The sequence below is a fragment of the Hypanus sabinus genome, chromosome 6, assembly GCF_030144855.1.
Source record: "Hypanus sabinus isolate sHypSab1 chromosome 6, sHypSab1.hap1, whole genome shotgun sequence".
NCBI classification, from domain to species: domain Eukaryota; kingdom Metazoa; phylum Chordata; class Chondrichthyes; order Myliobatiformes; family Dasyatidae; genus Hypanus; species Hypanus sabinus.
The window spans coordinates 123,166,855-123,238,943 of record NC_082711.1 but is presented as its reverse complement, the minus strand read 5'-3'; the positions used below and the strand labels follow the sequence as shown (position 1 = coordinate 123,238,943).

The 72,089-nt window shown below is 43.3% G+C and overlaps 1 protein-coding gene and 1 long non-coding RNA gene across 2 annotated transcripts; both read left to right on the top strand.

Moving 5' to 3' along the window:
* The first annotated feature begins 13,988 nt into the window (after window positions 1-13,988).
* Window positions 13,989-29,005, top strand: LOC132395806 (zinc-binding protein A33-like). Its single transcript, XM_059972871.1, has 6 exons — window positions 13,989-16,359; window positions 17,045-17,140; window positions 17,558-17,791; window positions 22,019-22,041; window positions 22,128-22,246; window positions 28,166-29,005. The coding sequence occupies exons 1-6, from the start codon at window positions 15,949-15,951 to the stop codon at window positions 28,717-28,719; spliced, it is 1,437 nt and encodes a 478-aa protein (XP_059828854.1). The 5' UTR covers window positions 13,989-15,948; the 3' UTR covers window positions 28,720-29,005.
* Window positions 29,006-34,090: 5,085 nt separating this feature from the next.
* Window positions 34,091-70,560, top strand: LOC132395805 (uncharacterized). Its single transcript, XR_009512747.1, has 2 exons — window positions 34,091-34,392; window positions 66,024-70,560. It is a non-coding gene; the product is annotated as an uncharacterized LOC132395805 (long non-coding RNA).
* The last annotated feature ends 1,529 nt before the right edge of the window (window positions 70,561-72,089 follow it).

The following is a 72,089-nucleotide window of genomic DNA, read 5'->3' as shown; positions in this document are numbered from 1 at the left end:
CCATTGTCTCCTGGAGACTACGTTTGTGGATTGGGGACTATGCTACGTGCAAGCCCTCGGGCAAAGTGGGCTGGTTGAGAGAGAGATTCCATCATCCCAACCTGATTGACATCTGAGACCCCGTGAGGAAGTATAAAAGAGGGTCTGGGGGAACAATCCCTTTAGACGCACCAGAAGAAACGCTAACGATTCCATAGTAGTGGGAAGCCATTTGAAGGTAGCCACGTGCGTTCGATTCCATGGCTGGAATCGGTGACTGGAACCACAGAAACCAGCTTTTAGCTAACAACGGGGAAGCCCGCTCCCCTGATTCAATGGATGTGCTTCATAAAAGACCTGGGCAAGTTTCTTTTCTCACCAATCTCTCTCTCTCTCCAACAAGTGAAAACCCAGCGGTCCCCAAAGGCTGAAGTCTGCAGGAACTGAGTGACTTTTATATTTCCATCAGACAATATATTATCCCCTAGACAAACGATCCAGCTGTTTCTTATTGATGGTTATTATTAGACCTGCGCTTTGAGATTGAGTAGTGATGACGTATATTATCTGAATGTTTGTATTAATCTTATTTTTGTGCCTCTTTATAAATAAAGACTTTTAAAAATAGTACCATCAGACTTCAACGGACCTCTCTATCTTTGCTGGTAAGTGATCCAGTTACGGGATTTCATAACAATAAGAGGTATAGATTGGGTGACTAAAATTTTCCACTAAGCTTGGGTAAGACTACAAGTACAGATGATATGTTACGGTTGAAAGTGGAAATATTTAAGGGAACATCTTCACTGAGAGGATGGTGGGTATGTGGAATGACCTGCCAACAGAAGTTCAATTTCAGCATTGATGAGAGGTTTGGATGACAACACATGTGGGAGAGGTATGGTCCAGTATAGGTCAGTGGGCCTAGGCAAAATAATAGCTCAGCAAAGTCTAGATGGTTTGAATGGTCTGTTTTGTGTTGTAGTGCTCAAATAAAATATGCTAATGTGAAGGGAAACTGCAGGCAAAGACATGGTTTGCAGCAGTGACAACACCCAAGTTTCAGGAACTTCACCAATGATATGGCAGTGTACACTGGTTGTTGTGACAGATAATTAGTTTTGCTGTTAGACCTCTGCATAGTCATTTTATTCAATCATCAGGACCTAGTCTGTTACTTCATGAATTCTTTCTGCTATCAAAATAGAGCTTGACTGGTAATTTTGTCCAGTGGGAATGAAAAGCTGTACTAACTTCATACTCGGATAGATCAGCTTTCACTATTCTCCTGGTGTGCTATGGTCTGCATGAGGGACCCTTCCCATTCCCACAGTACTTCACAGGCTCCCTGTTTTCCACCAACACCATTCTTTACAACACCTGCAATTCCAGTTCCCCGTGCCTGTGTTTCAAATAAAGTTGTTCAGGTAATTGATTTCTAAAGTCAATTAGACCACAAGACCTTAAGACATAGAAAAAGAATTAGGCCACTTGATCCATCACTTCTACTCAGCCATTCCATCATGGCTGATTTATTATCACTCTCAACGACGTTCTCCTGCCTGCTCCCCACTGAAAAAGCTTGAGCATGTAGAAATTGAAAAAGATGAAGTGGTGGCGCTTTTGGAAAGCATCAACTTGGATAAGACACCAGAACTGATGCACCCCAGGCTACTGTGGGAAGCGAGGGAGGAGATTGCTGAGCCTCTGGCAATAATTTTTGCAATTCTGGAGGATTGGAGGGTTGTGGATGTTGTTCCCTTATTCCAGAGTGGGAGTATGGATAGCCCAGGAAATTATGCACCATTTAGTCTTATTTCAGTGGTTGGTGAGTTGATGGAGAAGATCCTGAGAGGCAGGATTTATGAACATTTGGAGAGGCATAATATGATTAGGAATAGTCAGCATGGCTTTGTCAAAGGCATGATATACAAGCTTAATTGAATTTTTTGAGGATGTGATGAAACACATTGACGAAAGGAGAGCCATAGATGCAGTGTACATGGATTTCAGCAAGGATTTTGATAAGGTATCCCATACAAGGCTTATTGTGAAGGTAAGGAGGCATGGGATCCAAGAGGACATTGTTTTGTAGATCTAGAACTGGTTTGCCTACAGAAGGCAAAGTGTGTTTGTAGATGGGTCATATTCAGCATGAATGTCGGTGACCAGTGGTTTGCCTTAGTGATCTGTTCTGGGACTCCTACTCTTCCTGAGTTTTATAAATGACCTGGATGAGGAAGTGAGGGATGATATTAAATTTGTTGATGACACAAAGTTTGGGGGTGTTGTGGATAGTGTGGAGGGCTGTTACAGCAGGATATTGATAGGATGCAAAACTGGGCTGAGAAGTGGCAGATTAAGTTCAACTCAGTTAAGTGTGAAGTGGTTCATTTTGGTAGATCAAATATTATAGCAGAATATAGCATTAACGGTAAGACTCTTGGCAGTGTAGAGGATCAGACAAACCTTGGGTTGATGTTTCGATTAATAAAAACTGTAAATTACTATAAGAAATATATAAATGCACACATTTATAAATACACAATTAAATTAAATAAGTAGAGCAAATAGCCAGCAAAAAAAAGAAACGAGTGAGTTAGTGTTCAAATGTTCATTGCCCATTCAGAAATCTGATGACAGAAGGGGAAGAAGCTTTTCTGAAGCGTTGAATGGCTGTCTTCAATCTCCTTGATGGCAGCAGTGAGAAGAAGGTGTTTGGGGTCTTTGATGATGATGTCGTCTTTTTGAGGCATTGTCTTTTGAACATGCTGGGGAGGCCCGTGCTCCTGATGGAGCTGACAGAGTTTAAAATGATAATCTGCAGCTTTTGCAATCCTGTACAGTGGCCCCTCCATGCCAGACAGTGATGCAACTAGTTGGAATACTCTCCATGGTACATCTGAAAAAAATTGTGAGTGCTTCAGTGACATTCCAATTCCCCTCAAACTCCAAATTAAGTATAACTGCTGTCATGCGCTCTTTGTAGCTGCATCAAGATGTTAGGCACAGGTTAGACCTTCAGAGATATTGACACCCCAGGAACTTGAAATAGCTCACCCTTTCCATTGCTGATCTCTCAGCAAGGCCTGGTCTGTGTTCCCTCCACTTCCCCTTCCTTAAGTCTACAAGCAATTCATTGGTTTTGCTGACATTGACTGCAATGGTTATTGTTGCTAATCCACTCAACCAACTGATCTATATTGTTCCGGTACACCTCCCTGGCACCATCTGAAATTTTGCCAGCAATGCATTGGCAACTTTATATATGGCACTTGAGTTCTGCTAAGCCACATAGTTGTGTGCAGAGAGAGCAGATCAGCGGGCTAAGCATGTATCCTTGAAGTGCGTTGCTGTTGCTTGTTAGCACTGACTTCTCTGAATTCTACATGGACCATATCTCACCCCTTTCAAACCAGTCTTTTTCCACTTTCAAGAACAGAATAATCCTCCAGAGAATGTTCCCTATAGAGTCAAAAAGATCAAAGAATAAAGGATGATGAGGAGAAAAAAAGGAAATGCTGAATATTGAGCTCATATTTCAGATGGTGACAAGGAGAAGTACAGGAGTGAGATAGATCAGCAAGTTATGTGGTGTCGCAGCAACAACTTTGCACTCAACGTCATTAAGACAAAGGAACTGATTGTGGATTTCAGGAAGGGGAAATCAAGGGAACACACACTGGTCCTCATCATGGGATCAGAAGTGAAAAGTGTGAGCAGTTTCCATCTCCTGCCTGTCAACATCTCTGAGAAACTATCCTGAGCCCAACATATTCATGCACTTACAATGAAGACACAACATCGGCTATATTTCATTCAGAGATGGAAGGAAATCGGTCTGTCACTAAAGACACTTGCATTTTTCTACAGGTGCACTGTGGAGAGCATTCTAACTGGTTGCATCACCATCTGGTGTGGAGAAGCCACTGCACAGGATCGGAATATGCTGCAGAAAGTTGTAAACTCAGCTAGCTCCCTCATAGGCACTGGAGTCCACAGCATCCAGGACACATTCAAAAAATTATGCCACAAAAAAGTGGCATCCACAATTAAGGTCTCCGAGCACCCAGGACATGATTTCATCTCATTGCTACCATCAAGAAGGATGCACAGGTCCCTGAAGGCACATTCAACATTTCAGGAAGAGCGTCATTCCCTCCACTATCAGATTTCTGAATGGGCAAAGAATCCATGAAATCTTTGAAACAAATTGGTTTAATTGTAAAGTTATTTCTGTTTCTGGCTCCTGCGCAGCTCTTAGATTCCAGTGAGACATCAAATGATATCGGAATGGAAATAAGAACACAGGTACATGAGAGAAAGGAACAGAGCAGGCTATCCAGCCATAAGACCATAAGAGTCTGCTCCGCCATTCAATCAAGGGCTGATCCAATTTTTTCCAGTTATCCACACTCCCATGCCGTCACCCCTGCCTAATCAAGAACCTATCTATCTCAGCCTTAAATGCACTCAATGACTTGGCCTCCACAGCTGTTCATGGTAACAAATTCCACATATTTGCCACCTTCCAACTAAAGTAATTTCTCCCCATCTCTTCTCTAAATGGACATCCTTCAATCCTGAAGTCATGCCCTCTTTTGCTAGACACCCCTACCAGATGAGCTTGCACAGCTATTTAATAAGAGAACAGGTGACCTTCTTGATCCATCTTCCTGCTGTACCAAATTTATTTCTTATCAAGTATCTAAAGCACGGTTCTAAACCTGGGGTCCACAGAGCCCATGCTTAAAGGTATTGGCCAAAGGCATTAGAAAGGTTTGGGAAACCCTGCTCTAAAGGATCGCGAATAAGTAAAGAAATTCCACTGATCAAAGAAATTAGTTTTCTCAGACATAGTCAGATCCTTATTCTTGTTTCCCAGATGTGCGCCTTTCTGCTGAATATGCAGTCTACGTTCACTCTGTTTTATATTCATCATTCTCTACAGGCAGAAGTTGGATTTGATGTGTTTTTGTTTTTTGGCACATTGGGTGTTAGATGTTTTCTTTGAACAAATTTCACAATGTTTCCTTCTTCCGTGGCTGTCAATGGGAAGGCGAATCTCAGGGTTGTATGTCAGTAATAAATGTACTTTGAACTTTGATTTTCTTGACAATCATTGTTCAATCTTACAACCATGTTTTGTTGGCAGGTAAATTATATTCCTACACCCACATGTTAGTCCTGAAGAATTTCATTTTTTAAAGGATTATCTATCAGTCCTCTAGAATTCAGATTTTGAAAAAATAGCCACTGTTCCATTGTTGTCATTAGGTCTATATCTTGGAACTCTCTTCCCATTTACATTTTGTATTACATTCACCACAGGGACTGCCTGGCATTGGGATGATACAACACCAAGATCACAAGACATAGGAAGTGGGCCTTTTTGGCGCCGGTTGTGCTCTGCCATTCAATCATGGATGATTTACATAGAACATAACATTTTAAAACGGGTTCTTCAGTACATAAAGTTGTGTCAAACCAATTAAATTAGTAATCAAATAATCAAGAATACTAATCTTTTCTGTCTGCATCTTTTAATTTCCTTCATATTCATGTGCTTATCCAAATGTCTCTCAGAAGTCTATGTTTCTGCCTCTTTCCCCACTCCAGACAGTGCATTCCAAGCACCCACCACTCTCTGTCAAAAGCTTACCCCTCATTTCTCCTTTGAAATTAACCCCTCTCACCTGAAATACATGCTCTCTGATATTATACATTACAACCCTTGGAAAAAGACACAGCTCCACTGTGCAATCCGAAAGGCAGAAGGCCAAGTGTTACGTACCCTTGTCACGTGACTGGGGTTGAAGCTATACTGGACTTGAGGTAATGGTCTTCTGATGGTGCAGTGACATCATTTTCCCGTCAGTAGAGGTCATGTGACAGGTTTTTTTTTTTTGTTTTTTTTTACAGAGTATAAAAGGAGGACCCCTCCCTGTGAGGAGGGGCAGTTCGTGCTTGGATTTGCCATGTTGACTTCATGCCACTGCGTGATTTAATGTGATGATGCAGTTTAGTTGAAAGATGAAGTTTTATCTAAATGCCTAATGTTTAAAAGGTCATTGCCAGCAGTTTCTTTACTATACTGCTAGTTGAGAATCAGTGGAGAGTGAAGATCGGAGTTCGGGAGATAGAAGATCAAGGAGAATCGATTTCGATGGTGAAACGGGTTCAACCTTGTTTGATCCTTGTTTAGAAGGAATTCGTTGACTGTTCTCGTGTCAATCCCTACGAAATAGTAGAAAGGATTGAGGACAGTGTTTTAAAGGAAAGGTCAGTGCCTTTAGGCCGTTTTGTTTTGTAAATTCCTCGTGGGAAAAGTTCAATTTTGGAACTGAAGCAACACGACGTGAAAGAGAGTTTAAATCGTCTTAAAAAGTCTCTCCCTTAAATGGACTGTGAGCATTTTGAACATTTGGCAATACTACTTTAAAGAACTGTTTTTGCAACATCGCTTTAAGAACTGTTTAAGCTTCATTGCTTTAAGAACTGCTTAAGCTGCCGCACAGCAGCTGATTACCGGTTATGTTAGTGATTTTGTTTACTTTTGGGAGGTTTGTTTTCAGTGTTTAATAAACATGTTATTTGTTATAAAAACCCTTGCCTAACTCATATTTATTGTTGCCTGAATCCATAACACAAGGGAGAACAAGGTGCTGAAAATAAGAAACAGGAGCAGGCGTGGCCATTTGGACCCTTACACCTGTTCAGCTCTTCTCTCAGAACATGCCTGATCTTTGACCTCAATACCACTTTCCCAGAGCACTGACTTGCATTTCGAATTTAGAAACCTTTTGCAGAAAATTCAAAAGATTTGTCACATTCTGGGTGAGGAAATTTCTCCTCATCTCAGTCCTGTTGATGTGATCACAGATTTTGAGTCTGCGACACCTGTTTCCCCACCCCAGTCAGGGGAAACATCATTCTTGCCCCTACCCTGCGAGACGGTGTCTGTTTCAGTCAGACCTCATCTTATTTCCCAAATTTTGAAACAAGCCCAGTCAGTGTAATCTCTCCGAGGACAGTACCTCACCTCCCAAATCAATGTGGGAATCTTCTTTTCAATCACTTCATCCCACAGGCTGACTCTGGGAGGGAGATTAGTCCTGTGCAGTGCTGCATGAACGCTCGTCACCAGGACCCAATATTGTCACCACAGTTCGGATATGGCCCAAGTGCGGAGTGAGAGACACTGAAGCAGGTCAATAGTTCACAGACTTTAATTCGAAAAAAGGAAAATTAAACAATAACCGCTAGGCCAAAAGGGCCGTTAGCTAAAACACTCAAAAAGGGAAATGAAGCCTACACTACGGTCGAAAAGACTATCTAAACATTAAATGAATACTGCTGGTCTTCAGAGTCAGTTGACTTTGAAAGTCCAATGGCTCAGGAAAGGCCGAATGCAAAACAGTAGTGAAGGTTTGCTATGCTCTGTCCAAGTCTCGACAAGTACTACGACACCAAGAATGCAGTTAAATACTATCACAATTAAATAATAATTACCTGACACTTAGAAATTCACAAACACAATTGCTGTATCTATTGCGCTGCCGAATCTGTGGTTCACCCCACCTAGGTTCCTGCCCCTACCCTGTCAGTACCTTGTGAGACTGTGTCTGTCTCAGTCAGACCACTTGTTACTTCTCTAATTTTGAGACAGTGTAATCTCTCTGAGGATACTACGCCACCCCTCCAAATCAATCTGGGAACCATCCCTTCATCCCACAAGCTGACTCTGGGAGGGAGACCAAACCTTTGCAAAGTGCTCCATGTACATTCTCACCAGGATCACACATACCTTCAGAGGAGCTCCTTCTTCTTGTATTCAAACCTACCTTCCCATTTAATGCTCTTCATTTAATATCAAACTTGAACAGTGAACAGATACAACACACCTTCAGACATGAATTTAAAGGGCAGGTGTTGCAACAGTTTGAGCTTCATACCAGGGGCCACGAAGCAAGCAGGATGTCACAAAGTGAGGAATGTGGGAGTGTTGTATGTCTGAGCCCAGCTGTGTGTATTTGTGTATCAGAATCAGGTTTAATATCACCGGAATATGTGGTGAAATTTGTTGTTTAGTGACATCAGTACATTGCAATACTTAGTAATAAAAACTATAAATTATAATATGTATAAACATAAAATTTAAAATGTCATGCAAAAAGCGAGAGCGAATACCGAGGAAGTGTGATCATTGGTTGTGGGAGCATCTCAGTGGATGGGCAAGTGAGTATAGTGAGCTACTGGTGAAGCGTCTGATCATTGAGGGGTAGTAACTGCTCCTGAACCTGCCGGTGTGAGCCCTGAGGCTCTTGTACCTTTTACCTGATTGCAGCAGCGAGAAAAGGGCCTGGTCTAACTGGTGAGCATCTCTGATGATGGATGCTGCTTTGTTACGACAGTGTTTCATGTAGATGTGCTCAGTGGTTGGGAGGGCTCCACCCGTGAGGTACTGGGCTGAATCCAATACCTTCTGATGGTTCATCAGGAGAGTGATGAACTACTTTGTATATTGCACTCTTGATGTAAATCTTGTGTAAATGAAATTTGTTATAGCTCTTACAGACCAGAAGCTTTGACCACAAGAACATCAGGCAGTGGTCAGCACGAAATATCCTGCAGTTACTGCAGGAGAAGTACTGGATGGACACAGTGGAGTGTCCCTGAGTGGACAGTCCAGACCATCCAGCAGAATGCCTTACCACCAGATCTCACCAACAGGCATCAGGACCTTACCTATCTTGCGGTGAGAGGGGCCCTCCCAGTCAGATCCTTGCTGCATGCCTGGAGATCATTCCCAATCACTGCCCCAAGATCATTCCCAATGCACTGCCCCAAGATTCCTGCAGTGGAGACAAGATGGTCACTCACCTTTTTGCGGAATAATCCAAATAGGACATACATGGTAAATGGTAGGCAATTGAAGAATGCAGTAGAACAGAGTGATCTAGGAATAACGGTGCATAGTTCCCTGAAAGTGGAATCTCATGTGGATAGGGTGGTGAAGAAAGCTTTTGGTATGTTGGCCTTTATAAATCAGAGCATTGAGTATAGGAGTTGGGATGTAATGTTAAAATTGTACAAGGCATTGTTAAGGCCAAATTTGGAGTATTGTGTACAGTTCTGGTCACCAAATTATAGGAAAGATGTCAATAAGATACACAGAGCACAGAGAAGATTTACTAGAATGTTACCTGGGTTTCAGCACCTAAGTTACAAGGAAAGATTGAACAAGTTAGGTCTTTACTCTTTGGAGCGCAGAAGGTTGAGGGGGGACTTGATAGAGGTATTTAAAATTATGAGGGGGTTAGATAGCGTTGACGTGGATAGGCTTTTTCCATTGAGAGTAGGGGAGATTTAAGCAAGAGGACATGAGTTGAGACTTAGGGGACAAAAGTTTAAGGGTAACATGAGGGGGAATTTTTTTATTCAGAGAGTGGTAGCTGTATGGAATGAGCTTCCAGTAGAAGTGGTAGAGGCAGGTTTGGAATTGTCTTTTAAAGCAAATTTGGATAGGTATATGGACAGGAAAGGAATGGAGGGTTATGGGCTGAGTGCGGGTCAGTGGGATTAGGTGAGAGTAAGTGTTTGGCATGGACTAGAAGGGCCGAAATGGCCTTTTTCCGTGCTGTAATTGTTATATGGTTATATGGACTGTGGACTGGGGAAGATATGTGGAGAATGATGTAAGGGCCTGAGCCACAGTAGCTGCGTGACACTGATCCTCGGGCTGTTCCCAGGACGCACAGGAAAACGGATATCAAGTGCTGCTGGAAGATCACCAACTCAGGGAAAAATGCCCGAAACTTGTTGGTCTGTCATCACACCGAGATGTCCCAAGAGCAGAGGTTCCCAACCTGGGGTTCATGGTTAATGGCATAAACCATGGCATTAAAAAGGTTGGGAATCCTTGTCGGACGTACAGCAATGCTGCCCACTGGCACATTCCAGGCTGCAGGGACACCATTGAAACTATAGTGTTCCTCTGCTAGTGGACAGGGAGGGGCTGGGTTGGCTGAGGAAACCTCTCAGTTATTGGACTAGTGAACCACCCCAGGGGGGCACATGAGCAACAACAGTCCTATTGTTCTTAACAAATGTAAAATAACACTAAATACCGCATTAACAACGAATATAAATTCATTGGGCAAAGGCACTGCATCTTTTATCCTTGTGGATATTGTTAAGACGAATAAAGTTTACTTTGATTGAAAACTCAACTTCTGGGCTGTCCAGAGTGAGGAAGACCGGGCCTACCATTGGAGTCGGGACAGATATGGCTGAAGTCGGGAAGCTTCTTCTCAGGAAGGACTTCACCCGAGAAAAAGTAATGTTTTCCACTCTATGATGTAGAATGTCCAGTCCTGTGCTTTTTCCTGCAGCCACAGGTCACTCATTAGGAATAAAATTGATGAGTTGATGGTACAAATAATTACGTATGGTTATGATAATGTGGCAATTACGGAAACATGGCTGCAGGGTGACCAGGACTGGGAATTAAACATACAAGGGTATTCGACAATTAGGAGACAGGCAAGAAGGAAAAGGAGGTGGGGTGGCTATGTTAATAAAGCAAGAAATCACTGCAATAAAGCGAAATGATATTGGCTCAAAGGATCAGGATAACGAAACAATTTGGGTAGAAATAAGAAATAGTAAAGGGAAAAAAGCAGTGGTGGGAGTAGTCTATAGGCCTCCAAACAACTGTAACTCAGTTGGTCGGAGCATAAATCAGGAAATAGTTGGGGCTTGTAATAAGGGAACAGCTATAATTATGGGGGATTTTAACTTTCATATTGACTGGACTAATCAAGTCGGACATGGCAGCCTTGAAGAAGAGTTTATTGAGTGTATTTGGGATGGGTTCCTTGAACAATACGTTACTGAGCCGACAAGGGGGCAAGCAGTCTTAGATCTGGTCCTGTGTAATGAGACAGGACTAATAAAAAATGTCCTAGTAAAGGATCCCCTTGGAATGAATGACCATAACATGGTCGAATTCCATATTCAATTAGAGGATGAGAGGGTTGGATCTCAAACAAGTGTACTGAGCTGAAATAAAGGAGACTATGATGGTATGAGAGCGGAATTGCTCAAGATGGATTGGGAAAACAGATTAAAGGGTAGATTGGTACTTGATCAGTGGTGTATATTTAAGGAGTTATTTTACAACTATCAAGAAAAATATATTCCACTGAAGAAAAAAGGGTGTAAAAGAAAAAAATAGTTATCCGTGGCTAAGTAAAGAAATAAAGCAAAGTATATAACTAAAAAGAAAGTTATATAAGGTAGCTAAATCTAGTGGGAAGATTGAAGATCGAGAAGCTTTTAAAGATCAGCAGCAAATAACAAAAAGATTGATTAAGAAGGGGAAGATAGATTATGAAAGTAAATTGGCGAAAAACATAAAAGCAGATAGTGAGAGTTTTTATAGTTACATAAAAAGAAAAAAGGTGGCTAAAGTAAATGTTGGTCCCCTAGAAGATGAGACTGGGAAATTGATGGTAGGGGACATGGAGATGACGGAAACGCTGAACAAATATTTTGTATCAGTTTTTACAGTAGAGGACACTCAAAATATCCCAACACTGGATAAACAGGGGGCTCTAGGGGGAGAGAAGCTAACTATGGTTCAAATCACCAAGGAAATGGTACTTGATAAATTAATGGGACTGAAGGTGGATAAATCCCCTGGACCGGATGGCTTGCATCCTAGGGTCTTAAGGGAAGTGGCGGTTGGGATTGTGGATGCATTAGTGATAATTTTTCAAAACTCGCTGGACTCGACAATGGTCCCGGCAGATTGAAAAAATGCTAATGTAACTCCTTTATTTAAAAAAGTCAATAGACAGGAGGCTGGGAATTATAGGCCAGTTAGCCTAACATCTGTGGTTGGCAAAATGTTGGAATCGATTATTAAGGAAACAGTAACAAGACATTTGGATAAATATAGCTTAATAGGACAAAGTCAGCATGGCTTTACAAAAGGGAAGTCATGTTTGACAAATTTGTTGGAGTTCTTTGAGGACATAACATATAGGGTAGATAAAGGGGAACCAGTGGATGTGGTGTACTTGGACTTCCAAAAGGCATTTGACAAGGTACTTAAAGTAAAAAATCATGGGATTGGGGATAATATTTTGGCATGGGTGGAGGATTGGCTTTCTAACAGAAAACAGAGAGTTGGGATAAATGGTTTATTCTCAGACTGGCAGTTGGTGACTAGTGGTGTTCCGCAGGGGTCGGTGTTGGGACCCCAACTCTTTACAATCTATATTAATGATTTGGAGAAAGGGACTAAGTGCAACGTATCGAAGTTTGCTGATGACACAAAGATGGGAGGGAGTGTAATGAGTGCGGAGGACATTGAAACCCTGCAGGGGGACATAGATAGGCTGAGTGATTGGGCAGACATTTGGCAGATGAAATATAATACTGACAAGTGTGAGGTCTTGCACTTTGGCAGGAAAAATAATTCAGCAAGTTATTATCTAAATGGAGAGAAACTGGAAAGTGCTTCTGTGCAAAGGGATCTGGGGGTCCTGGTGCAGGAAACACAAAAAGTTAGTATGCAAGTGCAGCAGGTGGTCAAGAAGGCCAATGGAATGCTGGCTTTTATTGCTAGGGCGGGGGTCGGCAACCTGCGGCTCCCGAGCCATTTGTGGCTCTTTCACCTCTGTGCTGCGGCTCCCTGTGGCTTTGGGAAATAATTGGTCAGTATTTAATTAAAATGTATTTTATGTTAGTTTGTTAGCTTTTGAAATGTAATTATGGTGATCTTGTACAACCTAAGTGTAGCGACACATTTCCTGCCACATCTGAAACGGCTCACAATTAGCCAGCATTCCGGCTAAGGGAGATAGCCTACGGGGGTTTGTGAGTACGCGTCTTTTGCAGCATCTGCGTCCATGGGGGCTGGGTTGAGGGAAGCTGAAAAGCAAGGCTGTTTAGTTCGAATAAAGCTATCTTTGACTGCAGTTTACTGACACCGCTACAACGTGTTTTTATCGCTGGCTGTCCAGACGGAAGGTGCTGAAACGCTTTGTCGCGTGTCTGGAAGAAGTGAAAACTTTCCTGGGCAGCAAAGGGCTCACCTTTCCTGAGCTGGAACAGCCAGAGTGGCTGGAAAAGCTACACTTCATGGTAGACATGACAGCGCACCTGAACACGCTGAACACAGCTCTTCAGGGGAAAGGACGTACAGCCCTGCACATGTTGGAGGATGTTTTGGCATTCGAGCGCAAGTTGACAGTGCTTGCCAGAGATTTACAGAAAGGCACTTTGTCTCACTTCCCCAATTTGAGAGAGTTCAAACAAGGTCACGACATGATAATTTCGGAGTATTTACATTCTGCAATCATCGCAATGCAAACATCGTTTGGGAAACGCTTCTGTGAGTTCAGAGAGGAAAAAAACACATTATCCTTCCCGGTCACTCCCTTAAGCATCGATCCTTCCCTACTGAATACGACTGCATTGGCAGGTGTGAGTCAACCTGATCTTGAGATGGAACTGGCCGACATAGCCGACAAAGACATATGGGTGTCCAAGTTTAGACGCTTGACAGCAGACCTTGAAGATGTTGCCCGTCAGAAGGCCGTTCTTGCTCAGAAACACAAATGGAGTGATATTGAAAACCTCACAGATGACAGCTTGCGATCCTGTGTAAAGATGAAGGTGACATCATACAGCCCTGATGTGCAGACGCTGTGCGCTGAGGTCCAGGAGCAGAAATCCCATTAACCAAGTATGATAAATATTTTAATTGCCTATTATTTTACTTATATTCATATTTTTTCATTGTTCAGTGAAATAGTCCTTTCATTTTTCAGGATGACAGCTGGCTGACGTTATTTTTGGTTTGCTGCTGGCGGAAAATTTAAGTTCGGCGTTTTTCATAAATACAAGAAGGACTCAAATAGACATTGAATATTTTACTTAAAAGTAACTTTCAACCCAACGTCTTTTTTTCGGAGTTCAAAATGTTTTTGTTGCATGCAGAAATGTAATTTCGTTTTCTCTGCAGGAGTTCATCAATTTCATAAATGCAACACATTATAGTTTGTTTATACATAGCATAAAGGCAAAAAAAACGTTGTATGCAGTGTTATTTCATTTTAAATGTCAAACGGGTTTTGCGGCTCCCAGTGTTTTCTTTTCTGTGGGAAACGGGTCCAAGTGGCTCTTTCAGTGGTAAAGGTTGCTAGGGGGATGGAGTATAAGAACAGGGAGGTCTTACTGCAGTTGTACCGGGTATTGGTGAGACCACACCTGGAGTACTGCGTGCAGTTCTGGTGTCCATATTTAAGAAAGGACATACTGGCTCTCGAGGCAGTGTAGAGAAGGTTCACTAGGTTAATTCCGGGGATGGGTGGGTTGATGTATGATGAGAGGTTGAGTAGATTGGGACTCTACTCATTGGAGTTCCGAAGAATGGGGGGGGGCGATCTTATTGAAACATATAAGATTGTGAAGGGGCTTGATCAGGTGGATGCAGGGAGAATGTTCCCAATGATGGGTGAAACTAGGACTGGGGGCCATTCCAGGACTGAGATGAAGAGAAATTTCTTCACTCAGAGGGTAGTGGGGCTGTGGAATTTACTGCCCCAGGGAGCTGTGGAAGCTACTACACTCAATAAATTCAAAACTGAGATAGACATTTTCCTGGATAAAAATGGCATTAAGGGATAAGGTGAGCGAGCAGGTAAGTGGACATGAGGCTAGGTTTAGATCAGCCATGTGATCTCCTGGACCAGTTTTCGATAGCCTAGATGGGTCGGAGAGGAATTTTCCAGATTTTTTCTCCTCAATTGGCAAATTGTTTTTTTTTCCCCCCGGGTGATCACATGGGTTTGGGCCGGATGAAGAATAAAATAAAATGGGTGGCATGGTGCCCTGTTGGTTGGCACTGTTGCCTTGTGGGATTTGGTGAAAACTAGAGTTAAGATTGGATCAGCCATGATCTTGTTGTATGGCGGAGCAGGCTTGAGGGGCCAATTGGCCTACTCCTGCTCCTATCTCTTATATTCTTATGTTATCACCACTGCATCTGTCTCCTCAAAGCACGATATCTTCCACATCCCCAGTTTCATGGCATGAATTGATTTAATAGCTGCTTTCAATATTTACTTAACCCTGGATTTACACCCCAGTCTGAATCTCTTAAACCTGGACAAAAACAAAATTGACCAACTGGAGGAACTGAGTGGGTCAGGCAACATCTGTGGAGGCAAATGGAGAATCGACATTTCAGAATGAGACAGTTCAGATGAAGGATCTCAGCCCAGCATGTTGATTGTACATTTCTCTCCACAGATGCAGCCTGACCTGCTCAGTTCCTCCAATATCAGACTTCTTACTCGAGATTCCAGCATCTGCAGTCTCTTGTGCCTCTCTTTTCAGAACTTGCCCCTTTCAGTCCTGCCTCAGACTGAACCAGGTTCTTCTCCCCGGCTTCATTTCTGTTCTATTTCTTCTTTAGCCCATCACGTCTATCGGGGCACAGGCTGCCAACAGCAGCTTGCCAGATTCCTCTGCCCAGGGCCATGATTTGATCAGCCCTGTGACTTTCCCTTTCTCCACACGACTTCAATCGTCTTCTAGGGGAAGGTCCTTCCGATCCCAGGGATGAGGCCTTTGGAGATTTTGTTGATGTTTCTGTCTCACCGGGCTTTTGCAGGATGGGGTTGCTAGCCCCGTGCCCAACCCTCCTCGTTTCGCAGCCGGGCTTAGGCAGTCTATGGCCGAGTTTTCGTTTCTGTTAGGACCAGTTTAATATGTTTCCGATCCCACCCTGATATGGAAATGGCCACAATTATTTCCCACTGAACATACGCAGCGACATGATGTTCATTCCCCGAGACTGCAGCGCGTGTAGTGGACAATCGCGGTACTGCAGGGGATCAGCAGCTCCCCGACAGTGAAAGCATTCTGAATCAGGAAGTGCTGGGAGTTAACATGGCTTCGAAAAGAAAGGCCGAGCGTTGGACCGAGGAGGTAATTTGTCCCATCTGCCTGGATTTCTTCACCGATCCGGTTATACTGGAGTGTGGGCACAACTTCTGCCGCTCTTGTATCACACTGTTTTGGGAAAGGGAGGAGAGAAACTCGTGCCCGGAATGTAGAGAAGTGTTTGCTGACCGCACCCTCAGGGTCAATCGGGCCTTAGCAAATCTGGCTGAACAAGCTCGAAATATAAACCTGAATCGGAAAGGGAAGAAAAATAAACGTCACTGCGAGGAACATGAGGAAGAACTGAAGCTGTATTGTGAAACGGACAAGGCATTGATCTGTATGATCTGCAGAGATGCGCCGGAACACAGAGAGCACCGCTTCATGCTGATTAAAGAAGCTGTTACACTCTACAAGGTAAAACTTAATCGAATTTGAATACTTACCCATCGTCCATTGTCCACGACACGAGCCTCCATAAACAACACATCATTCCACCACCTTTCCCATCTCCAATGGGATTCTGCCACGAAGCACACCTTTTCCTCCAAAAGCCCACTCCCACCCTCCACTCCGACAACTCTCCGCTCCTTGTGGGGATCGCTTTCCATGTAATTCCTCCACTCGCTCCTCCCCACTGACCTCCCTCCTGACACTGATACCTGCAAATGGGACAAGTGCTACACCTGACTCCTGCACCTCCTCCCTCGTCAGCATTCAGGTCCCCAAACAGCCCCAATTCCTCCCGTTTTCTCCGTGGTCCTTTGTCCTCTCGCATTAGATTCCTTCTTCTCCAGCTCTTTGTCACTGCCACCTGTCCCCTCTCAGCTTCTCACTTCATCACCCTCCCCCACGTTCCCCTCACGTTGTCTCACCCGTCACCTGTCAGCTGGTTCTCATCCCCAAAATTTTTATTCTGGTTTCTGTCCCATTCCTTCCCAGTCCCAATGATCGGGCTCATCCCGGAACACCGACTGTTTCTTGCCCTGCGTAGATGCTGCTGACTCACTGCGTTCCCCAGCATGTTGTGTCCGATAATCGGGTTTAATCACTTGTTTCCCTTGGTTTTTTTTTCCAATTTGCTTCGCTGTCTGACTTCCAGGATCAGCTAAAATCTTCCTTAGGCTCTCTCACAAAAAAGAAATCAGACTTCCAGGAAAAGGAGCAACAACAGAAAGAGAAGATTTCCGGAGTTCGGGTGAGGATTCCTGAGTGGAATTTCTGATATTACTGTTTAGTTTTGCTCCCTTTAATGCAGAATAGCAGAGTATCGGAGATCCAGTGACCTGGGTCTGATCCTGACCTCTGGTGTTGTCCGTGTGGAGTTTGCGTGCTCTTCCTGTGACCACAACAGTTTCAGACACAACCCAAGGGCATGCCAGATGAATGGTTAATTACAACTGACCCTGTGAAGGTGGGGGAGTGTGCATGTGAATCAGGTGGGAGTTAATGGGTCAAAGAGGGATAATAGTTTTCAAGAAAACGTGAAGGAATGGGGTTGATAGAAATGTCTCAGAACTAGCATGGACTTTAATGGACTGAATGGTCACATTAATGTTATGAAGAAATACAACACAGCAATACAGTAAATTAATTTTCACCTTTCATTCAACAGGAACAGTCACACAGCCTTCAGTCCCACATCACATCCCAGTTTGCTGAACTGCACCAGATTATCACTGAGAAAGAGCAGAGCTTTCTCAGGGATCTCAGGGAAGAAGAGGAGAGGATTCTTAATCCAATGGAGAAAAATCTTCTGGAGATTCAAGAGCATATAAGGACTATTCAGGAAGAAATCTCAAAATTAAAGGAACAGATGGATCAAAAAGACAGTGTGATATTTCTCAAGGTGAGGGAATGTGTTTAAATCTGTTTCTGTCGAAGGGCACTAAATGAACAGTGGTATATTTGAAATAAACACAGCACAGCGGCCAATTCTAGCAAATCAATTGCCGCTGCTGGCGAACTCGCACAGATTGTTACACTTGTATGACGCGACCTCCAGTCACTCCAAAAATTATTTTCAAAAATGTCAAAGATATGTATTTGATCCTTTATCAGCAAGATACAACCTTGAAGTAAAGGAAATTCAGCAAAATTAATTGCAATTAAGCAGCAATGAAGCGGACAACAAATGAAATGACATCTGTCTGTCCCCAGCTCAATACTGCCCAAAACAAAGCATGATTACGTAACTTATTCCCTTTGCTTTTACCACGCTCCCACTCACGTGACTAGTTACGTAATAAACATGCAACACAGAATACAATGCAGACAGAAAACAGATGCATTGCTCCTACACACAACATTTACAAATGGCAGTAAACTGTTTTCACCAGACAATTGATGCAACTCTATAAAGCTTTTTGTTCCAGAACTGGATTTCCACAACTTCTGTACATCCTAGGACAGAATGCAATTGTTGCCGAATGGTCTACTCCTGCACCTATTGTCTATTTTCTGAAATGACTTACTCAGAACACAGGGCTGCTGGTTCTGTCCTTAACTACCACATTCTCATTAACACTTCCATTAACACCCAGTTCCAGTCACAGGCTGTGAGAGTGTCTGGTGAGGGACTCTCTGTCAATCACTGAGAGCAAAGAACGTGACCCACACATCAAAATTACTGTCCCTATACAGGTTCCATCAGATTAGGGAAGCTTTCACTGTTTCTTTTTTTCCAGTTAAGTTTCACACAGAATCATATCCCATTTTCCATCATAACCAGGCCATTCAGTCCATCATCTTCTATCAATTACACTACTTCACAACCCTCCTCCCACCTACTCACCACACCCGGCAACAGTGTCCGAACTCCATCGTGTGCTTATCCAGCATCCCCATTATATTGAAGCTCTGCTGTTCCATTTCAAACACTCGTGTGGCAGTGAGTTCCACATCATCTACACTAAATTTCTTATGGGATTTATTAAAATCCAACTGGAATTTCATCTCCCCATAAATAGAGACACTTTCTCCACATTCACACAATCAAATCCATCACTGATCTTAAATTCTCCCATCTTATTACCCTGATTTTGTATCCAGATGAAAATGCACAACTTGTCTTTCCTGTAAGTTTGACCTAACTTTCAGAAACTTTCATTGTAACTTACCCAACACACACAAAGTGCTGGTGGAATGCAGCAGGCCAGGCAGCATTTATAGGGAGAAGCACCGTTGACGTTTCGGGCCAAGACCCTTTGTCAGGACTAACTGAAAGAAAAGGTAGTAAGAGATTTGAAAGTAGGAGGGGGAGGGGGAGGGGAAATCCAAAATGATAGGAGAAGACAGCAGGGGGTGTGGTGAAGCTAAGAGTTGGAAAGGTGATTGGTAAAAGGGATACAGAGCTGGAGAAGGGAAAAGATCATGGGATGGGAGGCCTAGGGAGAAAGGGGGAGGGGAGCACCAGAGAGAAATGGAGAACAGAGTGATAGGTAGAGAGAGAAAAAAGCAAAAATAAGGAGAGCGGGAAAATAAATGTCAGGGATGGGGTAAGAAGGGGAGGAGGGGCATTAACGGAAGTTAGAGAAATCATTGTTCATGCCATCAGGTTGGAGGCTACTCAGACGGTATATAAGGTGTTGTTCCTCCAACTTGAGTGTGGCTTCATCTTGACAGTAGAGGAGGCCATGGATAGACATAACAGAATGGGAATGGGATGTGGAATTAAAATGTGTGGCCACTGGGAGATCCTGCTTTCTCTGGCAGATAGCGTAGGTTTTCAGCGAAACTGTCTCCCAGTCTGCGTTGGGTCTCACCAATATATAAAAGGCCACACTGGGAGCACCGGACACAGTCTACCACACCAGCCGACTCACAGGTGAAGTGTCGCCTCGTCTGGAAGGACTGTCTGGGGCCCTGAATGCTGGTGAGGGAGGAAGTGAAAGGGCAGGTGTAGCACTTGTTCCGCTTGCAATGATAAGTGCCAGGAGGGAGATCAGTGGGAAGGGATGGGGGGGGACGAATGGATAAGGGAGTCACGTAGGGAGCGATCCCTGTGGAAAGTAGAAAGAGTGGGGGGGGGGGGGGGAAGATGTGCTTGGTAGTGGGATCCCGTTGGAGGTGGCGGAAGTTACGGAGGATTATATGTTGGACCTGGAGGCTTGTGGGGTGGTAGGTGAGGACAAGGGGAACCCTATCCTGAGTGGGGTGGCGGGCGGATGGGATGAGGGCAGATGTGCGGGAAATGGGAGAAATGCGTTTGAGAGCAGAGTTGATGGTGGAGGAAGGGAAGCCCCTTTGTTTAAAAAAGGAAGACATCTCCTTCGTACTGGAATGAAAAGTCTCATCCTGAGAGCAGATGCAGCGGAGACAGAGGAATTACGAGAAGGGGATATGCAATTTTGCAAGAGACAGGGTGGGAGTAAACACGAGTGAATCTGCAGAAGCTGGAAATAAATAAAAACACAAAATGCTGGCAGAACTCAACAGGCCAGACAGCATCTATGGGTTTTGGGGAAGAAATGTCGTCACTACCTCCTTCCATAGATGCTGTCTGGCCTGCTGAGTTCTGCCAGCATTTTGTGTTTTTAGGCTTACAGTAGATATCAGTAGATAAGCTGTCCCCGGAGATGGAGACGGAAAGATCAAGAAAGGGGAGGGAGGTGTCGGAAATGGACCAGGTAAATTTGAGGGCAGGGTGAAAGTTGAAGGCAAAGTTAATGAAGTTGACGAGCTCAGCATGCGTGCAGGAGGCAGCGCCAATGCAGTTGTTGATGTAGTGAAGGAAAAGGGGGACTGTTCCACAAAGCCAACAAAAAGCCTCCGGGTCCAACATATAATTCTCCATAACTTCTGCCACCTCCAGTGGGATCCCACTACCAAGCACATCTCCCCCCCCCCCCCACCCTCTTTCTGTTCTTCGCAGGGATCGCTCCCTACGCGACTCCCTTGTCCATTCATCCCCCCCCCCCCAAACCCTTCCCACCAATCTCCCTCCTGGCACTTATCCTTGCAAGCGGAACAAGTGCTACACCTGCCCTTACACTTCCTCCCTCACCACCATTCAGGGCCCCAGACAGTCCTTCCAGGTGAGGGGACACTTCACCTGTGACTCGGCTGGTGTGGTATACTGCGTCTGGTGCTCCCGGTATGGCCTTCTATATATTGGTGAAACCTGACGCAGACTGGGAGAACATTTCGCTGAACACCTATGGTCCGTCTGCCAGAGAAAGCAGGATCTGCCAGAGAAAGCAGGATCTCCCAGTGGCCGCACATTTTAATTCCACGTCCCATTCCCATTCTGACATGTCTATCCATGGCCTCTACTGTTAAGATGAAGCCACACTCAGGTTGGAGGAGCAACACCTTATATTCCGTCTGGGTAGCCTCCAACCTGATGGCATGAACATGATTTCTCCAACTTCCTTTAATGCCCCCATCCCCTTCTTACCCCATCCCTGACATTTATTTTCCCGCCCTTTTTTTTTGCTTTTTTTCTCTCTCTACCTATCACTCTGCCTGTTCTCCATCTCTTTCTGGTACTCCCCTCCCCCTTTCTCTCTCCCTAGGCCTCCTGTTCCATCATCCTTTCCCTTTTCCAGCTCTGTATCCCTTTTGCCAATCACCTTTCCAGCTCTTAGCTTCATCCCACTCCCTCTGGTCTTCTCCTATCATTTTGGATTTCTCTCTCCCACTCCTACTTTCAAATCTCTTACTATCTTTTAGTTCAGTTAGTCCTGACGAAGGGTCTCGGCCCAAAACGTCAACAGTGCTTCTTTCAATGGATGCTGCCAGGCCTGCTGAGTTCCACCTGCATTTTGTTTTGTGTTGCTTGAATTTCCACCATCTGCGGATTTCCTCGTTTTTGCATTTGTAATTGACCCTGTGGTTCTTGTGTGTGAGTCTGAGTCTGAGTCTGAGTCTGAGTCTGAGTCTGAGTCTGAGTCTGAGTCTGAGTCTGAGTCTGAGTCTGAGTCTGAGTCTGAGTCTGAGTCTGAGTCTGAGTGAGTGTGTGTGTCTGTCTCACTGCAGGAATGTGAATTTTCAGTAACTTGTAATGATTTGGATGAAGTTCAGGATGTGGACAATAATTCCAAGTCCAATCTGATTTGTGTTTTATATATTTCAGGAGGAAGCTCGTCGGAGGAGGAGGTAGGTCATGCTCTTCACTGAAACCTGGAATGAATTTGTAAAATAGTTGACAATTGCAGTTTATAACAGCAGTTTAATATTTACAGGATTAATGACGATGTCCAGGAATTGACAATGACAGATGAGGCTCTACCATTTAAAAATTTCGATCACCCCTATTTGTTGAACACAGTGCTGAAAGAAATACTCACTGCCAATAATCGAGGTAAAACGTACAAAGATTCAATTCATTTCTCCCTGTTCATGAGACTCAATTTTGTTCCAATTTGATGCAAAGATTGGCTGTAGTCACGGGCTGAAGGGGAACTGATGTTTATTCCACATCAAACCCACCGACTGGGAGGCATCACTGTCGGCTGGAGATGTCAGACCCCTGAACACACCAGCACAGGGCCACAATACAACCAATACACGGGACTGTTAGATGAACCACTGTGTCCCAATCCCAGGCCACTGCACTAACACGCCGAGACATGAGTTTGAATCCTACCACAGGAACGGGGAAATTAATCCTAATTTTATGATATCGTAGGGAATAAAAGTGGGTATCAGTGTGGTGACCGGGATTGTCAGAAAAATACACAAGTCCTTCTTGTGCCAATGAGTGCAGACTCTGATTGATGTAGGTATTCTCCCTTCTCAATCAGCAATGTCACTGTTGTTAGAGGCAGAAGAGGGGAGTGGTAGTGATAGGGGTCTCAATCATCAGGGGAGCAGACAGGAGAATCTGTGGACGTAAACGGAACACCCTAATGGTATGTTGCCTCCTAGGTGCCAGGGTCAGGGATGTCTCAGATCATGTCTGCATCATTTTAGACAGGGAGAGAAAAGAGCCTGATATCTTGGTACATTTTGGAACCAATTACATTGGAAGTAAAAGCAAAGAAGTACTGAAAGTTAAATTCGGAGAGCTTGGTAAAAATCTTAGAGTAGTACCTCCAGGACTGCAATTTCTGCATTGCCACTGTGCGACATGCTGGTGAGGGAAGAAACAGGACAATTTGGTAGATCATAATTTGGAGTGATTATAACATGATAAGTTTTTATTAGTGATCATAACATGATAAGTTTTTATCTACAATTTGAGAGGGATAAGGGCAGATCAGAGGTGTTAGTGTTGCAATTAAATAAAGGAGACTACGGAGCCATGAGGGAAGAGCTGGCCAAAGTTAAATGGGCGGATGCCCTGGCAGGAAAGACAGTGGATCAGCAGTGGCAGATATTCTTGGGGATAATACAAAAGATGCAAAAGCAGTTCATTCCAATGAGAAGGAAGGATTCAAAGAGGGGGAAGGGGCCACAGTGGTTGGCAAAGGAAGTCAGAGATTGTATAGCATTAAAGAAAAAGAAGTATGACAGGGCTAAGATGAGTGGGAATACAGATGATTGGGAAAGTTTTAAGGAACAGCAGATCTTAACTAAAAAAGCAATACGGAGAGAAAAAAATCAGGTATGAGCTCAGTCTAGCCAGGAATATAAAAGGGGATAGCAAAAGCTTTTTTAGCTATGTGAAGAGAAAGAAGATAGTTAAGAACAATGTTGGCCCCTTGAAGAATGAATTGGGAGAAATTGTTATGGGAAACAGGGAAATGGCAACAGAATTTAATGCATACTTTAGATCTGTCTTCACCAGGGAGGACACAAGCAATCTCCCAGATGTATGGATGGGCCAGGGTCATAAGATATCAGAGGAATTGAGACAGATTGACATTAGGAAAGAAACTGTGATGAGTAGACTGGTAGGACTGAAGGCTAATAAATCCCCGGGTCCAGATGGTCTGCATCCGAGGGTTCTAAAAGAGGTGGCTCAGGAAATTGCGGATGCATTGGTAATCATTTTCCAATGTTCCTTAGATTCAGGATCAGTTCCTGAAGTTTGGAGAGTGGCTAATGTTATCCCACTTTTCAAGAAGGGAGGGAAGGAGAAAATGGAGAACTAACGTCAGTCGTGGGGAAGGTGCTTGAGTCCATTATTAAGGACGAAATAGTGGCACATCTTGATGGCAGAAATAGGATTAGGCCGAGCCAGCATGGATTTACCAAGGGCAAATCATGCTTGACTAATCTGTTGGAGTTTTTTGAGGGTGTAACAAGGATGTTAGACGAGGGTAACCCAGTGGATGTAGTGCACCTAGATTTTCAGAAGGCATTTGATAAGGTGCCACATAGGAGATTGGTGAGTAAAATCAGAGCTCATGGCATTGGGGGCAGGCTTTCAACATGGATAGAAAACTGGTTGGCAGATAGAAAGCAAAGGGTAGCAGTGAATGGGTGTTTCTCAGACTGGCTGGAGGTGACTAGTGGGGTACCACAGGCCTCTGTATTGGGACCACAGCTCTTTACGATTTATGTCAACGATTTAGATGAGGGCATTGAAAACTATTATCAGCAAGTTTGCTGACAATACTAAACTGGGTGGCAGTGTGACATGCGAAGAGGACGTTAGGAGAATACAGGGAGACTTGGATAGGCTGGGTGAGTGGGCAGATACTTGGCAGATGTCATTCAATGTGAATAAATGTGAAGTTATCCACTTTGGAAGCAGGAACAAGAGGGCAGAGTATTGTCTGAACGGTGTAGAGTTAGGTAAGGGAGAAATGCAAAGAGACCTAGGAGTCCTAGTTCACCAGTCAATGAAGGTGAATGAGCAAAGTGCAACAGGCAGTGAAGAGGGCAAATGGAATGTTGGCCTTTGTTACAAGGGGAATTGAGTACAAGAGCAAGGATGTCCTTTTGCATTTGTACAAGGCCTTGGTGAGACCACACCTGGAATATTGTGTACAGTTTTGGTCTCCATGTTTAAGGAAGGACATTCTGGCAATTGAGGAAGTGCAGCATAGATTCACTAGGTTGATTCCTGGGATGGCAGGGCTGTCTTACGCAGAGAGATTGGGCTTGTACACGCTGGAATTGAGGAGATTGAGAGGGGATCTGATTGAAACGTTTCAGGTAATTAAAGGATTTGATAGGATTGAGGCAGGAAATATGTTCCAGATGTTGGGAGAGTCCAGTACCAGAGGGCATGGATTGAGAAGAAGAGGTCAGTTATTTAAAACAGAGTTGAGGAAAAACTTCTTCTCCCAGAGAGTTGTGGAAGTGTGGAATGCACTGCCTCGGAAGACGGTGGAGGCCAATTCTCTGGATGCTTTCAAGAAGGAGCTGGATAGATATCTGATGGATAGGGGAATCAAGGGATATGGTGACAAGGCAGGGACTGGGTATTGACAGTGAATGATCAGCCATGATCTCAGAATGGCGGTGCAGACTCGAGGGGCCGAATGGTCTACTTCTGCACCTATTGTCTATTATCAAAGATGGCTGAGAGGATGGTGCAGGGGACAGGACTTCAGGTATTTAGATCATTGGGATCTCTTCTGATGGAGGTATGACCTACTCAAAAGGGGTGTGTTGTACCTGGACCTGAGAGAGAGAACAATATTCTCACAGAGAGGATTGATAGAGCTGTTGGGGAGGGTTTAAACTAATTTGGTGGTGGGGGGGGGGGGTTGGGAACTGGAGAGAAGGGATAGGACTGATGGTAAAAATGCAAAGACTGTCAAATGAGGCGGACAGATAAGAGGACAAAACTAGCCAGCAGGGTGAGTATCGGTGCATTAGGATGCAGAATAAAATTGGTTGCAAATACAGTACACAAAGTATTAAATCTCAATGCATGGAGTATGAGAAATAAAGTGGATGATCTTGATGCTAGATTACAGATTGTCAGTTATGATGATGTGGCCATCTCTGAATCATGGCTGAAGGATGGTTTTAGTTGGGAGCTGAATGTCCGAGGTTACACAATGTATCACTAATATAGGAAGGTAGGCAGATGGGGTGCCGTGGCTCTGCTGGTAAATCAGTGGAAAGATATGATGTAGGATTGGAAGATGTTGAATCCTTGTGGGTTGAGGTAAGGAAATGCAAATATAAAAATGACACTGATGGCAGTCATATACAGGTCTCCCAACAGTAGCTGGAAAGTTAGCCACTGATTACAACCGGAAATAGAAAAGGCCATTGTAAAGTTATGATGGTTATGGGGAATTTCAACATGCGCTCAATTGGGGAAAGTCAGGTTGGTAATGAGTCTCAAGAGAGTGAATTTGTTGAATGCGATGTGATGGCAGTTTGTCGTTGAGCCCATTAAGGGATCAGCTCTACTAGATTGGGTGTTATGTATTGAACCGGAGGTTATTAGGGAACTTAACGTTAAAGAACCCTTTGGAGATAGTGCTCATACCATGACTGAGTTCAACTTGAAATTTGATAAGAAGAAATTAAAGTCTGACATTGTAGCATTGGTCTGAGAGAGGAGTTGGCCAAAGGAAATTTGAAGATGATGCTGGCAGGGATGACAGCAGAGCAGAAATTGTGACCTTTCCTGGGCAAATGAGGAAAGTGAAGGATAGATGTATTCCAAAAATAAATACTCAAATGGAAAAATAATAAAGCCGTGGCTGACAAGGGAAGACAGGCTAACTTAAAAGCAAAAGAGAGCGCAAACAACAAAGCAAAAATTAGCAGGAAGGCAGAGGATTGGGAAGCTTTTACATACCTACATAGCAAATAAATGAATGATTTGGAGGGGGAAAATAAAATATGAAATTGACTTACTTTATTGCTTATATCCTTCATATACATGAGTAAAAATCTTTACGTTACGTCTTCATCTAAATGTGCAGTTTACAGTAATTTATGATAAATAATATGTATAACATGCTAGTCAATATAACAGAAATACAGTTGTCTCAGCACGAGTTAAGCAGTCTGATGGCCTGGTTGAAGAAGCTGTCCCCAGAACCTGTTGGTCCTGACTTTTATCCTGTGGTACTGTTTCCCGGATGGTAGCAACTGGTACAGTTTGTGGTTGGGGTGACTCGTCTCTCCAATAATCCTTCGGGCCCTTTTTGCACACCTGTCCTTGTAAAACAAGCTAGCGAACAATATCAAATTGTTTTTCAGGTATTGTAAAAATATAAAATAGAGATGAGAGTGGATATATGACCGCTAGAAAATGACGTTGGATGTATAATAGTAGGGAATAACAAGATGGCAGATGAACTAAATGAGTATTATTCATCAGTCTTCACTGTGGAAGACACTACCACTGTGCCAGATGTTGAAGGGTGCGAGGGAAGAGAAGTGAGTACAGTTACAATTACAAGGGAGAAGGTGCTTAAAAAGCTGAAAGACCTGAAGGTACACAAATCACCCGGACCAGATGAACTGCACCCTAATGTTCTGCAAGAGGTAGCAGTAGACATTGTGGAGGTGTTAGTGATGATCTTTCAAAGATCACTGGACCTTGGCATGGTGCCAGAGAAATGGATAATTGCAAATGTCATTCTACTCTTTTAGTAATGAGAAAGGCAGCAGAAAAAAATTGTAGACCAGTTAGCCTCACCTCTGTGGTTGGGAAGAAGTCAGTGTCAATTGTTAAGTATGAGGTTGTGGAATACTTGGTGACACTGGACAAGATAGGACAAGTCAGCATGGCTTCCTTAAGGGAATATCTTGCCTGCAAAACCTGTTGGAATTCTTTGAGGAGATTTCAAGTAGAGTAGATAGAGGATACAGTGGATGTTGTATATTTGGACTTTCAGAAGGTCTTTGACAAGGTGTCACACATGAAGCTGTTTACCAAGTTAAGAGCTTATGTTATTACAAAAAAGTTATTGGCATAGTTAGAACAGTGACTGATTGATAGGAAACAGTGAAAGGGAGTAAAGGGATCCCTTTCTGGTTGGCTGCCAGTGACTAGTGGTGTTTTTTAGGAGCTGGGGTTGGGGCAGAGTCTTTTTATGCTGTATATCAAGAATTAGCTGATAGAATAGATGGCTTTGTTGCCAAATTTGCAGATGATACAAAGATTGGTGGAAAGATTGGTAGTGCTGAGGAAACAGATAGGCTGCACAAGGACTTGGATGAGGAGAATGGGCAAGAAATTGGCAAATAAAATACAATGCTGGAAAATTTAGGGTCATGCACTTTGGTAGTAGAAATAGTGTGCAGATTATAAGATGTGTTGGCATTGGAGAGTCTCCCTGCAATCCTGGGGCCGCGCTATCCGAGTCTCCCCGCAGTTCCTGGGGACTCTTTAATTCTGTACTTTTCCCCCCAGTCTCTGTCACCCTGGATGTGGAAACGGCGCACCCGTGTCTCGAGATGTCTGAGGATCGGAAGAGTGTGAGATGGACTGGGACCCGGAGGGATCTCCCTGACACCAGGAAGAGATTCACAAACCGGGCTTGTGTGCTGGGATCGGAGGGATTCACATCGGGGAGACATTACTGGGAGGTGGAGGTGGCCGGGAATCAGCACTGGTGTCTGGGAGTCGCTGCAGAGTCTGTGGACAGGAAGGAAGGGGACAGACTGAGTCCAGAGATGGGATTCTGGATCATCGAGCGGTCTTATGATGTGATCCAGCGGGTTTGTGATGTGATGGGGGTTCCCACCACCCCTGAGTCCCATCTCCCTGCTGGTCCTATCCCCGGGAGGGTGGGAGTTTATCTCAGTTACCAGTCCGGGACAGTTTCATTTTACAATGCGGAGACTAAGTCCCATCTCCACACCTTCACTGGGAATAAATTCACGGGGAAACTTTATCCTTTCTTCGCGCCTTGGGATGAAAACCAGTGGCTGAGAATCTGCTCCAGTTCTGCTCTGGGTCTGTAAATGGGTCGGGTCCTGGGACCATTGTCAGGAATAAAGTCCTTGTAAATATAAATGTGTTTAGAGTGAAATAAACTCAAAATGAGAATTATCAATCCATTAATTTTAACTCGTTCACTGTGGCCGACAACAGAGTAGAAAATGCGGATTCATAAGCAGCTGTGGGTGGCGGGTCCCGAGCTCCCCCGGGTCCTGAAGTTCACTCGCACTGAAACAGGTGAAGTGGGACAAGTGCTGACTGGAAAAAGCAGTGAAGATTGCTTTTTTATTAAAAAGCAAATTAAATCCACCTGCCATTTCTTTGTTCCTCATTACTACTTCACCAGCATCATTTTCCAGTGATCCAGTATCAACTCTCATCTCCCTTTCATTCTTCATGTAACTGAAAACTAAACTTTTAGTATCCTGATTTATATTATTTGCTAGTTTGCCCTCATATTTCATTTTTACCATCCTTATGGCTTTTTTCGTTGCCTTTTGTTGGATTTTAAGAGCATCCCAATAATCCAACATCCCACTCACCTTTGCTACCTTATATGCCATTTCCTTAGGCTTTACACAGTCTTTAACTTATAACCATATAACAATTACAGCACAGAAACAGGCCATCTCGGCCCTTCTAGTCCGTGCCAAACGCTTACTCTCACCTAGTCCCACTGACCCACACTCATCCCATAACCATAACACTCCATTCCTTTCCTGTCCATATACCTATCCAATTTTGCTTTAAATGACAATACCGAACCTGCCTGTACCACTTCTACTAGAAGCTCATTCCACACAGCTACCACTCTGATTAAAGAAATTCCCCCTCATGTTACCCTTAAAGTTTTGCCCCCTAACTCAACTCATGTCCTCTTGTTTGAATCTCCCCGACTCTTAATGGAAAAAGCCTATCCACGTCAACTATCTAACCCCCTCATAATTTTAAATACATCTATCAAGTCCCCCCTCAACCTTCTACGCTCCAAAGAATAAAGACCTAACGTTCAATCTTTCCCTGTAACTTAGTTGCTGGAACCCAGGTAACATTCTAGTAAATCTCCTCTGTACTCTCACTATTTTGTTGATATCTTTCCTATAATTTGGTGACCAGAACTGTACACAACACTCCAAACTTGGCCTTACCAATGCCTTGTACAATTTTAACATTACATCCCAACTCCTATACTCAGTGCTCTGATTTATAAAGGCCAGCATACCAAAAGCTTTCTGCACCACCCTATCCACATGAGATTCCACCTTCAGGGAACTATGCACCATTGTTCCTAGGTCACTCTGTTTTACTGCATTCTTCAATGCCCTACCATTTACCATGTATGTCCTATTTGGATTATTCCTACCAAAATGTAGCACCTCACACTTAACAGCATTAAACTCCATCTGCCATCTTTCAGCCCACTCTTCTAACTGACCTAAATCTCTCTGCAAACTTTGAAAACCTACTTTTCAACTTCCCTTGTCAGCCACAGATGCCTACCCCTGCTATTTGAGAATTTCTGTGGGACATGTCTATCCTGCACCTTGTAAACTATTCCCAGATATTTCAGTGACCTCTGTTCAGCCATCAGCCCCGCAGTATCCGGGTCAAGTTCCTCTCTCATGCCTCTGTAATTCCTTTTATTCCATTGATAGGCTGATACATGTGACTTAGGCCTCTCCCTCTCAAAATGCAGTATGAACTCAATTATATTATGATTACCCTTCTAAGGGTTCCTTTACTTTAAGCTCCCAAATAAGATCAGGTTTATTACACAACACCCAGTCCAAGATGGCCTTTCCCACAAGTAGGCCCAAACACAAGCTGCTTTAAAAAACCATCTTGTAGGCATTCAACAAATGCCTGATTTTCCCAACCCTTTGCGTATTGATATCCCCTGATACAATTGTGATGTTAACATAATTATATGCCTTTGCCCATTCAGTACTGTGAATTAATTTAAAGTCAGTGCCATAACATAATAAAGTTTTTATCTGAAAACTATTAACCCCCGAAGATTTAACTAAAGACTGCATTTGATTTCTTTTGGCCATATCTGATTCACACTGAAATAGTATGTGTTTAACAGTGTCATAATGACAAAATGTACACGACACAGAATGAAGCTTTCCAATTAGATACAAGGCATTATTAAGCATAGTGTGGGCAATTCTAAGTTGTGTCAATATAATTCCTTCCTCTCTTGTTTTAAGCCCTTCTACAATCTCAACAGGTTTATATATTCTGTAAATGTGTCTGTCCTTATGTCCATTATCTTACAAGTTTTGCCATAAGTCCCTAAATCTTAACCCTACCAACCCCTTAGTTTCTGATTTGCAAAGGGGTTGCAAATCTATATCCACAGTTGAATTTTTAACAGGTCTTGTTGCTAAACAGTCAAGCCTATCATTTCCCTGAACTGTGCAATGTGCAGGGCCCATAAGGTACAGACATATCAACCGAACTTTGTATATGAAATACTCTTTGATAAGTTTCTAACAGTCAATCTGACCTACTGCAAGAATGACCTGTTTTAAGTCTTATCAAAGATACAAGAAGCACTGTAGCCAGCAAGAAAGAATGACTCTGTCAAATATCTGATGAGAGGCACCCTCTGCAATGGTCATACATCCAGCCGCCTAAATTCAAGGAAGATCTTCATGAACGGTGTTGTTCCATTACAATCAACCCCATCTGAAGCCCGCATCGCCTTGTGCAAAGACCAGCTTGCCAACCTCAAACAACCCTAACAATGGAAATTCCACTGGATGAAAGCCTTCCCACAGCATCTCATTGCAACTGGGAAACCTGGAAGTGCCTTATCAGACTTGGGACTGGTGCAGGTCGTTCAAAGGTGAAACTGAGCAAATGGGGATATACAACCAGCCCAACAACTTGTGAATGTGGAACTGAGCCACAAACTCTGCAACATCTCCTGCAATGTCCATCACTGGAGGAACCCTGTACTGTTGCAGAGCTTGCTAAATTCAACAACAAGGTGCAAAAAATGTGTCCAGTTCTGGCTGGACCACGTATAGACTGTCTGTAGACACGATAAGAAGAAGGCGGCTCATCGAAACCAAAAAAGAACTCTGAACAAATTACAGGTTTGCAAGGACCAATTTGCTCCACACACTGTAACCCTAAAATGATGGCAAAGAATTCTGCTTCATAATACCCATAAATGACTGGTAAGTGATTTCTTCTTCATTGCCTGCAATTCAGGCACACACAAAAAGAAAAGAACCACACCAACGTTCCCAGTTAAATTATGTTTTAATCCATCTGTAAAAATGGTTACCGTATCAAAATAACTTTCATTAATATACTCATGACTCTCAGGCAGAACAGAATCCAGTTGTGTAACCTAAAATTAACTAAAGTCTTTGGAAAAAAAGAAGTGGGGTTACCACAAACAGTGGGACATATAGTATCATCAAATACACCCATGTTCCCAGCATGATACGAGCCCAGCCACCTAAAACTAAAAACACTCTTCTTGAGGTGTTCCCAACTGTCCTCGAGCACAAGATGATAATTTCTTTGCCCCCTCAAATTAATACAATTTGTTAACATCATCTTCAACCTTTTTCCCTGTAAGGGCATTTCAACCAGTAAAGCCAAAACAGGGGATGAACTTACTGTACCACAATACAATCTGAAAGCCTGTGCTTGTATCACACACAAAGATTTTAAAGTGGAACATGAAACTGATCTGGAAGCCACACAGAATCAAGAACAGATTGAATTTAACAAATATAAATGGTCAACAAAGATTTTCATGTTGCATTCCAAGAATACCCACACAGATGCCTGAGGATATTTAATGCTCCTTTACATTCATCAATTATTTTACTGATGTGGTACTTCCATGTCAGCTTGTTATCCATCCAGTTGCTTGGAAATCTTACCACTGACATATTTTCAGGAGTTTGACCATATAATTTCAAATCAAGTACAGGTCTATTTATTATATTAGTAAAACACATAACGTGTTTTAGCGACTGAAAACTTAAATTTTTTTTGTCTATTTGCCCACTGTTTGACATATTGTAAATTTTATCTTATTTACAGTAAAATTAAAATACTACCTCTAATCTAGAAAGCTACATTATCTGCATATAGCGATTTACACACCAGAGTACCCATCTCAGAGAAAATGTCATTAATCATAATATTAAATAATGAAGGACTACAAATAGTGACTTGTGGTGTCCCATTCTCTCTCATAGAAAAACATAATGTGCCCATCCGTACCTGCACAAACCATCCAAATAAAAAGACTCAGATAAATTATGCAATATCCCCTCACTCCTAATTTCCAAAATTTAATCTAAAGTCCTTCTTTCCATAACATATCATATGCATTTACACTATTAAAAATACTGCTATTTCATCATTATTTAACTGTGCTTTCCTGTAATCATCTTCCAAACCTAAAACTGAATCCAATGTCATTCTACCCTTCCGAAATTCACTCTAATAAAACATTATATCACCTCTCTTTCCAAAATATAACTCAAAACGCTCAATTATCATGCATTCCACTGGTTTACATAAATGTAGGCCCATAACTAGAAGGATCAGACGGGGATCTCCCAGGTTTCAGAACAGACACTACTGCTGCCAAATTCTATGAGGGATGAAGATAGCCTAATCTCCAAGCACCAATCAAATATTTAATATTTTCACGAGAGAGTATGACAATTACATATATCACCCTTTCCTGTAGATGTCTGACCTGCATTTTAAATTCCTTCAAAGAAAACTACATCAATGATATTATCATTGACGTGTGCTGACTTCCAACATATCAGGGTATTCACTGAAAAACATATCCCTACATTGTTTAATTTCTTCACTTAAATTATCTTGATTATGAATCGCAGCACATGACCCAGCCAGCAACACAACCATCCCTGTTTCAGTAACAATCATTTTGCCCTCATTAATCAATACTGAAATATTACGATCATTTCAAATACTCCCCATTTTCTAAATCATACCCCAAATATCTCCATGTTATATATCCCTTCAAATTTAATCTCAATATGGCCTACAGTCAATCACAGCCTTCCTCACCACGACCTGTGCCCTTTTATTCTTAATAATGTCACTCGGAGACTGATGCATCATCACATAAAAACTTACATTTCTCCCAATTTCCTTTTCCAAAAACTCCACCTCCAACAAGCGGCTTCCTGACCCCGATATAAATCCAAACTGAAACTTATAAAGACAGGAAAGCTGACTGACATTCACATTAACTAATCACCGTGTGAGTTCTCTCTTGACCGACAAGCACTAGAGCCAATGACAGCGGGGGTCATTGTTGGGTCTGAGCTACGATTGGCTGGTGGAAATCAGCCTCATGTTCAGCCCCTCCTCTTCCGCTCCATGGCCAAGGAGGATTTCAGCGAGTTGCCAGCCTTGGCGCCTACAAGGACTGGCGTGGATCTCCTTGGATGCCTCAGTGAGTCCATTCCGGCGATGTCTGTGTCGGTTGAGGAACAATGTTTTTGCAGGGAGCGAGCAAGGAGGGAGGCCATATGACTACAACTCCCAGAACGCCCTGCTGATGACACAAAAGTTGGGAGTGTTGTGAAGAGTCTGGAGGGTTGCCAGAGATTACAGCGGGAAATCTCTGACAGGGATGCAGAACTGGGCTGAGAAGTGGCAGATGGAGTTCAACCCAGGTAAGTGTGAAGTGGCTCATTTCGACAGGTCAATTTTGAACACAGAATATAATATTAATGGTAAGGCTCTTGGGCAGCGTGGAGGGTCAGAGAGATCTTGGTGTCTGTGTCCATACGACACTCAAAGCTGCTGCGCAGGTTGGCAGCTTTGTTAAGAATGCATCTGGTGTGATGGCCTTCATCAACCATGGGATTTAATTCAAGAGCTGTGAGGTAATGTTGAAGCTATATTAGGACTTAGATAGTTCCCACTTGCAGTACAGTGTTCAATTCTGGTCATATCACTACAGGAAGGATGTGGATACGAAAGGGAGTGAAATGACGAACACTGGGGGACATAGTTTAAAGTTGCTTGGAAGTTGGTCCAAGAGGGATGTCAGGGGTAAGTGTTTCACACAGAGTGGATAGTGTGTGGAATGCGCTGCTAGCGACAGGTACAATTGGATATTGTAAGGGACTCTTAGATATGTACATGCTTAGAAAAATAGAGGTTACGATAGGGAAATCCTAGGCAGTTTCCAGAGTAGGTTACATGGTTGACCCAACATTGTGGGCCAAAGGGCCTGTAATGTGCTGTAGATTTCTATGTTCTATGTCAAAGTCAGGCAGAGGGATTAGTTTAAATGGACACCAGGACAGCTTGGAAAGGTGGGGCCGAAAGGCCTGTGTCAATGCCGTAAGGCGTTCTGTCCCAATCATCAACTCTATTCCCCTCGATAGATGCTGCCTGACTTGCCACAGTTCTTGAAAAGTTGCATTCAGCTTTACTTAGCATTCTATACAAAGGATAACTTCCACCCAGCCCTCAAATTCAGTTGATCCATCTCAGACACTTCTCTCCCCTTTCTTGATTGCTTGGTCTCAATCTCTGGAGACAGACTGCCCACTGACATCTTCTATAAACCCACTGACTCTCATAACTACCATGACTATCTCACAACTACCTCTTCCCACACTGCCAAATGCAAAAATGCTATTCCCTATTCCCAGCTCCTCCGTCTCCACCGCATCTGCTCCCAGGATGAGGCTTTCTGTTCCAGGACATCTCAAATGTCCTGTTTCTTTAATAATCGTGGTTTCCCTTCTGCCGTCGTCAATGATGCCCTCACCTGCATCTCCTCCATTTCCTGCACTTCAGCCCTCACCCCATCCTCCCGTCACCACAACAGGGACCGTGTTCCCCTTGTCCTCACCTACCACCCCACTGGCCTCCGGATCTAGCATATTATCCTCCGCAACTTGGGCCACCTTCAACAGGACCCCACCACTAAGCACATCTTTCCCTCTCTACCCCTCTCTGCTTTTTGCAGGGATCATTCCCTCTGTGACTGCCTGGTCCACACATCCCCCCCCCCCCCCCCCACAGATCTCCCACCTGATACTTATCCCTGCAAGCGTAAGTGCTACACCTGTCCCGACACTACTCTCTTACCACTATTCAGGGCCCCAAACAGTCCTTCCAGGTGAGGCAACACTTCACTTGTGAGTCTATTGCATCTGGTGCTCCCGGTGTGGCCTCCTCTACATCGGCAAGACCCGACGCAGATTGGGGGATTGCTTCGTCGAGCACTTCCGCTCCGTCCACCACAACAGATGGGATCTCCTGGTTGCCACCCACTTCAACTCTGCTTCACATTCCCGTTCGGATATGTCCATACATGGCCTCCTGTACTGCCATGATGAGGCCAAACTCAGGGTGGAGGAGCAACACCTCATCTACTGTCTGGGTAGTCTCTAGCCCCTTGGCATGAATATTGAATACTCCAACTTCCTGTAATTCCTTCCCTCTCCCTTCCCCATCCCAGTTTCTCACTGATTTTTCTCCTGGCACCTACCAGCCTTCTCCTTCCCACCCTCCCCGCACCTTCTTTATAGGGCCTCTGCCCCCTCCCTCTTCAGTCCTGACGAAGGTGTCTCGGCCCGAAACGTTGACTGCTCGTTTCCACGGATGCTGCCCAACTGCTGAGTTCCTCCAGCTTGTTTGTATGTGTTGCTTTTACCCCAGCATCTGCAGTGTACTTTGTGCTTACTATACAAAGGATGTTTTGTGTTGGAAGACTGCAAAGGAGATTCATCATGATTGAGGGGGCTTGTGTCCATAAAACCATAAGTCATAGGACCAGAATAAGGCCATTCAGCCCATTAAGTTTGCTGCCTTTCTGTGGTGGCTGATCCTGGATCAATCTCAATTCCATACACCTGACCTCTCGCCATATCCTTTGATGCCCTATCCGATCAGGAAACAATCAACTTCCGCCTTAAATATACCCACAGTCATGGCCTCTACTGCAGTCTGTGGCAGAGCATTCCACAGATCCAATGCTCTCTGGCTAATAAAAAACAAATCCGCCTTACCTCTGTTTGAAAAGGTGGCCCCTCATCTTTGTGGATGTGCCCTTTGGATCTTGATAGCCCCACCATCGGAAACAACCGCTCCACATCCACCTTATCTGGTCCTTTCAGCATTCAGCAGGTTTCAATGAGATCCCCTCTGCATTCTTCTGAATTCCAGGGTGTACATACTCAAAGTTGTCAAATGCTCCTAATTTGTTAACCCCTTCAGTTCCCAAATCATCTTTTGGAACCTCCTCTGGACTCTCTCCAGTGACAACACATCCTTTCTGAGATATGAGCCCCAAAACTGTTGACAATACTCCAAGTGTGACCTGACTAGTGTCTTATAAATGCTCAGCATTATCCCCTTGCTGTTATATACATGGGGCAACCTCGCATGGGACAGTATTGATCTACACAGGGATCTTGGAATCTGAGTTTACAACGCCAGATACTGGTTCCAGTGTCAGGCAGTTATGTTGCATCTGGAGAATTACATTCCAATATAGGAATAATGTGGAGGATTTGGATCGTGATTACAAAAGGCCGAACAGGATGCTGCCTGGTTAAGGAGCGATTGGACAATCTCGGGTAATTTTCTGTGGAGCGGCAGAGGCTGAGGGAGGTCTGACAGACATTTACAGGAATGTGAGAGGCACAGACAGAGTGGACAGCCGGGATTTTTTTTTGTCCAAGGAGGAAATGTCCAGTGCCAGAGGGCATGCACTTCAGGAGAAAGTGGGAACACTGCCTCATTGGTCCTTTTTGCACTAATTATGTATTTTGTAATTTAGTGTAATTTTGTATCTTTTCTCTGCACAGCTGCTGATTTAAAAAAAACAGTTACACAAGACAATGATGTTAAAAACCTGACTCAGAATGTTTAAAGGAGATTTGCATCTCAAGTCTTGTTTTTCATACCCATAGTGGTGGGTGTCTGGAGTGAATGCCAAAGGTGGTGGTGGAGACAGATACGATAGAGCTTATTAGATACCACGTGAATGCGAGAAGAATGGAGGGATGTGTGCTGTGGCGACCACTTGTGCCACAGAATATTCCATGACTGTCACCTTGTAATATCTCTACGTGGATTTCTGAATACAACTCGACGGTTGAGATATTCTGTGACTGTTACTTCATTTTCCCACGTGGAACCTGTGGTATTCTTTGTGATCGCCCCCTCATTGCATTTTAACATGGATTTACCAGTTTCCTTCCCACCTATTCCCTGGATAGCTGAAACTTTCAACTTGCCATCTTAAAACTTTAAGAATTGATCCTAAGCTTGACAGTTTGGGAGCCACAAACGCATAAGACTGTTAACTTCAGTTTAGAAGAGTAGTTTTGTTTAATTTTCTATATTTTGAGTAGATACTAGTAACTATAGTGGTTTAACATTAAACCCTGACTCAGTTTGTGGTCTATTGCAGCTGGTACGTAACAAATAGAACTGTCTGACACTGGAACCATGATCTGGGAGTTATGAACTCAGATTCCAGGATCCCTCTGTACATCAACACAGTCTAATCTCACCCTATGAATATAAGAGCAAAGAGATAATGCTGAGCCTTTATAAGACACCAGTCAGGCCACACTTTGTGTGAACAGTTTTGGGGCCTCATATCCCAGAAAGGACGTGTTGTCATTGGAGAGAGTCCAAAGGAGGTTCAGAAGGATGGCTTTGCGAATGAAGGGGTTAACATATGAGGAGCATTTGGCAACTTTGAGTATGTACACCCTGGAATTCAGAAGAATGCAGAGGGGATCTCATTGAAACCTGCTGAATGTTGAAAGGACCAGATTAGGTGGATGTGGAGCGGTTGTTTCCAATGGTGGGGCGATCAAGAACCCCACGATGGTGCAGCCACGAAGTTGATGGGCCAGCTTTTCTTTTTCTTTAATTTTATTTTTATTTGGATAAGGTATCAGCAAGTATTACACGAACATTTTACATATAAAACATTTTCCATTTTTATATATGTGTAAACCTATATATATTTATACATTCTCAAATATACTCTGAGAAGATATTTTAAAAAATAATTTAAAAATGGAGAAAAGGTGGGCATAACAAAATAAGTAACATAGTGGGAATTTAAAAAAATATATAATTAGGCACTTAAATAGATATTTACGTGCAGTTGTAATTCCACACTATTAAATAACAGTAATAGTTGTTAAAAATAGTAATAATAGTGGTTGAATAATAATTACAATGTATCTCTTCTGGTCCATTTCTTTCTAGTCCAAAATATCGTGTATAACCCTATGTAACTTCCATCGTAGGTGTTTGTATCCTAACACGTTCATGTTTGCTCCTACCCACAGACATAATTATCCAATCCCTGTGTAGTTACTTACTTCATTTTATCATTTTTTTCCTCAAATTCTTTTCTTTACTTGTGCTAATTCCACATTTTCCAGAAATAGAACACTGAACATTCAAACCAAGGGATCTTACGTTAACACTATTACTACATTGATGAGGAAAGCAGAATGAACCATTAGAAGAGTCATCTAAAGTCTGCTCACATTGGGGTTATAAATTCGATCCACTTATTCCAAATTTGATAAAATTTTTAGAAACCTAGAAGCACAATACAGGCCCTTCGGCCCACGAAGTTATACATAACGTGTCCCTACCTTAGATATTACTAGGCTTACCTATAGCCTTTATTTTACTAAGTTTCATATACCTATCGAAAAGTCTCTTAAAAGACCCTGTCGTATCCGCCTCCACCAAAGCTGCCGGCAGCCCGTTCCACGCACTCACCACTCTCTGAATAAAAAACTTACCCCTGATATCTCCTCTGTACCTACTCCCCAGCACCTTAAACCTGTGTCCTCTTGTGGCAACCATTTCAGCCCTTGGAAGAAGCCTCTGACTATCTACATGATCAATGCCGCTCATCATCTCATACACCTCTATCAGGCTTTGAGCATCCTATGGACTCAGACCCGAAGATCCCTCTGATCCTGCACACTGCCAAGAGGCTTACCGTTAATACTATATTTTGCCATCATATTTGACCTACCAAAATATACCACTTCACACTTACCTGGCTTAACTTAACTCAATCTGCCACTTTTCAGCCCAGCTTTGCATCCTATCAATGTCCTGCTGTAACCTCTGACAGCCCTCCAGACTACACATAACACCTCCAAACTTTGTGTCATCAGCAGACTAACTAACCCATCCCTCCACTTCCACGTCATTTATAAAAATCATGAAAAGTAAGGGTCCCAGAACAGATCCCTGAGGCACTTCACTGGTGACTGACCTCCATGCAGAATATGACCCATCTGCAACCACACCTTGCCTTCGGTGGGCAAGCCAGTTCTGGATCCACAAAACAATGTCCCCTTGGATCCCATGCCTCCTTACTTTCTCAATATGCCTTGCATCGGGCACCTTATCAAATGCCTTACTGAAATACATATACACTACATCTACTCCTTTTCCTTCATCAATGTGTTTAGTCACATCCTCAGAAAATTCAATTAGGCTCGTAAAGCATGACCTGCCCTTGACAAAGCCATACTGACTACTCCTAATCATATTATACCTCTCCAAATGTTTATAATTCCAGCCTCTCAGGATTTTCTCCATCAATTTACCATCCATTGAGCTAAGACTCACTGGTCTAGAATTTCCTGGGTTATCTCAACTCCCTTTCTTGAATAAAGAATCTACAACCCTCCAATGCTCCGGAGCCTCTCCCGTCCTCATTGATGATACAAAGATCATCACCAGAGACTCAGCAATCTCCTCCCTTGCCTCCCACAGTAGCTTGGGGTACATTTTGTCTAGTCCCGGCGACTTATCCAACTTGATGCTTTGCAAAATTTCCAGCACATCCTCCTTCTTAATATTTACATGCTCAAGCTTTTAAGTCTGCTGCAAGTCATCACTACAATCACCAAGATCCCTTTCCATCGTGAATATTGAAGTATTCATTAAGTTTCTCTGCTATTTCCTCTGGTTCCATACACACTTTCCCATTGTCAGACTTGATAGGTCCTATTTTTGCACGTCTTATCCTCTTGCTCTTCACATACTTGTAGAATGCCTTGGGGTTTTCCTTAATTCTGCCCGCCAAGGCCTTCTCATGCCCCTTCTGGCTCTCCTAATTTCCTTAAGCTCCTTCTAAGAAGCCTTATAATCTTCTAGATCTCTAACATTACCTAGCACTCTGGACCTTTTGTAAGCTTTTCTTTTCTTCTTGACTAGATTTATTACAGCCTTTGTACACCACGGTATCCTACCATAACTTCCCTGTTGGAACATACCTCTGCAGAAATCCACACAAAGATCCCCTGAACATTTGCCACATTTCTTGTGTACTTTTCCCTGAGAAAATCTGTTTACAATTTAAGCCTCTAATTTTCTGCCTCATAGCCTCCTAATTCCCCTTACTCCAATTAAACGCTTTTCTAACTTGCCTGTTCCTATCTCTCTCCAATGCTATTGTAAAGGAGGTAGAATTATGATCAGTATCTCCAAAATGCTCTCCCACTGAGAAATCTGACACCTGACCAGGTGCATTTACCAATACCAAATCAAGTACAGTCTCTCTTCTTCTAGGCTTATCTACATATTGTGTCAAGAAACCTTCCTGAACACACCTAACAAACTCCACCCCATCTAAACCCCTTTCTCTAAGGAGATGCCAGTCGATATTTGGGAAATTAAAATCTGCCATTACAACTCTGCTACCTTTCCACCTTTTCATTATACCTTTCCAGGATCTGTTTCCCCATCTGCTCCTCAATATCCCTGTTACTATTGGGCAGCCTATAAAAAACACCCAGTAAAGTTAATGCCCACTTCCTGTTCCTAATCTCCACCCACAGAGATGCCGTAGCATAGACAATTCCCCCCACCTCTTTTGCCTCCCTCCCTGTCCTTCCTGAAACATCTAAAACCCGGCACTTGATGTAACCATTCCTGTCCCTGAATCATTCAAATCTCTGTAATGGCCACCACATCATATCTCCAAGTACTGATCCACGTTCTAAGCTCATCTGCTTTGTTCACAACACTCCTTGCGTTAAAATAGATACATCTGAAACCGGTCTGAGCGCATCCCTTCTCTATCACCTGCTTATCCTCCCTCTCGCACTGTCTACAAGTTCTCTCTATTTGTGAGCTAACCTCCTCTTCCCCAGTCTCTTCAGTTCAGTTCCCACCCCCCAACAATTCTAGTTTAAACTCTCCCAAGTAGCCTTAGCAAACCTCCCTGCCAGAATATTGATCCCCCTGGGATTCAAGTGCAACCAGTCTTTTTTGTACAGGTAACACCTGCCCCAAAAGAGGTCCCAATGATCCAGAAATCTGAATCCCTGCCCCCTGTTCCAGTCCCTCAGCCACGCATTTATCCTCACGAGGCAGAGGCAGTAATCTCGAGATTACTACCTTTGTGGTCCTGCTTCTCAACTTCCATCCTAACTCCCTGTAGCTTTTTTTTCAGGACCTCTTCCCTTTTCCTACATATGTCATTGGTACCAATATGTACCACAATCTCTGGCTGTTCTCCCTCCCACTGCAGGATATCTTGGACGTGATCCGAAACATACCGCACCCTGGCACCAGGGAGGCCAACTACCATCTGAGTTTCTTACCTGAGTCCACAGAATTGCCTGTCAGACACCCCAACTATAGAGTCCCCTATCACTACTGCCTTCCTCTTCTGAGCCACAGGGTCAGACTCTGTGCCAGAGGCACAGCCACTGTCGCTTCCCCCTTGTAGGCTGTCCCCCCCCCCAACCGTACTCAAACAGGAGTACTTACTGTCAAGGGATACAGCCACAGGGATACTCTCTAGTACCAGGTCCTTCCCCTTCCCTCTCCTGACTGTGTCTGTCTCCCTTGGCACTGGTGTGACCACCTGCCTCTATAACTCCTTTCTTTCACCTCCTCACTCTCCTTGACCAGGCGAAGGTCATCGAGCTGCATCTTCAGTTCCCTAACTCAGTCCCTCAGGAGCTGTAGCTCGACACACATGGTGCAGATATGGCTGTTTCGGAGGCTGGGGGACTCCAGGACACCCCACATCTGACGCCGCGCACAGAAAACTAGCCTCACATACATATTTCCTACCTCACCTCATCCCGTTACCACCTAAGCCCTAGAGCCAAAGCCCTATCACTCTTCTGCCTCTCACCCCACTGCCCACTGGATAAGGCAGTCTTCTTTTTAAACTTTTTGCGCCCTACTGGCTGACATCACGTGCCTGCGCAGTCTTGCCTCTCTTTAACCTGAGTAGTAAAAAACAGCCTACTTTCCGAAACATCAGCCATTCACTCGCAGCCTTCTTGCTCTGAAGATAGCCTTCTTCCTGAATTCTCAGAGAGTAAGTCATCTGTTCAATTTTAAATATTTCCGAAATAATTTCATGCCAAACTTCTAATGTAGTTGATGCACCATCAATAACTCTAGGAGACTGGAAGTGAATGATAGGCTTTTATTAGCAGTGAAAAGGGAGCACGACCATGTCGAAGACTGAGGGAGGAGCAGTGCCCCAATCGCCTTTATACAGGGGTCTATGGGAGGAGCCACAGGAGCAGTCAGCAGAGCGGTGTGTCCAGACAGGTATACATAGTTTACCACAGTAGTTGATGTTGGATTTTGCACATTCTGGTGATTGATTTCTTACTTGTCACTAAAAGGGCCTGCAGCCGCTTTATATCTTTCTTCTGTTCCAACAACAATACATGCCCCAAGAGTCTCCAAGTTCAGAGGTATCTGAATCTCAAATACCATAACTAATGTTCTGTGAACACCTTCCCAGTATGAACTTAATTTAGGGCAATCCCAAGTAATATGGAAATGATTTGCCTCCTTGGAGCTACACGTTTGTGTCTTCAAATTTTTCCTGCATATGGGGTCTTGAAGTACCTTATATTTTTCCAGCAATGTTCTCTCCAAACCAAACAGTTAGTTGAAGACCACTGAAAGCTGCATAATTTCCCTGAAGCCTTCTCTGAAAGTACCAACCCTGCTTCTTTCTCCCACTTCTCTTTAATATATAATGTGTTTTCATTTTTGGCATGAAAGAGGGTATTATATAACCGAGAAATTGATTTATTTGGTATTGACCTGTAAGCTGATTTCAGAATCTTGAAAAATTCTATTTCTGTTTTTGGTAAGTCTGTATATCTACAATTCTGGTTAAAGTAGTGTTGTACTTGAAGGTACCTAAAAAAAAAAGTCAACATGTTCTCGGTTGTGTTTCTCTTGCAGGGATCGAAAACTTTGTAATTCACTTTTATGTGTGAATGAGAGATAGGTTGTAAGACCTTTCTTTATCCATTGTTCAAATCTTTTATCTCCTCAGCTGGGAAGGAATTCGGTATCATTAGCACACCATCTGAAAAGTTTTAACATGTTGTAGATTCCACATGAACTAACCACCTTCTGCCATACTTTTAGTGTGAAATTTATCCAGCTGTTTTTAATCTTTAATTTTTAATCTTTTCCAGTTGGACTTTATCCGCAATTAAGGCCTGTAGAGAAAAACTGTCAATCAATCCAAATTCTATTTCCTTTCATCTAGCCTTGTATTCCCCATTGCACCAATATAACTGTGAAGCATGAAAATAGTTTCTCAAGCAAGGAAGTGCCATACCTCCTCCTTCCTTTCCTAACTGTAAGGTGTTAAATTGGATGCTAGGTTTCTTTCCTTGCCAGATGAAGCGGGAAATCCATTTGTCCCATTCCATGAATTGATTATCGTCTACCTCCACAGGTAAAATCCAGAAAAAAGTAAAGTAACCGAGGGAGAATATTCATTTTTATGGTATTTATCCTTGAATTTAGACTTAAAAAGGGGATAATTCCATCTATGTATATCTGCTTTTATCTGTGAAATTAATGGCCCATAATTTACCTGTGACAACGTTAAAGATCTTTTGGCAGGGTTATTCCTAAATATTTTAATGATTTAGCATCCCACTTAAGATCATATGTATCCTGCAGCTTTTTTTGGATGCTGTGTAATTTAGAGGCATAATCTGCGTTTATTTCATATTAATTTTGTAACCTGATATTTTCCTGAACTCATTCAACAGTGTAAACAATGATTTTTTGGGTTCACTCAAATAGACTAAGACATCATCTGCGAATAGCGCCACCTTCTGTTCAATCACCTGCCACCTTGATAATTTTTGCAATGTCGCTCTGTCTTATTAGTTGGGCAAGAGGTTCAATGTATAATGCAAAGAGGAGAGGTGAAATTGGGCCGTCTAGTTCCTCTCTCTGAAATAAAAGAGTCAGAGAGGTCGCTGTTTATCTTAATTCGAGCTGTAGGGCTGTCATATAAAGTCTGGATTACTTTATAAACTTTTCTTGAAAGCCAAATCTTCCTAACATCTTCCTACCCATCTAACTGAATCAAAAGCTTTCTCATCATTTAATTCCACTACCTTTGTTTCTGTCCCGTTCTTAGTAACCTGATCTAATATGTGTAATGTTCTCCTTATGTTGTCCTGAGTTTGTCTTTGCTGGATGAATCCAGTCTGGTCGAAGTGGATGAGGCCAGGTAGAAGGTTTTCCAATCTACGAGCTAATATAGATGTAAATAATTTGTAATCCAAACTAAGGACACTGACTGGCCAGTAATTACCACACTCTAGTTTATCCTTACCCTCCTTGGGAATAACTGAGGTAATCACCTCTCTCCAGGATGGTGGAATTTCTCCTCTTTGTAAGATCCAATTAGAAGTGTTGAGTAATAATGGAGCTAGCTGTGACTTCAGCGATTTGTACCACTCTGAGGTAAACCCATCAGAGCCTGGAGACTTTAATCTAGAGATGGCCACGTTCAGGTCTTTGGCAGTTCCTGGTTCTAATAATCATTCATTTTGTAAATCTGTGAGCTTGGGTAGTTCTAATGAATTCAGGAAAGTGTCTATTTGGGACCCATTGAAGGCCCGGGTTTGAGAGTACAGCTATTAAAATCCCTTCTGTAGATTACTTCCCCTTGAGAGCTGGCCAATAAGTCAAAAATGTGTCTATAGAATGATCTGATGGAGCATAAACATTCAGCAATGTTATTTCAGTCCCTTCTATTCTTCCTGTAATCTTTACAAATTATCCATCCTTGTCCTTAATCTCTGAAACATGTTCATAGTTAAGAACACTTGATATTAAAGTAGCTACTCCTCTCTTGTGGCTCAGTCTTTTTAATTTTAGATAATAGACAGTAGGTGCAGGAGTAGGCCATTCAGCCCTTCTAACCAGCACCGCCATTCACTGTGATCATGGCTGATCATGCGCAATCAGTACCCCGTTCCTGCCCTCTCCCCATATCCCCTGTCCCTGCTATCTATAAGAGCTCTATCTAACTCTCTCTTGAATGCATCCAGAGACTTTACCTTCTGGGGTAGAGCATTCCACATATCCACCACTCTCTGGGTGAAAAAGTTTTTCTGCATCTCTGTTCTAAATGGCCTACCCCTTATTCTTAAACTGTGGCCTCTAGTTCTGGACTCACCCATCAGCAGGAACATGCTTCCTGCCTCCAGCGTGTCCAATCCCTTAATAATCTTATATGTTTCAATCAGATCCCCTCTCATCCTTCTAAATTCCAGTGCATACAAGCCCAGTCGCTCCAATCTTTCAACATATGACAGTCCTGCCATTCTGGGAATTAACCTTGTGAACCTACGCTGCACTCCCTCAATAGCAAGAATGTCCTTCCTTAAATTTGGAGTCCAAAACTGCATACAATACTCCAGATGGGGTCTCACCAGGCCCCTGTACAGCTGCAGAAGGACCTCTTTACTCCTATACTCAATTCGTCTTGTTATAAAGGCCAGCATGCCATTAGCTTTCTTCACTGCATGCTTGCTTTCATTGACTGATATACAGGAACACCTAGATCTCGTTGTACTTCCCCTTTAAGCTGCATCTGCCATACATTTGCCCACTCACCCAACCTGTTCAAGTCACCCTGCATTCTCATAACATCCTCCTGACATTTCACACTGTCACCCAGCTTTGTGTCATCTGCAAATATGCTAATGTTACTTTTAATCCCTTCATCTAAATCATTAATGTATATTGTAAACAGCTGTGATCCCAGCACCGAACCTTGCGGTACCCCACTGGTTACAGCCTGCCATTCTGAAAGGGACCTGTTAATCACTACTCTGTTTCCTGTCAGCCAGCCAATTTTCAATCCATGTTAGTACTTTGCCCCTAATACCATGTGCCCTAATTTTGCCCACTGATTTCCTATGTGGGACTTTATCAAAAGCTTTCTGGAAGTCCAGGTACACTACATCCACTGGCCTCCCTTGTCCATTTTCATAGTTACATCCTCAAAAACCTCCAGAAGATTAGTCAAGCATGATTTTCCCTTCGTAAATCCATGCTGACTCGGACTGATCCTTCTACTGCTATCCAAATGTGTAGTAATTTCCTCTTTTATAATTGACTCCAGCATCTTTCCCACCACTGATGTCAGGCTAACCAGTCTATAATTCCCTGTTTTCTCTCTCCCTCCTTTCTTGAAAAGTGGGACAACATTAGCCACCCTCCAATCATCAGGAACTGTTCTTGAATCTATAGAACATTGGAAAATGATTACCAAAGCGTCCACAATTTCTAGAGCCACCTCTTATAAGTACCCTAGGATGCAGACCATCAGGTCCCGGGAACTTATCAGCCTTCAGACTCAAGTCACCAAGCAGACTGTTTACTCATCATTCAACTTACACCCTACATCCAGACTGCTGTTTGGGGGTCTGTAGATAACTCCCTTTAGGGTCTTTCTACCCTTAGAATTTCTCAGTTCTATCCATACTGACTCTACATCCCCTGATTCTAAGTCCCACCTCGCAAGGGACTGAATATCATTCCTCACCAACAGAGCCACCCCACCCTCTCTGTCAGTCAGTCTGTTCTTTCAATAAGATGTATATCCTTGAATATTCATTTCCCAGTCCCTGTCCGCATGAAGCCATGTCTCTGTTATTCCCACAACATCGTACTTGCCAATTTCCAACTTTGCCACAAGCTCATCTACTTTCTTCCTTATACTTTGTGCATTCATATAATACTTTTAATTTGTTACTCCCCTCTCCTTTCATATCAATTCCTATTTCACTTGGCCATACTGTATGATATCTTCTTGATATCCATTCTACTCCATTGATTCTGTTGTCCTTTTTAACTTTTCTTATTTTCACTTTCCCTTTAACTCAATCCTTATATTTCCATTTCATCCCCTCCCCCCCACTACTTAGTTTAAACACATCCGTGTTGCAGTGACAAACCTGTCCGCCAGAATGCTGGTCCCCCGCCAATTAAGGTGCAACCCGTCCCTTTTGTACAATTCATCCCTACCCCAAAACAGATCCCAGTGGTCCAATAATTATGCATGTTTGGATTGGCTCATGTGCATTTCCTGAAGGAAAGCTCTTTTTTTTCAATTTAGACATAATCTTATTTCTCTTAATTGGATTCAAAACCCCATTAACATCATAGGAAATTATTTTTACCAGTTCAATGTGCATTTTTCTCTAGTAGAAAACATTCTCCTTTTCTAAACAAATAGTAAGCAATCCCTTCTCAACAGTATACCAAAACACAAAACCAAACCCTGGGCATTTTTGAATGTAGAACATTTGAAAAATTTCCCCGACTCCCAACAGTGAGGCCTGAGCACCGACCTGCCTCAGTTCAGAGGGATTCGCCCTGTTAGAGGCCCTCCCTCCGCAGTGTGAACAGTCATAGATAACCTCTATCTCCAGCCCGTGTTAGAGGCCCTCCCTCCGCAGTGTGAACAGTCAGAGATAACCTCTATGTTCACCCTGTTAGAGGCCCTCCCTCCTCAGTGTGAACAGAGATAACCTCTATGTTCGCCCTGTTAGAGGCCCTCCCTCCACAGTGTGAACAGTCATAGATAACCTCTATCTCCAGCCCGTGTTAGAGGCCCTCCCTCCACAGTGTGAACAGTCAGAGATAACCTCTAACTCCAGCCAGTGTTAGAGGCCCTCCCTCCGCAGTGTGAACAGTCAGAGAGAATTCTCTCCTTTTTATGTCTCGACCATATTGCTATCATTCAAGTTGTTCCATTTAGTATTTTCAGTTACCAGCTTTAATTTTACCTTCAAGTCCAATTTACTCTTTTTCAGTCATTTCTCTTAATTAATCTATACTCTGTACATTTGCGTCCGAATACTTGCAGCTTTTCCTTGTGGCTTGACACTCTGGTTCAAGTGGAGCATCCTCCATGATTTCCGCCGAATCCTCTCCAGTAGCGACTCCAGTTGGGTGCTAACTTTTATGGGTAATCCCCGGCCCACCAGGTCTGACATTGCCTCCTCCACTGTAGCTTAGGTTTTTGTTGTTTTCCTTCAGGACCCTCCGTGCTTCCGTCTATTCCTTCCATCTGGTAATGATCCCCGGTGCGTGATCGTGGTCAAAGCTGATTTTACAGTTGCTACACATAAAGCCTTTCTTTTGCCATGCCAGTTTAAGCACTTCCTCCTTTGTTCTGTAAGTGAGAAATCTGACTAGAATCAATCTGGGCTGGGCGTCTGCCGGAGGCTGCGGTGCTAACACGCGGTGGGCCCTCTGTATCTGTCGGTCTTTTGCATCTGGTATGTCAAGGTTCTTTCTAAGCAGCTTCTCCACAAAGGGAATCACCAATCCGGGTTTACCTTCAGCTCCTTCGGGAATTCCGTAGATCCTCACATTTTCCCTTCTTGGTCCGTTAGCTTCCACTGGAGCTGCTCATGTAGCTTTAGCGTTTCTGCTATCACTTCCTCTGTGTTTTGTAGCCTCTCCTTAGTCCCTACAATCCTCGCTTCAGCTTCATCTAACCTCAAATTAGTTTTTACCATTTCTCCTTTAATATCTTCCAGCTGTTTGTTGTTATCTTGTTGGAAATCATGAATCTCTCTGCGAATCAAAGTCAGATTCACCGACTCTTCCTCATTATCTTCGTCCTGGCTAGCCGTGGAGAGGTTAGGCCCCTCGTCTTGCTGCGTCTTGTTGTATATATCAGCCTTCTGAGCGGACTTTTTATTCTTGTGCTCAAACATCACCCTTGCCCCTTTTATTGACATAGTTATACAATACTAAATATTTGTCTAATTTTGATGTTGGGGCAGTTTACATTCATTCTTTTCTTGTCGAGAGACCTTTCCCTACACTGCCATACACTTGGTGACCCAGATGTCCTCCCCATACAAAGCATCTACAGATGGCAATAAACTGTTTCTCACCAGACAATTCAGAGTTGTTGTTGTCCCAAAACTGGACTTCCACAACTTCTGTACATCCCAGGACAGAATGCAATCTTCTCTTTAATGCTTTACTCTGATCATAACACAGAACTGCTGATTGTGTCCTTAATTACCACTTTAAACATCCTCCAAAACTCCCATTTCCACCGAGATGTAGCACTGAGTGTCATAGGTAGTCATTCCTATCTGTGGCCATCAATCTTTACAACTCCTCCCTCGGAGTGTCAGACACGCTGTGCCAATAGGCTGGTCCTGGACTTATTTTCACTTGGAATGATTAACTTATTATTTAATTATTTATGGTTTTATATTGCTATATTTCTTCACTATTCTTGGTTGGTGCAGCTGTAACGAAACCCAATTTCCCTTGAGATCAATAAAGTATGTCTGTCTGTTAACACCCAGTTCCAGTCACAGGCTCTGAATGTGTCTGGTGCGGTGGGTGTGAGGGTCTCTCTGTCAATCAGAATGTGCCCCATATTAGACATATCCTTTCTATCCGGTTTCTGTCAGATAAGGGAAGCTTTCACTGTCTCTACTTTTATGGATAAGTTTCATATGGGATTATATCCCATTCTCCATCATAAACAAGCTATTCACTCCATCTTTTCCTTTCAACTTCCCTGCTTCACAATCCTCCTCACCACACCCAGCAACAGTGCCCTGAACTCCATGGTCCCCCACATGTTTGTCCAACTTCCACATTACTTCAATCTCTGCTGTTATACTTCAACCACTCCTGTGGCATTAAGTTCCACATCCCCTTCACTAAATTTCTTCTGCATGTATTAAAAGCCATCTGGAATTTCATCTCCCCATAAACAGATGTATTTTCCCCACCTGCACACAATCCAAACCATCACTGATCTTAAATTCCTCCATCTTATCACCCTGATGTGCTTTTCACATAAAAAATGCACAACCTGTCCTGTCTTCCCTGTAAGTTTCAACCTCTCAATAATGGTCTAACTTTCAGAAACATTTCTTGTAATTTTCCCTGTGGTTTTTTATTGTTCGCCTGAGTGAGTGACCGCGGGAGTGGGAATTTTCAACACCTTGTAATGCTTAGGATGAAATTCAGGATGTGGGCAGTAAGTCAATTCAAATTTATGTTTTTATGAGTCCCTACCGATTGAAAAATTTGATCACCTCCATTTGTTTAACACAATGCTGAGACCATTATTTGATGCCATTAATTGAGGTAAAACTTACAAAGATTCATTTCTGCTTGTTTGTGAGATCACAATTCAGTTTGAACTTGAAGCAAAGATTGACTATAATAATGGCTGGAGGGGAGCTGAAGTTCATTCCATATCAACCGGATTGACTGGGAGGCATCACTGTCACGTGGTCAGCTGGAAATGCCAGACCCCTGAACACACCAGCACAGGGTCACAATACAACCAATACATGGGACTGTTAGATGAACCAATGTGTCCTGATCCCAGGCAGACAGACTGACATACTTTATTGATCCCGAGGGAAATTGGGTTTCGTTACAGTCGTGCCAACCAAGAATAGTGTAGAAATATAGCAATATAAAACCATAAATAATTAAATAATAATGTTAAGCATGCCAAGTGGAAATAAGTCCAGGACCAGCCTATTGGTGCAGCGTGTCTGACACTCTGAGGGAGGAGTTGTAAAGTTTGATGGTCACAGGCAGTAATGACTTCCTATGATGCTCAGTGTTACATCTCGGTGGAATGAGTCTCTGGCTGAATGTATTCCTGTGCCTAACCAGTACATTATGGAGTGGATGGGAGTCATTGTCCAAGATGGCATGCAACTTGGACAGCATCCTCTTTTCAGACACCGCAGTCAGAGAGTCCAGTTCCACCCCCACAACATCACTGGCCTTACAAATGAGTTTGCTGATTCTGTTGGTGTCTGCTACCCTCAGCCTGCTGTCCCAGCACACAACAGCAAACATGCTAGCACTGTCCACCACAGCCTCGTAGAACATCCTCAGCATCGTCCGGCAGATGTTAAAGGACCTCAGTCTCCTCAGAAACTAGAGATGGCTCTGACCTTTCTTGTAGACTGCCTCAGTGTTCTTTGACTAGTCCAGTTTATTGTCAATTCGTATCCCCAGGTATTTGTAATCCTCCACCATGTCCACACTGACCCCTTGGATGGAAACAGGGGTCACCGGTGCCTTAGCCCTCCTCAGGTCCACCACCAGCTCAGTCTTTTTCACATTAAGCTGCAGATGATTCTGCTCGCACCATGTGACAAAGTTTCCCACCGTAGCCCTGTACTCAGCCTCATCTCCCTTGCTGATGCATCCAACTAGGCCACTGCACTAACACCAAGACATGAGCTGGGAAATTAATATTGAATGGATAATATTGTACGGAATAAAAGTGGGTATCAGTGTGGTGACTGGGATTGTCAGAAAAATACACAAGTCCTGTGTGCACTATGAGTGTAGACTCTGACTGATACAGGTCTTCCCCCTTCCCCTTCTGGATTGGCAATTCTTGCTGTTGTTAGAGGGACGAAAGGGGAGCAGTAGTGATAGGGGACTCAATCGTCAGGGGAACAGACAGGAGAATCTATGGACGTGAATGGGACACCTGAATGGTGTGTTGCCTCTTAGGTGCCAGGGCCAGGGACGTCTCGGTTCATATCTGCAGAATTTTAGAGAGGGGTGGGGAACAGCCAGATATCTTAGTACATTGGTTCCAATGACATTGGAAGCAAAAGCAAATAGGTCCTGAACATAGAATTTAGAGAGCTAGGTACAAAGTTGTAATTTCTAGATTGCTGCCTGTGCCACGCACCAGTGAGGGTGGAAACAGGATGTGAAGCTGGTGCAGGGGGCAGGGCCTCAGGTCTTTGGATCATTAGGATCTCTTCTGGGAGAGGTATGACCTGTACAAAAACGACGGGTTGTACCTGAACCCGAGGTGGAACAATGTTCTCACAGAGAGGTTTTTATAGCTGTTGGGGAGGGTTTAAACTAATTTGGCAATGGCTGGGGGAGGGGGGGAACTAGATTGAAGGGACTCTGGATAGGACTGATGGTAAACAAAAACAAAGATAGCGCGCAGACAGACTGTCAGGAAGGGCGGGCAGATGCTAGGACAAAAATGCAGTCAGCACGGTGAGTATCTGCATTAGGGGTGCAGAATCAAAAAGGGTAGCAAATACAGTACTCAAAGTGTAATACCACAATGCACAGAGTATAAGAAATAAGGTTGATATTGCACTGTTACAGATTGTCAGGTATGATGTTGTGGCCATCACTGAATTGTGGGTGATGGATGGTTGTAGTTGGGAGCTGAATGTCCAAGGTTACACAATGTATCGGTGGTATAAGATGGTTGGCAGAGAGGGTTGCATGGCCCTGCTGGCAAATCAGTAGAAACATGTGACGTAGGATCAGAAGAAACCTTGTGGGTTTTGTTAAGAAACTGCAAAGATAAAAGGACCACGATGGCAGTTATATACAGGCCTCCCGACAGTAGCTCGAAAGTGAAGCACTGATTACGACTGGAAATAGAAAAGGCCGATCAAAAGGACAATGTTATGATATTCAAGGGAGATTTCAACATACAGCTCAACTGGGAAAATCAGGTTGGTAATGGATCTCAAGAGAGTAAATTTGTTGAATGCTATGTGTTGGCTTTTTAGAGCAGTTTGTTGTTGAGCCTACTAGAGGATCAGCTCGGCTTGATTAGGTGTTTTGTATTGAACCAGAAGTGATGAGTAAATCTAAGGTAAAAGAACCCTTAGGAGGCAATGATCACAATATGACCGAGTTCCACTTGAAATTTTAGGAGAAAGTAAACATTGACATCATAGTATTTCAGTGGCATAAAAGAAATTACAGTGGTATGAGAGAGGAGTTGGCCAAAGGAAATTGGAAGGAGATGCTCGCAGGGAATGCAGTGTAGCAGAAATGTTGTGAGCTTCTGTGAAAATGAGGAAGGTGCAGGAGAGATGTATTCTAAAATTGAATAAATACTCAAATGCAAAATACAGTACAACCGTGGCTGACGATGGAAGTCAAGTTAAGGTAAAAGCAAAAGAGAGGGCATACAACAAAGCAACAGTTAGTAGGAAGACAGAGGATGGGGAAGCTTCTAAATATCTACAGGGAGGTAATGAAAGAATCATTGAGAAGGGAAAAATGAAACCTGAAAGCAAGCTAGCAAGCAATATCGAAGTGGATAGAATTTTTTTTCAAATATGTAACAAAATGAGTGCATATAGGACGACTAGAAAATGAGGTCAGATATATAACAACAGGAGACAAAGAGATGGCAGATGAACTAATGAGTAATTTGCATCAGTATTCCCTGTGGAGACACTAGCACTGTGCTAGATGTTAAAGGGTGTGAGTGAAGAGAAGTGAGTGCAGTTACTGTTACAAGAGAGAAGGTGCTCAAAAAGCTGAAAGACCTAAACATACACAAGTCACCTGGAGCAGAGGAGCTGCATCCTCTGAAAAGGTAGCGGTAGACATTGTAGAGGCATTAGTAATGATCTTCCAAAAGTCATTGGACTCTGAAATGGTTCTAGAGGACTGGAAGATTGCAAATGTCACTCCACTCTTAAAGTAGGGAGGAAGGCAATGGATAGGAAATTATAAACCATTTACCCTCACCTCAGTGGTTGGGAAGATGTTGAGAGTCAGTTGTTAAGTATGAGGTTATGGAATACTTGGTGATGCTGGACAAAATAGGACAAAGTCAGTATGGTTCACTTCAGGAAATATCTTGCCTGAAAAACCTCTTGGAGTTCCTTGAGGAAATTACAAGTAGGGTAGATAAAGGGGATGTAGTGGATGTTGTATATTTGGACTTGCAGACGGCCTTTAAAAAGGTGGCACATATGAGGTTGCTTAAGAAGTTAAGAGCCCACAGTATTAAAAGTTTCTGGTATGGTTAGCACATTATCTGATTGGTAGGAAGCAGCGAATGAGAAAACAAGGATCTTATTTTGGTTGGCTGTCAGTGACTAGTGGTGTTCCACACGGGGTGATTGATAAATTGTGGCCTAAGGTAGGAGGAGTCAATTTTTGGCAGAGTTGAACCCACAGCCCACTTCATCCATCTCCAATAGAAAGATGTCTCCTTGAACATGTCCATTTGTGTGTGTTTGTCCCATATCCCTCTGATTATTTCCTATCTCTGCACCTGTCTAAATTTCTTTTAAAATAGTTCACTAATACCTCTTTCTAGAGTTTCTGCTGACAGCAAATTCCATATATCCACTTCCCTCTCTGTGAGAAACTTACCCCATAGATCCCCTCACCTTACGTCTAAGCTCTCATGTTCTCTACACTCACATTCTGGGAAAAATTTTCCTTATCTAAGCCCCTTACGATTTCATTTCCCTCGATAAGGGGTCATCCCTCAACATCCTACGCTCCAGGGAATTAGCTCCTGCTTATACACTCTCTCCATTTAATCCAAACCTTCCCGTTCTTGTGACACCCAGTCCAGCGTAATCACACCCCTCCCAGAGAAATGCAGAAAATACCGCAAGTATGAACAATCATTGATTCAAAGGCCTTGCTTAAAGATTAGGTGGACAGTGCCGAATAGGCTGATGAACACAGGACTGAATGTGTTATATTTGAATGCACCAGTATACGGAATAAGGTAGATAATATTTTAGTGCAAGTAGAGATTGCCAGGTACAGCATTGCTGGCATCACTGAGTTGTGGCTGGATAGGAGATCGTGGCTTGAAGCTCAGCATTCAAGGATACACCTTGTATTCAAAGGTCAGGCAGGTAGGCAGAGGAGTTGGGGAGACTCTGTTAGTAAAAAAAAAAATTGAAATCAAATCTAAGAGGGAGGTGACATCTGGAAGATGTAGAATCTTTGTGGGTAGAGTGAAGAAAAGAAACTGCAACGGTTAAAAAACCCCCATGGGAGTCATAAACAGGCCTCCAAATAGTAGCCAGGATTTGGGATACAAATTACACCAGCAGATAGAAAAGGCTTGTAAAACGGGCAAGTGACAATAGAAATGAGATTTCAATGTGCGGGTATATTGTGAAAATCAAGTTGGTGCTGCAACCCAAGATGCCTCCAAGGTGGCATTTCCAAAGAGCTTCTGGTTTCCTCCAGTAGGAGAAAGGCAATTTTTGAGCCAGATATGTTTAGTGAACCGGATTTTATTAGGGAGCTTAAGGTAAAGGAAGCAGTGATCTTAAAATTATCAAACTTACCCCCAGTTTGAGAGGGAGAAGATAAATTCAAATGCATCAGTATTAGAGTGGAGTAAATGGAATTACAGAAGTATGAGGTATGAGTGGACCAAAGTAGATTGGAAAGGGACACGAACAGGGATGATAGCAGAACAACAAAGACCGGAGTTTCGGGGGCAATTTGGAAGGGACAGGATAGATACATCCCAAAGATGTATCCTGAAGGGAGTATGAGGCTATGGTGTTGAACAAGGGTAGTCAAATTCAGCATTAAAGCTAAAGAGAGGGCATACAATATTAGAAGAAAGAGCAGGAAGTTGGAGGATAGGGAAAGTTTTGGTAATCAACAGAAAGCAATTTAGAAGCCATAAGGAGAGAAGAGATGAATTATGAGGGAAATCTAGCCAACAACACATAAGAGGATATGAAAGGCTTTTCCACCTAATATATAAAGAGTAAAAGAGAGGTGAGAGTGGATACTGGAGCTCTATAAAATAACACTGGAGAGGGAGAATTGGAGACAAAGACATGGCAGAGGTACATTTTTAGTATTTTGTGTCAGTCCTCACGGTGGATGATACTAGCTGTATGTCAGAAATGTGAGAGTGTCAGGGGACAGAAATGAGAGTTGTTGCTATTACTACAGAGGAAGTGTGTAGGAGGATGAAAAGTCTGCTGGTAGATAAATCACCTGGACCAGATGGACTACGCCCCAGTGTTTGGAAAGAGGTTGTTAAAGAGAATGTGGATGCATTAGTAATGTTCTTTCAAGAATCACTAGATTCTGGAATCATTAAAGATGACTGGAAAATTACAAAGGTCACTTCACTCTTTAAGAAGGGTGGGTGACTGGAGAAAGGAAATTATAGATGAGTTAGTCTGACTTCAGTGCAATAGTTGGCATGGATGTGGTGTGCTTTGGAAGATGTTGAAGTCCAGTATTAAGGATGAGCTTTTGAGTACATGGGGACATATGACAAATCAGGCCAAAGACACCATGGATTCCTTTCTGGGGAAACTTGCCTGGCAAATCTGTTGCAATTCTTGAGGAACTGAAAGGCATGATAGACAAAGAATAATTCAGATGACAGAATTGATGCATTTTTGGCCAGGCTTGCAGATGATCAGAAGATTGATGACTGGCAGGTAGTGTTGTGGAAGCTCAGGATCTAGAGAAGAAGATAGATCTGGAACATGGACAAAGAAGTGATAGATGGAGTATAGTGTCAGGAAGTCGTGCATGCACTTTGGGAGAAGGAAGACTATTTTGTAAACAGGGAATATATTCAAAAATCAGAGGTGCATAGGCACTTGTGTGCCCTTGTGCAGTATTCCCTGAAGGAATTCACTGATTCACTAAGTCAATGTTAAGATCGGCAAACTGAATGTTAGCATTCATCTTGAGAAGTAGAGTATGTAATGCTGAGTGTTTATAAGGCATTGGTCTGACCACATGGAGTATTGTGAGCAGTTTTGGGCCCCTTAAATAGTGAAAGATGTGCTGGCATTGGAGAGGGTCCAGAGGAGATTCAGAAGGATGTTTCTGGGAATAAATGGATAAACATATTAGGAGCATTTGATGCTTCTGTGCCTGTACAAGCAAGAGTTTAGAAGAATAGCTGATGTATTGTCCTCCTCAACATTATTCGCCTGCCTCCTCCCCATAAAGTTTGTTGCTCTGACTAATCAACTTCCACTTTAAAAATCAAATGCAAGAAAATCTGCAGATGCTGATGATCCAAACAATACAGGTCCTGATGAAGGGTCTGGCCTTATCTCCTTAAAACCGATCCTGGTAGAATTTATGTCAGGAGGATGTTTTCTGTATTGGATTCATTGAGCATCAGCCAGCACAGCATCCGACTAGAGGGATGTCCATTTAGAACAGGGACGAGAAGGAATTCCTCTAGCCACAGAATAGTTAATCCGCCACATGCAGCTGTGAAGACCAACTAATTGAGTATATTTAAGCAGAGCACACACACAAAATGCTGGACGAAATCAGCAGGCCAGGAAGCATTTATGGAAAAGGGTAAACAGTCGACAGTTCGGGCTGAGACCCTTCATCAGGGCCTGTGTTGCTTAAGGATCCCTGCAAATTCTTTGCTTTTCGTAATAAAGGGATGTGAGGGATGGGGTTGTGGGAAAGGGGACAAAGGGATCCTCATCTCCATCTTTGTCCCCCCCCACCTTCTCATTACGTCTACACACGCAGTTCACCCACAGGCTTTGTACCCCTCCTACATATGGCTCTGGTATAACCTCCCATTCATCTTTCCCCTACTGGTTCCCATTATCACCTACTTTACTGTCTGGAACCTTCACACTCCCCCACTTCACACTCACAAGTGAATGTTAACATTGAATAAAGGGCCTGTACCTGTGATGTACTGTTCTGTGTTCTCTGCTCCCTGTTTAAAAGATTGAGAGGAGATCTCAGGGAAACACAAAACTTTTTCGGGACTCAACATGCAGGATGCAGAGAGGATCTTTCCCTTGTCTGAGGAGTCAAGGGTCAGTGGTCACTGTCTCTTTGGAATTCCCTGTTCTGCTGGGTGGGGGGGGGGGGTGTCTCAGACATTCAGTTCATTTTGAGGTGTATGAGACCATGAGAGGCATTGATCGTGTGGATAGCCAGAGGCTTTTCCCAGAGTTGAAATGGCTAACACGATGGGGTAGAGTTTTAGGGTGCTTGGAAAAAGTTATCCATGGGATGTCAGGGGTAGGCTTTTCACCTACCCCTGATAGGGGTGGGTGCGAGGAATGCACTGCCAGCAGTGGTGGTAGAAGCTGGCAAAATAGGATTTTTTAAGTTCCTCTTAGAAAGGTACATAGAGCTTAGAAAAATAGAGGGCTATGCGCTCGGGAAATTATAGGCAGCCTCTACAGTAGGTTACATAGTCGGCACATCATTAAGGGCCGAATAGCCTGAAATGTACTGTAAATCTCCATGTTTTATGTCACAGAGCCATCATCGTACAGCATAGAATGTGCCCTTTGACCCATCACCCCTGTGCTGACCTATTTACCCATCTACATTCATCACTTTGGCCGGCATTAGATCAGTCTCTTTCTGTGCCTTGCCTATTGAAGTGTCTGTCCAAGTGTCTCTTAAACACAGTGGACTGGAGGCCTGTGACCTGCAGAGGTCGGGGCTGGGCCCGTGGGTGTTTGTTATTCATATTAATGATTTGGGTGATAATGTAAGTGACATAGTAAGTTTGTGGATGACACTAAAAATCATGGTGTTGTGCACAGGGAAGAGGGTTATCTAAATTTACAACGGGTCCTTGTTCAACTGTAGTGGTGGGTGCAGTTACAATATTTTAAAATACATCTTGATAGATACATGGATAAGAAAGGTGGAAACAAATAGGGCAAGTGGGACGATCTCATTAAATCCAGTTGGTCAGCACGAACAGGTTGGGTCGAAGAAACCATGTGACGTCCTGTTTAAGTCCATCCAGTATTCACTCACCCCCTTCCCATCTGAATCCTACCCAACGCACACCGTTTTCTACTGGCTACTTCCCCTATTTATTTCTATTCTTGAGAAATGATGTCGACCTATAACGTAGACTCTCCATCTCTCTCCACACATGCTGCCTGACTCGTTGAGATCCTCCAGCATTTTGTGTCTGTTGATCAGGAAAGCTGTGCTGTCCATCCCGGGGGATGAACCTCGGGCAGATACTTGTTGTACATCTGCTGCCATTGGGTAAAAGTCCCGGTAAGCTTATTGCCGGCCACCGTACTGCCTGAGGCCCAGTGGCCTTTCCACCAGCTCGCGAGGCCGCACTTCCTGAGTCTCCTCCTACTCCCGGGGCCGTGCTGCCCAAGTAACCCCCTGATCCCCGGGGAATCTCTACTTCTCTGCTTCTAATCCCACCCCAGTCTCTGTCACGCTGTATGTGGAAATGGCGAATCCACGGCTCGAGGTGTCTGAGGATCGGAAGGGTGTGAGATGGATCGGGACCCAGAGAGATCTCCCTGACACCAGGAAGAGATTCGCAGACTGGGAATGTGTGCTGGGATCGGAAGGTGTCATATCAGGGAGATATTACTGAGGTGGAGATGGCGGAGATCCGGTACTGGTGTCTTGGAATCCCACAGATTCAATGGAAAGGAAAGGAGAATTTAGTCCAAGTCCAGAAACCGGATTCTGGATCATCACACGGATTGATGATGTGATCGGTGTTTTCACCTCCACTGTGTCCTGTCTCCTTACCGGTCCCAATCCTAGGGAGGGTGGGAGTTTATTGCAGTTATGAATCTGGGACAGATTCATTTTACAACGCGGAGACCAAGTCCTATCTCCACACCTTCACTGGGAATAAATTGACTGAGAAACTTTATCCTTTCTTCGTGCCTTCAAATGAAATCCAGTGGCTAAGAATCTGCTCTGGTTCCGCTCCTGATCTATAAACGGGTCTGATCCCGAGACTGGCGTCAGGAGTAAAGTCCCTGTAAATGTATAATGTGAAATAAACATGAGATGAGAATTATCGATCCATTAATTTTAACTCATTCACTACATCTGTCAAAGGAACTGTGGCTTCAGTAGCAGCCGCGGGCAGCGGGTCCTGAGCTCCTCCGGGTCCTAAGGTCCACACACCAAAAACTGTTTAAGTGGGTCAAGAGGGCAGATGCTAATGGAAAGGGTGAATCTTGGTAAGACCATAAGACAAAAGAGCAGAATTAGGCCTTTCAGCCCATCGAGTCTGTTCCTCCATTCCATCATGGCTGATCCCCATAACACCTGCCTTCTCGCTATATCCTTTGATGGCCTGATCGATCAGGAAATGATAATTTTCCACCTTAAATATACCCACAGACTTGGCCTCCACCGCAGTCTGTGGCAGAGTATTCTACAGGTTCACTGCTCTCTGACTAAAAATATTCCTCCTTACCTCTTTTCAAGATCTCCCCTCAATTTTGAGGATGTTACCTCTAGTCTGATACCCCAACCACATGAAATAACCTCTCCACATCCACCCTATCTAGTCCTTTCAACACTCCATAGGTTTCAATGAGATCCCTTTTCCTTTCTGAGATTAGGGACCGAAAACATTGACAAAACTACAAGTACAGCTTGGTTTCTGTCTTGGTTTCTCCTTACCTAATATTTTATTCCCCTTCAAAGAAAAGCCAACATTTCATTTCCCTCCTTTACCACAGACTCAACCTGCAAAATAACCTTCTGAGACTCTTGCACGAGAACTCCTACACCTCCTACTCCTGCACCTCTGATGTTTGAATTTTCTCCCCATTTAAATAATAGTGCACATTATTTCTTCAACCAAATGCATCACCATACATTTCCCAACACTGTATTCAATCTGCCACTTTTTTTAAAACGTTCTTCCAATAAGTCCTGCTGCAATCAATGGTATTGCTTCCTGAGCACTACCTACCCCTCCACCTGTCTTTCTATCATCAGCAAAATTTGCTACAAAGTTATTAGTTCCATTATCTAAATTGTGACAAACAATGTGAAAAGTAGCAATCCCAATACAGACTGCTAAGGTAGTAAACCTGAAAAGGCCCCCTTTATTCCCACTCTCTGCCTCCTGCCTGTCAGCCATTCCTCTATCCCTGCCAATTTCCTGTCATGCCATAGGATTTCATCTAGTTCAGCATGTGTAGTCCAAGTAAATAATATCTGCTGCCTCTCATTTGTCCACCCTCATTTTTGCTTCCTTCGAGACCTCTAACAGATTTGTTAGGCATGTTTTTTTTTACAGAACCCATGCTGACACTTCGAAAACTCATCCTTGATAAAAGACGGCAATACTTTCCGAACCACTGAGGTCAGGCTAGCTGGCCTATGATCTCCTTTATTTTGCCCTCCTCCCTTCTTAAAGAGTGCAATTTCCTATTTTCCAGTCCTCCAGGACCATGCCAGAATCAAGTGATTCTTGAAAGATCATCAGCAATGTATCTATTATCTCTTCAGCAACCACTCTCTGGACTCTGCAATGTAGTCCATCTGGTCTAGGTGGCTTGTCCACCTTAAGATCTTTAAGTTTGTCTAGCACTTTTCCCTTTGTAACAGCAAAGGCACTCACCCCTGCTGTGTCTTCCACAGTGAAGACTGATTGAACGTATTCATTAAGTTCATGTGCCATTTTTTGTCCCCTATTACTACCTCACCAGCATCATTTTCCAGTTGGTCCAATATCAACTCGCATCTCCCTTTCACTCTTTACGTAACTGAAAAGAAATCATTTAGTATACTGTTTTATATTGGCTGGGTTGTCCTCATAGTTCATCTTTGCCATTCTTACTGCTTTTTAGTTGCCTTTTGTTGGATTTTAAAAGCATCCCAATAATCCAACATCCCACTTACTTTTCCTACCTTATATGCCATTTCCTTCTGATTGAAGCAGACCTTAACTTCACTTGTCAGCCTACCCCTGCCTTTTGAGAAATTCGTATGTGGGACATGTCTATCATGTTTAAGATGGCCTTTCCCCAAGTAGGCCCAAACACAAGCTGCGCTGAAAAGCCATCTCTTAGGCATACAACATATTCTGTCTCTTGTTATCCGACTCCAACCTGATTTTCCCCAATCTCATATTGAGATTCAATCCCCATATTGAATTCCCCAAATACAATTGTGACATTACCCTTATTTCATGGCTCTTCTTGCTCAATACTGTGAATTACCTTGAAGTCACTCCCAAAACTTTATGAAGTTTTTATCTGAAAACCATCAACCCCCAAAGATTGTACTGAGACTGCAACTGATTTTTCAGCCTTATATACTTCACACTGAAATAGTATGTGTGTAACTGTTTCATAACGACAAAATGTACACAATACAGAATAATATTCACCAATCAGATAAAAGGTATAATTAAGCATGGTGTGGGCAAATCTAAGTTGTGTCAATATAATTTTTTCTGTACAGTAAACCCAACTGGTTTATGCATTCTGTAAAGGTGTCTGCCCTTATGCCCATTAACATACAAGTCTTGCCATAACCTTTAATTCTCCACCCCTTAGCTTCTGATTTGCTAAGTGGAAGGTCTATAGCTGCAGTTAAACTTTTAACAGCTTTTGTTGCGAAGCAGTCAACCTCATGATTTCCCTCGACATTGCGATGTGCAGGCCCATAAGATGCAGACATTTAAACCAAACTTTGTATATGCAATACTCTTCGATGAGATTCTAACAGTAAATCTGACCTACTGCTAGAATTACCTATTTTCAGCATCATCAAAACTGAAAAGGATTCTGAACAAATTACAAGTTTGCAAGGACCAATTTCTTCCACCCACTGTAACCCTTACATGATTGCAAAGAATTCTGCTTCATATACTGATAAATGGCTGGTAATTGATATCATTATCATTACTTGCAATTCTGGCACACATGAAAAGTAGAGCCATACAAACATTCCCAGCCAAATTATCTTTTGATCCTTCTGTAAAAATGGTTACCGTATGATAATAAATTTCATTAATACACTGATAAACCAACAGACTTTCAGAACCAATCATGTAACCTGAAATCTAGTGATGCCATTGGAAAAAACAAGGTGGGTTTACAGAGAAATCTACAGTGGGACATATTGTATCATCCAATACACCCATATTCCCAGCCTGATACGAACCTAGCCATCCAAAACTTAAAACATTCTTCTTGTGATTTTCCCAACAGTCCTCTGGCACATCTTTCACAGGATGATCATTTGTTTACACCCTCAAATTAATCCAGTATGTTGACATCAAATTCAACGTCATTGTAAGGGCAATTGTCCCATTTCAACCTGTAAGGCCGAAACAGGAAACTACCTTTCTGCACCACAATTAAATATTAAAGCCTGTGCTTGGATCATGTCCAAACTTTCTAAAGTTGAAGATGAAGCTGATCCATAAGCCTCACAGCCGTAATCAAAAATGGATCTAATTAAACAAATATAAATGTTCAACAAAGATTTTCGTGTTGCACCCCAAGAATACCCAAATAGATGCCTGCAGACATTTAATGTTCCTTTACATATATCAATTTTTCTAAAGATATGGTGCTGCATGCCAGCTTGTTATCCATCCAAATGTCTGGAAATGTTACCTCAGACACTTATTCAAGAGCTTTATCATATAATTTCAGATCTAGTGGAGGTCTATTAATCCTGTTTGTAAAACACAACGTGTTTTCGAGACTGAAAGCTAAAATCCTCGTCTATTTGCCCACTGTTCAAACTTGTTTATTGTAAATTGCATCCTCTGCACAGTAAGATTGAAATTGCTACCCCAATCCATAAAGTTGCATCATCTACGTATACGAGGAAATTTGCAGATGCTGGAAATTCAAACAACACACACAAAATGCTGGTGGAACACTGCAGACCAGGCAGCATCTACAAGGAGAAGCACTGTTGACGTTTCGGGCTGAGACCCTTCATCAGGACACATCATCTGCATACAGTGATTTACTCACCAGAGTACCTATCTCAGAGAAAATATCATTAATCATAATATTGAATAATAAAGGGCTATAAATACTGTGTTGTGGGGTCCTCTTCTCTATCTTATAGATATGCAAACGTAATATGCCCACTGGTGCCTGCTTAGACCGTCCAAATAAAAAGCTCAGACAAATTATACCATCTCCCCTCACTCCTAATTTCCATAATTTAATAAAAATTCCTTCCTCCAGAACATATCAAAAATACTGCTATTGTCACATCTTTATTTAAGTGTCCTTTCCTATTATCATCTTACAAAACGAAAACCATTTCTAACACAATCTAACAAAACGTTATATCGCTTGTCTTCTCCAAAATATAATTCAAATGCACGATTACCATATGTTCTATAGTTTACATAAATGAGACTTTAATGATATAGACCCATAACTACAAGAATCAGACGAGGATCTCCCATGTTTTAGAATAGGCACTGCTACTGCCATTTTTCATGAGGAGGAAAAATGGCCAAAGCTTCAAATACTATTCAAAAATGCTAATATTTTCTCAAAAGAGTTGTCACTCATAGTCGAGGTCGCCCATGGGTACTGCGCCTCTGGTAGTCACAGAGAGTGGCCACTCCAGGGCAGAATTGATATGGAGATCTGTCTGTCGCCCATGCAGAGGGATCCCCTCTCCATGCTGATGACGGGTCCAAAGGAACGACAAAAGTCGATAGAGTTTGGTGCCAGCAACATTGCAGGATTAACCATGGCAGTGCTGGGTACAGCAGTCAGCCGCCTTCGGGACTCCGACTCCGGATTTTTCCTCAGGGTTTACTCCCAAAGCCTTTCCCGTAAGCAGGTATAGCTGCAAGGCAGCGAAGGTTTGAAATCGGAGTTTTCCCTCTCCTAGATGAGATACCATCCATGGTTAACGAGCCCCATCTGCCTGGATGGGTCACTCATATGTCTTACCATAAAATAACATTTATCACTTTTTCCCGGGGACATCTTATCTGCATTAACAATAGACTTCTTAAATTCATACAAAGAAAACTCTACATCAGAGTTGCTACAGAAGACTTCCAATACATCAGGGTATTCACTTCGAAACTTAACCCAATATTGTTGAACATCTTCTCTTAGCCCGATTACGATTCGGAGCAAATGACCCAGCCAGTAACTCAACCTTCCCTGTTTCAGTAACAATAATTTTGCCCTCATTAATCAATACTGAAATATTATAATCCTTACAAATCCCACCATTTTTTAAAATCATAGCCCAAACATCTCCAAGTTTAATATCCCTTCCAATATTATCTCCAGTAAATCACTGCTATCCTCACCAGGGCCTGTGCTATTTTATTCTTAATAATATCACTCGGACACTGATGCATCATCACATAAAAACTTAAATTTCTCTGAATGTACTTTACCAAATACTTCACCTCCTACAGGTGGCTTCCTGTTCCTGATATATATCCAAACTCAAGATTATGAAGATACGAAAACAATCACTCCCCAATGTTTCATCAACCATAGCATCCCACACCCCAGCCAGTATGTTCAAAATTTAAGTTAAATCTAAAGTGGTTTTTGAATTATTCTGAACGTTACTTCTGATTGTGTCAAGCAGGACTGCTGTATCTATATAACACCAAATCAGAAATAAACATAAGACCATAATGTTATGAATGTACCACAGCTCTGAGGGGCCGAAGGGGCGGGAGCAGCCCCTTCCTTCCGGAGAATCGCAAGAGCACTATTAATTCGGGTCTCGGACCCAGGCAAATGAGAGACAATGTAACGGTTTTGGCCATGGCTCTTAGAGACACCTGTGCTAAGGGACACTCTGCTACGTGACAGCTACCACGGATATGGACACCCTTGGGCAATGTGGGGGTAGGGATCGCATCACCCTACTTTGATGGACATCTACAACTCTGCAAGTCAAGATAAAAGGGGACTGCAAAAGGCGGTACCCCAGAGAGAGATACACCAGAAGGACTCGATCGCCCAACGCTCCCGTGATAGCTGGAAGCCAGTCAAAAGCCACGTGCGCTCCGTAACTTCTCTGCCTGGGGAGCTGGTGGCTGATAATACCGAGAAGGACTTCAAACTAATAACGGGGAAACAACGCTCCCCTGATTCAACGGAGTTGCTTCGTCAAAGACCCGGGCAAGTTTTTCCGTTTCTCCTCACTCTCTCTGAAACACGTGAAACCCAGCGATTCCCCAAAAAAGACTGAAGGCTGCAGACTTCTGAGTGACTTTTATATTTCCAACGGACAATATATTATCCCCTAGACAACAGTCGAGATTATTTCTTAATGATGATTATTGCTATACCCGCGCTTTAGATTGAGTTTTGCCGATGTATATGTTCTGAATGTTTGGTTTAACCTTAATTTTGTGCCCCCTTTATGAATAAAACGTTCGAAAATAGTGCCATCAGACTCCAACGGACCTCTCTATCTTTGCTGGTGAGTTATCCAGTTACGGGATACGTAACAACGTGGGGTTTCTTGTCCGGGATTTGAAACCAAATTGGGAGGCCAGTGAATCGGGCTTGTAGTCCAAAACTTGAATCTGGTTATGCGGGTAGCCAGATGGGAAACCAGCAAAGATAGACGTGGGTGAATTTATGAAAAACCCAACTGTGAGGCGGCCACCAAATCAGAATTGTTAAATTTGGCGAAGGGGTTGAACCTGAGGTCGTCCATGAAAAAGCGGGAGGTGCGAAGGGCCACAACCCAGTAGTACATTGGGAAGAAGGTGTTTGAAGCTGAGGTATTGGGAGATATCCCTGAAAAGGTACCATCAATTTGGACGGTTCAGTTAGAGATAGAGAAATTAAGGCTGGAACATGAAATTAAGTTAAAAGAGCTGGAAGCGGCTGAGAGAGAGAAAGAAAGGCAAAGACAGCATGAAATTCACCTAAAGAGCTAGAAGCAGTCGAGAATGAGAAACGGAGGCAACTTGACTGGGAGATGGAGAAGATAAGGAACGACCGAAGAGATCAAGAGTTAGACCGAGCGGAGCGGTTTAATGTTAGTAGGGAGTTGAGATTGGTACCCCCATTCGAGGAGACAGATGTCGATAGTTATTTCTTGTTTTTTGAAAAGGTGGCAGTAAATCAGAAGTGGCCAAAAGAGCAGTGGGTGGCGTTGTTACAAAGTGTGTTAAAGGGGAAGGCCCAACGAGCATATGTGGCGTTATCCCTGGAGGAGGGGGAAGCAAAGAATTATACTGAAGTAAAGGAGGACATTCTCCGGGCTTACAAATTGGTATCCTTGCATAGGGTCCTTCTAGATTGTGAGTTGGTGTCGGGACCAGTGGAGCTGGGGGTCCTGCCGGAGTTGCCGGGGGAAGGCGTGGATGTCCTTCTGGGGAACGACCTAGCGGGAGGGAAAATGGGAACAGCCGTGAAGCTGACAACCCAGCCTGCGAGGATTGAGGCCCCTCCCTCCGATCTGAAGATATACCCCGCCTGCGCGGTCACTCGCAGCATGTCGAAAAAGACAGCTGAGAGAGAGCAGTCTAAATCTGGCCGGTTTTGATTTGGCCGACACGTTTTTACCGACTCTGTACCAGCGAGGGTTCGAGGAAGGTAAACCGGAGAGTAAGGAGGGGGGAGAGAGTAAACAGGGGGAGGTAGACCTGCCCTTAGCCAGACGAGAGTTTGTACGGGAACAGGAAAGTGACGAGGAGCTGATAGCCTTGAGAGAGTTGGTTCTTTCGGAGACCGAGGTTGAAACCGAGCCCGAAGGTTACTACCTGAAGTAACCATCATCAACAGGTAGTAAGTAACTTGTTGATGAGGAAGTGGAGGCCCCCCAAGGTGTCGGTCGATGAGGACTGGGCGGTGGTACATCAGATAGTAGTCCCGAAAGCGTATTGGGACGAAATTCTGAACTTAGCTCATAAGGGACCGTTAGGTGGGCATCTGGGAATAACGAAGACAGTGGATCGGGTTCAAAGTGAGTTCTATTGGCCAAACATGAGAAAAGAGATTACTGAATATTGTAAAAGGTGTCATACCTGCCAAATGGTGGGTAAGCCGAACCAAGTTATCCCTAAGGCACCCCTCCGACCCATCCCCGCGTGCGAGGAGCCTTTCTCCCGAATCATTGTGGATTTTGTGGGACCGCTACCTAAAACTGGGAGGGGGCTGCAGTATATCATGACCATGATGTGTGCCGCTACACGATTTCCAGAGGCTGTGCCTCTGGGTAATATTAGGACCGCTGTGGTGGTGAGGGCCCTCATCAGTTTCTTTACCACAGTGGGGCTGCCTAAGGAGATACAGTCACATCTAACGCATTTCGGCAGATGATGACCCAGCTAGGGATCAAACAAATTCTAGCCTCCGTGTACCACCCGGGTACAAGGGGCGTTGGAAAGGTTCCACGCTACACTAAAGACCATGCTTAAAACTTATTGTCAGGAGAACGTTCGAGACTGGGATGAGGCTTTACCCCTTCTGTTATTTGCCGTCAGGGATACAGTCCAGTGCTCACTGGGGTTCAGTCCGTTTGAGCTCATTTTCGGTCACAGACCCAGGGGCCCTCTAACCCTCCTGAGAGAAAAGTGGTCCAGCCCGACCGTTCAAGTCAGCGTGATCGACTATGTTCTGAAATTCCGGGAGAGGCTGCATAAAGTACTCGCCTTGGCAAAGGAAAACCTTAAAGAATCCCAGGAAAAAAATGAGCTAGTGGTATAACCCGAGAGCGAGAGAACGAGAGTTTTACGTAGGCGACAAGGTTTTGGTCCTATTTCCGGTAGTTAACCATCCCCTTCAGGCGAGGTTTCCAGGACCATATACAGAGCATAAGAAAATAGACTCGCTGAATTACGTGATTGAAACCCCCGATCGGCGAAAGCCGACACAGTTAGTTCACGTGAACATGATGAAAAGGTACCATGACACTACCCCCGCGGTGGTCGGTGCGGCCATGAAAACCGATCACAACCCGTTGGTATTCCTGGCCAATATGGAAAATAAAAACAGGAGGTTATTGAGCTGGAGTCTGATGCTGCTGGAATTCGATATTAAGATACAGCACGTTACGGGGAGTGATAATATGCTAGCGGATTGTTTATCTCGATGCTGAACTAAGTGTATAACTCTGTAATTAAAAGAAAAAGCTTGGGTATTCTGTTAGATTAAAAACCATGTAAGACTCTGTACAACTCCGTTTTTAACCGCTGGTAAAAAACGTTTTTTTAGAGGGGAGGTGTTATGAATGTACCACGGCTCTGAGGGGCCGAAGGGGCGGGAGCAGCCCCCTCCTTCCGGAGAATCGCAAGAGCACTATTAATTCGGGTCTCGGACCCAGGCAAATGAGAGACAATGTAACGGTTTTGGCCATGGCTCTTAGAGACACCTGTGCTAAGGGACACTCTGCTACGTGACAGCTACCACGGATATGGACACCCTCGGGCAATGTGGGGGTGGGGATTGCATCACCCTACTTTGATGGACATCTACAACTCTGCAAGTCAAGATAAAAGGGGACTGCAAAAGGCGGTACCGCAGAGAGACGCACCAGAAGGACTCGATCGCCCAACGCTCTCGTGATAGCTGGAAGCCAGTCAAAAGCCACGTGTGCTCTGTAACTTCTCTGCCTGGGGAGCGGGTGGCTGATAATACCGAGAAGGACTTCAAACTAATAACAGGGAAACAACGCTCCCCTGATTTAATGGAGTTGCTTCGTCAAAGACCCGGGCAAGTTTTGTCGTTTCTCCTCACTCTCTCTGAAACACGTGAAACCCAGCGATTCCCCAAAAAAGACTGAAGCCTGCAGACTTCTGAGTGACTTTTATATTTCCAACGGACAATATATTATCCCCTAGACAACAGTCGAGATTATTTCTTAATGATGATTATTGCTATACCCGCGCTTTAGATTGAGTTTTGCTGATGTATATGTTCTGAATGTTTGGTTTAACCTTAATTTTGTGCCCCCTTTATGAATAAAACGTTCGAAAATAGTGCCATCAGACTCCATGGTGAGTTATCCAGTTACGGGATACTTAACAATAAGTTATAGGAGCAAAAGTAGGCAATTTGGCCTATCGAGATTGCTCCACCATTCAATCATGGGCTGATCCAATTATTCCAGTCATCCCCTCTCCCCTGCTTTCACCCCATACCCTTAGATGGCCTGGCTAATCAAGAAACTATCTATCTCTGCCTTAAATGCATCCAATGTCTTGGCCTCCACAGCCACTCGTGGCAACATATTCCACAGATTTACTACCCTCTGACTGAAGTAATTTCTCTGCATCTCAGTTCTGAAAGGACGTCCCTCAACCCTAAAGCCATGCCCTCTAGTCCTCGAATCCTCTACCATGGAAAGTAACTTTGCCATATCTAATCTGTTAAGGCCTTTTAACATTCTGAATGTTTCTATGAGATCCCAGCTCATTCTCTTGAACTCCAGGGAATACAGCCCAAGAGCTGCCAGACGTTCCTCAAATGGTAACCCTTTCATTCCTGGATTCATTCTCGTGAACCCTCTCCAAAGTCAGTATATCCTTTCTAAAATAAGGAGCCCAAAACTGCACACATTACTCCAAGTGTGGTCTCACAAGTGCCTTATAGACCCTCAACATCACATCCCTATTCTTATATTCTATACCTCTAGAAATGAATGCCAGCATTGCATTTGCCTTCTTCACAACTGACTCAACCTGGATCTTAACATTTAGGGTATTTTGCACAAGGACTCCTAGGTCACTGCATCTCTTCATTTTTAATTATCTCCCTATCTGAATAATTGTCTGCCCATTTATTTCTTACACCAAAGTGCATGACCATACACTTTTCAACATTGTATTTCATTTGTCACTTCTTTCCCCATTCCCCTTAACTATCTAAGTTTCTCTGCAGGTTCTCTGTTTCCTCACTGCCATACGCTCCTCCACCTATCTTTGTATTTTCTGCAAATTTAGCCACAAATCCATGAGCACTGCAGTCCAAATCATTGGCATACATCTTAAAAAGCAGCGGTCCCAACACCTTCTCCTGTGGAACTCCAATGGTAACCAGCAGCCAGCCAGAATAGGATACCTTTATTCTCACTCTCTTTTTTCTGCTGACAAGCTCCACCCATGCTGGTAACTTCCCTGTAATTCCCTGGGCTCTTGCCAGGCAGCCTCATGTCTGGCACCTTGTCAAATGCCTTCTGAAAATCCAAGTACACCACATTTACTGCATCTCCTGTAATTTCCTTAGCTTGTAATTTCCTTAAAGAATTGTAGTAGGTTTGTCAGGCAGGGTTTTCCTTTTAGGAAACCATGCTGGCTTTGGCCTATCTTGTCATTTGCCTCCAGGTACTCTGTATCTCATCCCTAACAATTGATTCCAACAACTTCGCAGCTACCGATTTCAGGCTAACAGGTCTATAGTTTCCTTTCTGCTGCTTCCCACCCTTCTTAAATAGCCAAGTAACATTTGCAATTTTGCAGTGATCTGTTACAATGCCAGAATCTGTCGATTCTTGAAAGATCATCGTTAAT

Bases quoted from the DNA above. Each gene is read 5' to 3' on its own strand.
- LOC132395806 (XM_059972871.1), top strand. From the start codon at position 15,949: ATGGCTTCGAAAAGAAAGGCCGAGCGTTGGACCGAGGAGGTAATTTGT. The intron at 16,360-17,044 runs GTAAAACTTAAT...TCTGACTTCCAG, and splicing joins AAGCTGTTACACTCTACAAG to GATCAGCTAAAATCTTCCTT. The intron at 17,141-17,557 runs GTGAGGATTCCT...TTCATTCAACAG, and splicing joins AGAAGATTTCCGGAGTTCGG to GAACAGTCACACAGCCTTCA.